Below are 72,089 nucleotides of genomic sequence, written 5' to 3' on the forward strand. Positions count from 1 at the left end.
TCTCTGGCTCCGCGCCAGGGGAGGCTGTCCTGGGTCTGGGGACTTAGGTCCCTGACCCTAACTGCCCAGGTTCCTGCTATTACCCACTGCGATCCTTTGCTGTTTGTTTTTTGAGTGCTTTCAACCAGACTCCAAGTTAATGCTGGTCCCCAGATGCAGAGCACTCTCGTGTTGGGGTGTTACTTTCTGATTGGTCACCTCTGGTGGCTCCCTCCCCCTTTTGTTTATCTTCCGATATCAGTCCGATGCTCCCAGTCTGCTTTACCTGCCACTGGCGTCTTCTGCTCCTGTAGAGATCCAGACGTGTATAATTCTGATCTCAGGCTGATTTCATGGGTGGTCGGAGTTCTTTGGTAGGTAATCAGCTCACTTTAGGGTACAGGTTGAAATGGTGCCTCCTCCTACTTCCCTGCCATCTTGACTCCCCTCCAGAAATAACTTTTAATATAAATGATAAAGCTCTTTTCAATCATATATGTAAATAAACATAAGTATATCTAGCTAGTTCTATCATTCTGGTTATTATTTTAGAGGCTAAACTCCTAAATGGATTTTAACTATGTATAGATGTTGTGACCTAAAATGTAGTCATATGAAACACTGAAATTAACTTTAGATAAAGGTAGCAGCTCAGTTACTTTCTTATTTTGTAGAGCATTTTGACACAAATATTTTAAATATCTCCATGAGTAAAGTTCAGAATATTTGTTAATTTGCTTTTTTAATTGACTCCAGTGGAAATTTTTGTTGGGGGTGCTGAGGATTCCAGATACTAATAAATTTTTCTAAGGTTATTAATTTATTCAATATATCTTTTTTGAGAGGGGGAGGGCAGAAAGAGAGGGAGAAAGAGAACCCTAAGCAGGCTCCATGCCCAGTGCCAAGAGCATGGAGCTTAATGCAGGGCTTGATCTCACAACCCTAAGATCATGACCAGAGCTGAAATCAAGAGTGGTACACCCAGCTGACTAAGACACTCAGATGCCCTGATATATCCTTATTTTTTATTGCATCCTATTCCAGGTGTTATAAATGGAATAATAAATAATACCAAATAGTTATTAATGTTTAGGTAAAAAATAAAGTAAGGTGACAGAGAATAATAGGGATGGCCAGACTAATCATCTCTAAGAATAACAAGATGATCTTTAAGCTATTATTTTTTCATTTATATTTTAGTATGTTTAAATAATTATACCAGCTAGCCATCCTGAAATTTAAAAAAGTGGCTTCGTTTGTTTGTTTTTAAATCTGTACTTTGTAGTTTTAGTTCTACCAGTTAAGTAAAGGTTTGAGAAAGCTTGAACTTCAGAAAGAAATGTTGCCTGGGTGTGCGTGTGTGTGTCTTTCTGGATATATCAAAGTGAATGTGTAACAAACAAAATCAGACAAATTGTGGTCCTGAAAAGCACCAAAGATCTATACTAAGTCTTACCTTCAAAAGCTAGCCATACAACAATGAACTGTCAGAAAGAGAAATTAAGAAAATAATCTCATTTATAGTAGCATCAAAAAGAATAACATACCTGGGGATAAATTTAACCAAGGAGCTACCAGATCTGTACACTGAACATTAGAAAACATTAAGGAAAGGAATTGAGTTACGAATAAATGGAAAGATATCCTGTGCTCATGCACTGGAAGAATCAATATTATTAAAATGTCCATACTACCCAAAACAATCTATAGATTCAGTGAAATCCATATTAAAATTTCAATGGTATTTTTCACACAAAGAGAAAAAAAAAAATCCTAAGATTTATCTGGAACTCCAAAAGACCCTGAATAGCCAAAGGGATTAAATGAACAAAGCTGGAAGCATCACGCTTCTTCACTCCAAATTATATTAAAAAGCAATAACAATTAAAGCAGTATAGTATTAGTATAAAAACAGGCATGTGTATGTATGTATATTGGAATATACATACCACAATGGAATTTTTACTCAGCTTTTAAAAAGAAGACAATCTTGTCATTAGTGAAAATATGGGAAGACCTTGAAGACATTATGTCATGTGAATAAATCAGAGAAAGATAAATACTGCATAGTATTACCTAAGTGGAACCAAAAAAAAAAAAAAAAAAAAAGTCAGACTCCTAGAAACAGTGAATAAGTGGTTTCCAGAGTCTCATGCTATATTTATGCTAGAATGATACAAAGTTTTAGTCATGAATAGGTTCTGAGGATCTAATGTATGACATGGTCTCTTTAGCTGGAAACACTGTATTGCTGCACAATTGAAATTTACTAAGAGATAAAGAGGTAAACATGAGGTATGAGGTAATGGATATGTTAATTCACACAATGGTGGAAATCTTTACACAGTGTATATTTATACCAAATCATCACATTGCACACTTTAAATATCTTATAGTTTTGTCAATTATACCTCATTTAATCTGGGGGGAAAAAAAGCTGAAACAAGAACTCTGAAATTTCCTGAATTTCACTCAAAAAGATGACTACTTAAATAGTCACTGGGGGGAAAGGCTGTTCTAAAGACACATGGACATGATGTACAATGCAACATGTGTTTAGTGACCTTTTTGAAGAATTTTATCAAGCAAAGCTGAAGTTGATGCCTGAGAGCAGGAATGTTTGAGCACGCAATGAGAAATCAGTCATCCTCCAAGAACCGAGGAAAAGGCCCTGTGTGTTGTGGAGCAAATCATGTACATCTCTTCCCAAGTAGTTCCACTAAGTGGGTCTTTCAGGTTTTTAAAAAAATTTCATTTGTTTTTTTGTTTTTGAGAAACAGTCGTTAATATGCTTCCAGTACACTATTGCCTACTGCTGCCAACTGGAAGCAACAGGAGCTTTTACTGAAACTGAACCCAAACTCTAGCATGAGGTATATGTGGGTTCAGACATGAAGAGACATGGCATATGTGTTAAAACAAAGGAGACAAACAGTGCTTTCAAACATAAATCTCAAGTCCATATGTATGTGCTAAGGAACATACTTTTGATTCAATGCCTGAATTCTGCTACTAATGTCATACCTGAAATGAAAAGATGAGTCTAACAGCATGAGCTATGTCAATATAAAGATCATATTAAAGTCTGTTATTAACGCAACAAAGCCCTCTACATTCTTTTTAAAAAATATTTTGTTTACTTATTTGAGAGAGAAAGAGCACAGGAGAGGGAGAAGCAGATTCCCCACTGAGCAGAGACCCTGACACAGGGTTGGATCCCAGAACCCTGAGATCAGGGCTTGAGCCAAACAAAGGCAGATCCTTAACTGACTCAGCCATCCCAGCACTCCTATGAAGCCCTCTAAATTCTTATTTTTCTTTCTTTTTTTTTTTAAATTTCTTTTCAGCATAACAGTGTTCATTGTTTTTGCACCACACCCAGTGCTCCATGCAACACGTGCCCTCACTAATAACTACCACCTTGTTCCCCCAAACTCCTACCCCCGCCCCTTCTAGACCCTCAGGTTGTTTTTCAGAGTCCATAGTCTCTCATGGTTCACCTCTCCTTCCAATTTCCCTCAAAGCCCTCTAAATTCTTAATGGAGGTAGTTTTTAAAAATGATGAAGGAGGGGATCCTGGGTGGTTCATTGGGTTAAGCCTCTGCCTCCAGCTCGGGTCATGATCTCAGGGTCCTGGGATCGAGCCCTGCGTTGGGCTCTCTGCTCAGCGTGGAGCCTGCTTCCTCCTCTCTCTCTGCCAGCCTCTCTGCCGACTTGTGATCTCTGTCTGTTATGTCAAATAAATAAATAAATAAATAAATAAATAAAATCTTTAAAAAAATGATGAAGGAGGCTATAAATAAATTAAAATGAAGGGCAATAGTAGAGGTGAATAAGCATTTATCTGAAACAAACCTCTTCACTTCGATTACCTACTGTTACTTCTGAGTGTCATATTTGGCATTACTAGTGATAAATCACATTTGTCACTTCAGATTATAAGCATTGATTTGTAATTGAGTTGCTCTTCATGTGACAACTGTTATTGTGCTTTGGGGTGACTGACAGCAAGGATTAAATACAAAAGTCTGAAAGAACAATAATTATGGCATATAGCAAGATTAGTTACAAAGTGGAAGATTTTTACAGTTCTGTATTATAAACAGAAAATTATTGCAGGTCCAACTATTTATTTCTAGTAAGTGTTTCAGATGGTTAATAATTATTTCAAGCAATGTTGACTACTTCAAGTGTTAGGCAAAAATAGAAATATTCAAAATGTTATATATATCACAAATACATTGCATTAAAATTTACATAGGAAAGGTGACTGGAAGAAATACCTTAAAATATTTTTTTCAAATATCTCTGCTTCTGGCTATGGTGCAGTCTAGCTAGTCTACCTGCTATAATCAACTGTAAAATTGTACAAGCTATGTAAGACAACTCTCATCAGGCCACGGACAAGTGATAACACAAGACTGTAATCCACAAAAGAGGGGAAATTCTCAAGGGTTGCCCTGGCTAGAGGAAAATTTCATAATTCCACTATAACTCCGTGTGCATACTCATAACTCCAGTGCAACAATTCAAGTAGAGTCCTAGGAGGAGGCAGAGTTTTTGAGTTCAGGGAAAAACTAAAATGACTGGATGCATCTAGATAAAACACTTTAAGGAAAAATTGGTATAGAGCAGACCCCAGAGTTGGGCATGGAAGTCTCTTCCAAGTCTTTGACTGAGGGCTTCACTACAAATAGGTAAGATGATCCTACCATAGACTTGGGAAGTGGCTGCTGTGGGATGGAGATTGCAATAGACATAGCAAAGACTGAGAAGTGCTGAAGACATTGGGATCTGGCAAAAATGGAGGGACCTTAAATCTTCATTAATATCTTTACCATCCCATTCTAGTTGAGATATAGGAAGAGGATACTTTGTAATAAGGATTATGTCCTAGAGTAAGAACAAAGCCTAAAATTAAGCTCTAACAAGACTGACATGGACACACGGAGTTTGGAAGCTAAGTTCTAACAAGTTAAAGAAGTATGGGAAACACTGTGGACTTTCCATAGATCTGTGCTACCAAACTATAAAACCAAGCTGATGAAAGTTCAAGGTGAGCATCCAGTAAACCACCCACCCATGTGCCAGAACAAAAATCAATACTCTTCAGAGAATGTCAACAGGATTTCTAATATCTACATAGTGTAGTTCACAATGTCCCATGTATAATCAATAATGCCAGAAATGTAAAGAAACTGGAAAATATACCCCATGGTTTGGTTTGGTTTTGTCTTTAATCAATCAGTAGAAACTTACCTCATGATGGCATAAAATTGGGAATAGTAGGCAAATACTTAAAACAGCAATATAAGTAATTTAAAAACTAGAAGCTAAAGGAAATATCCTTCTAAAGAATAACCAGAGAGCCTGGATGGCTCTGTTGGTTAGGCTTCTGCCTTTGGTTCAGGTCATGATCTCAGGGTCCTAAGATGGTTCAACATACATGTAATTTGAGTCTAGAAAGTGACAATTGGGTAGAAAAAATATTTGAAAAAAAGTAGGGCCCAAATTTCTCAAACATTATTAAAGACTTTGATCTAGAGATTTAATAAATTAAGCAAATCCAAAACAAAACAAGTACAAAAGAAGTTGTGCCAAAGCAAGTCATAACCAAATTTCTTTAAGTTGAAGTAAAGTTTAAATCTTGAAATGAAAGAGAAAAAAAACACATGAGAGGAAGTAGGCATAGTCATTTCTCATTAGAGAAAGAAAAAAGGCAGAGGCAATAAAATGATATCTTTAAAGTTCTGAATAATAATTAAAAAAAAGTTTCTGTGGTCAACTAATCTTTGACAAAGCAGGAAGGAATGTCCAATGGAAAAAAGACTGTCTCTTCAACAAATGGTGTTGGGAAAATTGGACAGCCACATGCAGAAAAATGAAATTGGACCATTTCCTTACACCACAAACAAAAATAGACTCAAAATGGATGAAGGACCTCAAAGTGAGAAAGGAATCCATCAAAATCCTTGAGGAGAACACAGGCAGCAACATCTTCAACCTCAGCCACAGCAACTTCTTCCTAAGAACATTGCCAAAGGCAATGGAAGCAAGGGAAAAAATGAACTATTGGGATTTCATCAAGATCAAAAGCTTTTGCACAGCAAAGGAAACAGTTAACAAAACCTAAAGACAACTGACAGAATGGGAGAAGATATTTGCAAATGACATATCAGATAAAGGGCTAGTGTCCAAAATCTATAAGGAACTTAGCAAAATCAACACCCAAAGAACAAATAACCTAATCAAGAAATGGGCAGAGGACATGAACAGACATTTCTGCAAAGAAGACATCCAGATGGCCAACAGACACATGAAAAAATGTTCCACATCACTCAGCATCAGGGAAATACAAATCAAAACCACAATGAGATATCACCTCACACCAGTCAGAATGGCTAAAATTAACAAGTCAGGATGCTGGCAAGGATGCAGAGAAAGGGGGACCTTCCTACACTCTTGGTGGAAATGCAAGCTGGTACAACCACTCTGGTTGTGGAGTGTTCCTCAAAAAACTGAAAATAGAGCTACCCTATGACCTGGCAATCACACTACTGGGTATTTACCCTAAAGATACAAATGTAGTGACCCAAAGGGGCACGTGCACCAGAATGTTTATAGCAGCAATCTCCACAACAGCTAAACTATGGGAAGAACCTAGATGTCCATCAACAGACGAATGGATAAAGAAGATGTGGTATATATATATTCAATGGAATATTAGGCAGCCATCAAAAGAAATGAAATCTTGCCATTTGTGATGACGTGGATGGAACTAGAGGGTATTATGCTTAGTGAAATAAGTCAATCAGAGAAAGAAAACTATCATATGATCTCCCTGATATGAGGAAGTGGAGATGCAACATGGGGATTTGGAGGGTAGGAAAAGGAAAAATGAAAGAAGGTGGGATCGGAAGGGAGACAAACCATAAAAGACCCAATCTCAAAAAACAGAATGAGGGTTGCTGGGGGGAGAGGGGGACATTGGGGAGTGTATGTGCTATGGTGAGTGCTGTGAAATGTGTAAACCTGGCAATTCACAGACCTGTACCCCTGGGGGTAAAAATAAATTATATGTTTATTAAAAATCTAAAAATTAATTAATTAATTAAAATAAAGAAAAAAAAAGTTTATCAATCCAGAATTTATTATTCAGTAAAACTAACTTGTAGAAACAAGAGTTAAAAATATTTACAGAGAGATTAAATCTGAGAAAGTATGTCTTTAACTGTGCTATAAAAAAATGCTTTAACATGCTTTCAGGCTGAAGGGAAAAGATGCCATGTAGAAAACTCAGAAAGGAATGAAGAGTGCTAGAAATAGTAATTAAGTAGATAAACAAAGAAGTATTGAATTTATTCCTTTTTATAATTCTCTGAAAATGACTAAAAGTAAAAATAATACAGATGTAACTTAGAGTTAATAATGCATTCAGAAATATAAATTATAACAGTGCAAAGGAAAGGAAGTAGGTAAACTAAGTGATAATATTGTAAGTTATAACATTCTGGAAATGGAGATTTTGAAGTGTAAAATGTTAAAGTGTAAAATGTAATAAGGAAAGTAGGAAGAGAGAATTGTGACTTGGGAACTGAGTAGTGAAGTGTCAAGTGTGACAAGGTGAAATATTGACCCTACTGCATGTGTAAATTAAGAATCTATATTCCTATCCCTAAAGCACTACTAAAAGTAAACAAAAAGAGGTATAGATAAGCTAATAGAGGATAAAAATAGAAGAGTAAGAATACTCTATAGTATTCTTACTATAATTTCCTTTACTACTTATGAGGGGATTTTGGAATATCGGTGAGATTCAGTGGAGTGGAGTCTGGAGCCAACGACCAAGAAGGAATACTTGAGATGTCTTTGGTGCAAAATGGTGGTTTGTTCAAGGATGGGGATAGGACCTGAAGGCGTAAAGAGCTGCTGCCTTAGGGTTATGAGAGCTGGCTGATTTTGTACTATGGGGTTCTGGGAGGTAAGGAAAAAGCAAGTTTCAAAACGATTTCCGTATGTTAAAGAGGACTCACAGGATACCAGAGGCCTTGCCATTATCAAGTTAAGGTTGTTTTTCCCTCTAGCAAGTAATTAACATGAAGACAGTTGGGAACTTCCTAGAGGAACATTATACTCTGCCTGCTTCAAGTAAATGTCAATGGGCTGCAGATTATAAGGACATTTAATTGTATCCCCATTTCCTTATAGAAGCTAGGTTATTGCTGGAAACACTTTTTTTTTGTAGATTGCTAAAAACATTTGCAAACTGAGGTAGACTCAGGTCTTGCAGGATTGTGATCTCTATAGGTTAGCTATTTATTTTTCCTTTCCTTAGCTTTAGGGGAGCCAGGAGTACCTGAGGAGTATCACTTACATCCCACAGGGGAGGAGGGTTGTGGGGTGTCAGCTTCTGCTTTGTCCTCAACCTGCCTTCTATTCCCTCCTCATTGATACTACATTTCATTTCCAGTACTTTCCTAACTCATTTGACACTTCTGGTCACCAAATATGTGAGGGTTTTCCCACACCGTGAAATTCTCAAACACTTGGGTGCTGTACAATTTAACTAAAATCTGACACTATCTACCTGGACACATAGCATCAGATCTCGTGGGTTACAGTTCAGCTTCATAATGATGAAGTTCTGGGATCTAGGTGACGTTTGGTAGGGCGAGGTCTGGAGCCAACTGCTAAGAAAGAATTCTTAAGATGTCTTTGGTGCAAAAAGGTGGTTTATTAATACATGGGGACAGGGCCTGTGGGCAGGAAGAGATGCTGCCCCGGGGATGTGAGGAGTGGTCTATTCCATACTTGTAAGTTGGGAGGGGGTTAGGGATGGTATAAATCTCTAAGGAATTTTGGAAGCAAGGTTTCTAGGACCTTGAGGGGCTAGCTATTGTCTGGGGGAAAGGTTATTTATTACCTTCTCGTGAGACCTTTTAGATGTATTTCAGTGGGCCATATGCTTGGGAATGATTGTTGACACTATCTTGGAGGATTAGAGATAAAGTTTCCTAAGGGAATTGTTAAAGTTATCAGGTTTGGGGAATATATGATTAGTATATTCATTGAGTAGCTTATGAATTAAACCAGCTTCCAGTGAATAATTTAACAAAGCATTATAATCTTCATCTAATAACAGGTCTACAGAAAGAAATGGTTTTCCATATAATAACTCAAAAGGGCTGAATCCTAGAGGTTGTTTTGGAACAGTTCTCATCCTGGTAAGTCCTATTGGTAGGAGAGTAACCCAATTTTCATGAGTTTCTAGACTAAGCTTAGTAAGATGATGTTTTAAAGTATGATTAGTTTTTTTCTACTTTTCCAGAGGATTGCGGATGCCAGGCTGAATGCAAGAAATATTTAATTTTTTTTTAAAGATTCTATTTATTTTATTTATTTTTTTTTTTTAAAGATTTTATTTATTTACTTGACAGAGAGAGATCACAAGCAGACAGAGAGGCAGGCAGAGAGAGAGAGGGAAGCAGGCTCCCTGCGGAGCAGAGAGCCCAATGCAGGGCTCGATCCCAGGACCCTAAGATCATGACCTGAGCCGAAGGCAGCGGCTTAATCCACTGAGCCACCCAGGCGCCCCAAGAAATATTTAATTTTTAAGGCTTGGCTATTTGTTATTTGAGCAGTAGAAGAAGGACCATTGTCACTTTGAAGAGATCGAGGAAGGCCAAATCTTGGGATAATTTCTCATAACAAAATCTTAAATACTTCTACGGCTCTATCAGTTTTACATGGAAAGGCCTCAATTCATCCCGTGAAGGTATCAACAAATACTAGTAGATAATTATAGCCTTTGCAAGGTGGCATTTGTGTGAAATCAAGTTGCCAGTCCTCTCCTGGATAGGATCCACACCTTTGGACTGCTTTTAAAAGAGGGGGAGGGCGAGCTCCACCTTCCGGGTTTACTTGGGTACAGATAACACAGGATTGGCAAACCTGTTTTATTGTGGCTATCAAACTTACTCCATCAAATATATTTTTAATTAAATGTGTGGGTTTTTTTGTGTGTGTTTTTTTAAGATTTTATTTATTTATTTGACAGAGAGAGAGAGATCACAAGTAGGCAGAGAGGCAGGCAGAGAGAGAGGAGGAAGCAGGCTCCCTGCGGAGCAGAGAGCCCGATGCGGGGCTCGATCCCAGGACCCTGAGATCATGACCCGAGCCGAAGGCAACAGCCCAATCCACTGAGCCACCCAGGCGCCCCTTTCAAATATATTTTTAATTAAATGTGTGGTTTTGTGTGTGTGTGTGTGTGTGTGTTTAAGATTTTATTTATTTATTTGACAGACAGAGATCGCAAGTAGGCAGAGAGGCAGGCAGAGAGAGAGAGGAGGGAGCAGGCTGTCCGCAGAGCAGAGAGCCCGATGCGGGGCTCGATCCCAGAACCCTGGGATCATGACCTGAGCCGAAGGCAGAGGCTTTAACCCACTGAGCCACCCAGGCGCCCCTTAATTAAATGTTTTAAAGCATCTTTGCCCAAATGAGTAGCCTGGTGCAAGCCCTGTATTATCTTCCATTGACTATTTTTAGGCATAAAATTTTTCCCTCATTGTTAACAAGCCAGTCTTGTGTATTTTTAGTATATCCTCGATCCTGAGCAGTATGAGTTTCTTGGTCTGAATAGACTGGAGTTATGGACTCCAGTGGAGTTAAGACTGGTGTAAGGCTTAATATCTGTTTACCTTTTGCTGCCTCTTTGGCTGCACGGTCTGCTAAATTATTTCCTTTAGATTCTAAGGTCATATCCTTTTGATGTCCTTTGATGTGAATTACCACTACCTCCTTGGGCAGGTGTGCAGCCTCAAGAAGAGTTATGATCTCAGGCCCATATTTGATTCGGGAGTTATGGCTTAATAGCAATCCCCTTTCCTTCCAAATAGCTCCATGGGCATGTAGTGCCAGGAAGGCATATTTGGAGTCAGTATAAATGTTAATTCTTAGACCGTTTGCCAATTGAAGAGCACGAGTAAGTGCTACTATTTCAGCTCTTTGGGCAGAAGTATTTATTGGAAGGGGTTTTGCCTCAGTAGTTTTAATCAAACTGACTATAGGATATCCAGCCCTTTTTTCTCCCTTGTCCATGAAGCTGCTGCCATCAGTAAATCAGTTATAAACCAGTTATCATCTGCATTTTCAAAAGGAGAGTCCTATAAATCCGACCTGCTAGAGTAGACAGATTAATAACCTCTGAGCAGTTAATTCTACAGAGGTATGATGGTTAGGTACAGGCATCAGAGAAGCTGGGTTTAAAGTTTGACAGGTTTTAAGTATTACTTAAGGTGTATCTAAAAGCATAGCCTGGTATCTAGTAAGGTGGCTTCCCATCATCCATTGGTGGCCCTTGGTTTCTAGGACATTCTGGACCTGATGCAGAGTCTTCACTGTCAGGGACTGTCCCATTGTGAGCTTTGAGGCTTCTTCTACCAGAAGGGCTGTGGCAGCCATCGCTCGAAGACAAGTTGGACACCCTTGTGCTACTTTGTCAAGTGACTTTGAAAAATAGCCCACCAGCCTTGTTTCATTCCCTAATTTTTAGGTGAGAACTTCCAAGGCTTGGCTTTGCTTTTCTGCTACATATAGAGTGAAAGGCTTTTCCAAATTTGGCAACGCCAAAGCTGGAGCTGACAGAAGTTTAGCTTTTAACGTCAGAAAGGCTGTCTGCTGAGCTTTAGTCCAGAGCAAAGTTTCCTCATCGGGGCCTTTAATTGAGTCATATAATGGTTTGGCTAAGAGTCCAAACCCAGGAATCCACAGGCGGTAAAATCCTGCCATACCTAGAAAAGTACGAAGTTGTTTTTTTGTAGTTGGAGTCTCAAGATCTAGTATAGCCCTTTTTCTATCAGTAGATAGAATATGGTGACCGGGTGTTAGTTCATATCCTAAATAGTGTACCTTGTGTTGAGGTATTTGTGCCTTTTTAGGGATACACGATACCCTCTATCTGCCAAAAAATTAAGTAAAGTTATAGAATTTTCATCAGATGTCTCCTTTGTGGGACTACAGATTAAAATGTCATCTACATACTGAATTATTGTCCCCTTAGATAAGGATACATCATGGAGATCTTTGCTAAGTACAGCTCCAAATAGATGAGGACTGTTTTAAATCCTTGTGGTAAGACTGTCCAGGGTAACTGAGCAGTCTGTGGGCTTGAAGAAGTCCATTCGAAAGCAAATAGTGGCTGCATTTCCTCACTTAGTGGGATGCAAAAAAAGGCATCTTTTAAGTCAAGTACTGTAAACCAGTTGGTGTCACCAGGGACGTGGGTGAGAATAGTGTACAGATTAGGTACTATAGGATGAATAGGCATTACTGCCTCATTTATAGATACTAAATCTTGTACCATCCGATATTCCCCATTTGGCTTTTTTACTGGTAAAATTGGGGTGTTATAAGGAGATTGACAAGGCTTTAACATATCTTGGAAACTTATCAATAAGCAGTTGTAGCCCAGCTTTGGCCTCAGGTTTTAGAGGATATTGTTTCTTATGAGGTATATTAGTTGGGTCTTTTAAGGTCACCTTGATGGGTTGGGCTGTAAGAGCCCATCCTGGAATGTCACAATCCCAGACCTGTGGGTTTACTTCCTTCCAGACATTGGAAGGGATAGTAGGGTATGGTTTTAGCTCTCCAGACGTTAAAGAGAACAAGCCATCCCCCTGTACATTAAGACCAAATCAGCTACCCAGTTTATACATTAAGTCTCGCCCAAGTAATGGGGTGGGACAAGACAGAAGGACTAGAAAAACATGGGTTACCAATTGACTCTTATATTTATAGGTTAAAGGCATTGTCTGATGGCATGTTTTAGTTTCACCTTCTATGGCAACAATTTTAAGTTTAGAAAGACAAGTAGGGCTGGAGTGCTGAATAAGAACAGAGTAAGTGGGTCCAGTATCAATAAGAAAATTGATAAACTTACCTCCCACGTCCAGGGTAACCCAGGGCTCAGTCATCTTGATGACAAAAGGAGCCGGACCAGCCTCAGGGCCCCGTCATACCAGTTCTTCCAGCTTCGACTCTCAGGCCAGGAAGTGAGTTCCTGCCTTCCTCTCTCTCTGGAGATGAGGACAGTCTCTCTTCCAATGTCCTGTTTCTTTATAAACAGGACATGGCTCTGGTGGAGAGTGCTTGTTCAGACATTTTCTGATCCAGTGTCTGATCTGGCCACACGCATAGCATGGGGACTTACCTGTTTTTTTGTCCACTGCCGGCCCCTTATTTTGTCCCTGGTTAGTCTGGTGCTGTGGGGAATCCGCAATAGTGGCAGCCACTATTTTAGCCTGTATCTTACAATGCAATTTAGTCCCCCGGTCCTTTTCTTGCCTTAAGTCCATATCTCTATTGTTAAAGACTTCGGTCGCTACCTCTAATAGGTGCTGGGTGGGAGTTTGAGGACCTAAAGCCATTTTAGTTAGTTTTCAGCGGATGTCACATGCCAATTGGCTTATAAAATACATATTTAGCATGATTACTCCCTCAGGTGAAGCTGGGTCCAGATTTGTGTATTTACAGATGGCCTCTACCAATCGCACCTGAAATAGGGCTCGATTTTTGTCAGTTCCTTGTGTAACTTCCTGAAGTTTGTCAAAGTTTACAGGTTTAGAAAATCCTTTTTTCATTCTTTATATCAAACAAGGGATCGTATGGTCCCTTTTTTTATCTCCCTGGACTATCCTCCTGATAGTTCCAGTGTGGATCAGTGTTAGGGACAGCAGTAACCGCAACTGGGTAATGATCCCTATCTCTTATTGCTAACTCATCAGCAAACTCCTTTGCTCCCTCCCAGATTCATCTCTTTTCCTCAGGGGTGCAACAACGAATTAAAATGATATATATATATATATATCCTTCCAGGTCAAATCGAACATAATAGATACTTCTTGAAAGCCATCAATAAATTGAGAGGGATTTTCAGAATATTGTCTTAATTGTTGTTTTATCTGAGCCAGGTCTGCTATGGAGAATGGGACATGGACCCTTATTGTGCTTGTTTCTCCATTAGCAACTTCCCTAAGAGGATGCATCCCATACTTAGATGGAGCTCCTGGTAAATAGGGAGTCCTTCTCCTGGTATGTCCAGTGGTGCTGGGGGTAGAAGGGTCTTGGGGTTTGTGAGGAGGAGGGATAGCAACAGAGTCAGTGTCCCCCCCCCCCCCTTTTTTTTTTTTTGGACTGGCTGGCAATTCCTTCAACATCCCGGATTTGTTGAAAGGAATCAGCCTGTTTAGACACTCATCATCCAATATAACCTGAGGGGGGAGGGTGCTGTTAACCTACAAGAGGTCCACAGGTCCAGATCCTGATTTAGGTCCATAAAGGCTTGGACATACACAACTTCAGTCCATTTTTCCTTTTCCCTGCAGAAGAGGTCTAACTGATAGATTGGCCTGAAATTTAAAGTCCCATTTATGGGCCATTTTCCCCCATGTCCTAAGGAGTACTGAGGCCATTCAGTATTACAGAAGAAGATCATCTTTTTCTTTCTTAAAACTTGTAGTTTGAATTGATTCCAGTGGGTTAAGAGGCATCCCAAGGGAGAGTCCTTGGGCACAGAAGAGGAAGATCCATGTTCCTAAAAAAAGTAAAGAAGGTCCATTACCAAGATTTCCCCCAACTTCTGGGTGGCATCCCATGCAGGGTATGTCAGAGGTTCTGAGTGTCAAAAGCGACCAGAGGTGCCCCTCAACAAAAATCGCTATTGATCACCATTCTACCTTCCCGTGAAGGCATTCCTGCCATAAAAGGCCCTGGAGGGGTGCCAGCATCCCTCCTCTTCCCCACCACATCCTAGGCTACAGATGGGTGTCTGGTAAATGGACTAGGATACTGTGCCATGTCATGCCATTGTGTCCTGAAGACTGAATATTGTTTTGCCATTTTAACCCATGGAAATATAAGAAAAGTTTGGCAAGGGGAAATTACCCAATTTCTTAGATTTAAGTAGTTAGTAGAAGACACTGATAAGAAACAGTAAAGACTGAAATCCATCATGGTTTATGCGACATTCCAACACATGTGGTCCTTACAGCCAACTTCCCTAGGAAATGGTCCCCGGTTTTGTTAATCCAATCAGGTACTGGTTTCAGCCGGCTCCCAAAGGAGGTCCCGCAGCCAGAAGTGGCTAGACCAAGGATATGGAGGGGATCACATTAGATCAATCAGGAGGAAACCTCACACAGGAGTCTTAAGATTGGCAGTTGTCCTGGTGACTTAGGTGGCTGTCCCATGCCCAAGGGAGACAACTCTACATAAGAACAAGAACAGAGAGAGGGCATCAAGTTTCTGGGTCTTATTACCATTCCGGCCAGGGCACTAACTTCCAGCCAAAAGGCAGACGGTCTCCTCCCCATAGAGTAGCCACAGATTGGAGGATTACAGCCTGAGCAATTGACATGCAGGTGTTCCAATAAGACCACACTCCTTGAAAAGCCCTGAAATGAGAGTAAAGGGAAGAAGAGAGAAAGTACTCACCAATTTTGCACCGAATCTCAGAGTACAGATGTAAAAACTCACAGCCCCACGTTGGGCGCCAAATGATGAAGTTCTGGGATCTAGGTGAGGTTCAGCAGGGCGAGATCCGGAGCCAATGGCTAAGAAAGAATTCTTAAGACGTCTTTGGTGCAAAAAGGTGGTTTATTAAAGCATGGAGACAGGACCCGTGGGCAGGAAGAGATGCTGCCCCGGGGATGTGGGGAGTGGTCTATTATATACTTGTAAGTTGGGAGGGGGTTAGGGATGGCATATGTCTCTAAGGAATTTTGGAAGCAAGGTTTCTAGGACCTTGAGGGGCTAGCTATTGTTTGGGAGAAAGGTTATTTATTACCGGTAATAAAACCTTCTAGTGAGACCCTTTAGATGTTTATCAGTAGGTCATATGCTTGGGAATGATTGTCAATACTATCTTGGAGGTTTAGAGATAAAGTTTCCTAAAGTTATTGTTAAAGTAGATTTACAGAATCCTGGTTGTGGGTAGGGGATTGGTCAGACTAAGATTGTCCTTTGCCTTTAGCAAAACCTCAAGGTGAGAGCAGTGAGTCCCTAGAGGAGAGCCACTCTGCCTATTTCAAGGGCTTGTCAGTAGTAAGGAATTTTAATGGTTTTCTTCTGCCTCTGTTTCCCACATCAATAAGATCTCCCTTGCTCCTCACTTCAGATGCTAATCAAGAGTCCAGGTAGTTATCTGAGCTTTTGATTGATCAACAATAAATCAAAGTTCCAACAATCCCCTTCTTGAGTGTAATTAATTTGTTAGAGTGGTTACAAAACTGACAGAGAGGGTTTATTTAATAGATTATTGGTTTATTATAAAAAGAATATAACTCAGGAATAGCCAGATAGATGCCATGCATAGGGCAGGGTGTATAGGAAGGAGCTCTATGCTACCCATACCAGTTTTAGTACCTCCACATATTTACCAACCTGGAAGCTCTCTGAATCCCATCCACTTCGGTTTTTATGGAGGCTTCATTACTTAACATGATGATTAAATCATTGGCCATCAGTAATTAATTTAACCTCCCTAAAATGTGTGTGTGTGTGTGTGTGTGTGTGTGTGTGTGTGTGTGTGTGTAAAAATTCCAACCCTCTAATTTTAAGGTTGGTTCTTTTGGCAACCAACACCCATTCTTATGGATTTGTCAAAAATAACTTCATTAACGTATATCCAGGTGTGGTTAAAAGGGGCTTGTTATGAATAACAAAAGACTTTTTCTCTTTTAGAGCTCTTAGCACATAGGAAATCTCACCAGCTTTCAGGAGCTCTGTGCCAGGAAAGAGGATGAAATCCAAATCTGTATTTCTTACTGTGAAATATAGTATCACATGTCTTGACCCCAGAAAAGGCAAGAAAGCTGCCCTAGCTTATGCAGCAATACAATTATATTAAATTTGAATCATAAGGATTGTATAGAAAAAGTATTATAATTTTCAGGTGATAGATAAAATTATCCACATGGAAAATCCAAGAGAGTCTACAGATAAACATTTAGATAAAACACAACTTCATCAATATGCTAAACACTAGATAAACATAAAAACTTCAATGATATTCCTATATGATAGCAAAAAAATTAGCAGCTATTAAAAATATACTATTTACATTAGCAAAAAATATAAAGAAACTAAGATCTAACAAAATATGTGCAAGTCTTTTTAGGAGAAATCATAAAATAAAATTTAAAAACATACAGTAATGCTAAACTGACATAAATATCCCATTTTCTGGATAGTAAAACTGAATTCACTATTGTAATGAACGACAAAATTCCAATTCCAATAAAAAATCCTCTAAGCTGATTCTAGAATTCATGTGGAAAAGCAGAGTGAAGATAATCCAAGTCATACCTGAAGAATACAATGCTGGAAGAGGCGAGGATGTAACCTACAAGACGTTAAGTTACAAAATATTGTAGTACTGATACAGGGAGAGATAAAATTATAAAATAAGACAGTCTCAAAACAAACCCCAGCATATATAGACACTTGGTATTTTATAGAATGAAGGTTGTAAAACATGGAAAGATTATTTAATAAATGATGTTGTGAAAACTGGTTATCCTTTATATATATGTATATATTCTATATATACATATATCCTTTATGTATATATATTCTATATATACATATATTCTTTATGTGTACCTCTATATATGCATTCTATATATTCTTTATATGTACTTTTTCTTTAGCAAGGCTCCATAGCTCAGGAGTTAGAGCACTGGTCTCGTATATGTACTTTTTCTTTATGTATATTCTTTATATGCATTCTTATATATATGTTTACTGCTTCACAATACATGCAAAAATTGAGAGTAATAATATAAGACCAATGCATAGGAAGAAATATTTTTAATGAAAAAATTTGATATTTTAATATAAGGAAAGTGAGAAATAGTGAACAGTGTGGATTAATAGTACATAATTAAAATATAAATTTAGATCTCTTATACTTTATATCACACTGACTCTAATGAATTAGATATGTGATCATTTTAACAACAAGGAAAACAAAAAAGTGGGTTTTGAAATTTGATACAGGAAAAACTTTGAGTACATGGTAGGAAATATAATAAGACATTAACTATATAAAAATTAAAAACTATTTAATAATAATGGAAATGAAGAGCAGCAGAATATATGACCCCAGAAGGAAAACAAGCAAAATTTATACAAATAACAAGCTAAAAAGATACAATATTTGTAGAAGGCAAAAGGTAGATACTATATATGTATAGTGTCCTAGATATATATCATATTACATATAATATATGTATAAATTTGTACCTTAGTAGTCAATAAGAGGGCAAAAAAGATCAGAAAGACAAATGGATAAAGAGTTTGAAAAGGAAACCCAAAGTAACAATACATGTGAGTAAAGAATATAAAGATTAAAAAAAAATAAATATTTTAGTTTGAGGTCATTACCTTTATTTTTAATTCAGGTATAATTAACATAGATGGTTATATTAATTTCAGGTGTATAGTATAATGATTCAACAATTATATACATTACTCAGTGCTCATCAAGATAAGTATATTCTTCATGCCCTTTATTTAACCCCTCTACCCACCCATGTTCCCTCTGGCAACCCCCAGTTTGTTCTCTGTATTTAAGTCTGGCTTTTTTTTTTCCCCTCTCTTTTTTTTCTTTGTTTTGTTTCTTAAATTCCATATGTGAGTGAAATAACATGGTATTTATCTTTCTTGGACCTATTTCACTTAGCATTATCCTTCTAGATCTATCCATGTTGTTGCAAAAGACAAGATCTCATTCTTTAATATGACTGAGTAATATTCCATTAAGTATATATATCATTTTTCTTTATCCACTCATCTACGGATGGATATTTGCATTACTTCCATATCTTGGCCATTGTAAATACGGCTACAATAAACATAGGGATGCACATATTTTTGAATTTGTATTTTTGTTTTCTTTGGGTAAGAAACAAAGTGTTATATTTAAACTCATTAACTTTTAAGGAAAAAAGTAGGATCATTTTTTGTTGATGTTCTTGTTATTTTTGGTATCAGACTGACAAAATACAGAACATTAAATATATTAGATCAAAAATGTCTAATATAGACACAAGCTTTGGGAAATGAACACTTTCTTACTTGTCTTTGTCAAATTATTTAAAGAGGTAAACTGAGGCAACCTCAAATTTCCAGAAATTGGGTTTATCAAGAATAGTAGAGGGATTGCAATTTGAGAAACACATTCATAGCAAGCTGCAGGTGAGTCCTTTGAGGTTTTGGGCAGGCTGTATTTATGAGCAAGCAGTGCGAAGAGGAGTAAATCCACATAAGATCCCAGCAATAAAGTGATTGGCTTAACGATGTGGAGGGATTCTTGGTAGATGGTCACTGCGCATGGAATAAGTTTTAGTCTTCTGTAAATGAGGTACTTAACAGAAATTAGTTTCTCAGTTCTGAAGTTCCATTCTTCTGAGATGCACATGTGAGATTCTCTATTTCATATCATCCAGGTCCACTTTAAATTGAAATCCTTCCACAATCTGTATTATTTAACATAGTATTTTTGCTGTTTCCAGAAGAATGTTTGACCTGAGGTTCAAAAGACTTAGAAGAGTTTAGACCTTTTGGTAAGGTCCTCCAATTCTAGAATTTTACTTCTTAAAAACAAAAAAAAATTGTACAAACCAGTAAATAGTTTCATTGTGGCAATGTTTAGAACTAAGGGGAAAATATATTTATATTATATTATATTATATTATATTATATTATACTATATTATATATGTATATATCTCCTTCAGAAGCAGATATAACATGATGTAGCTATACATTAAAGTACAATGACCCATGAAACGTCCTGGAAACTTATCTATGATATATTGAATAGAAAAGTTTATTGTTGCGAATCGATATATGCAATATTATCCCATTTAGTTTGCTGAGTTAATATTATTTTATAAATTCTTTAAATATAACTATAAACATGAATATGTTTTCTAGTGAGAAAACATCAGTTAGGGTTTCATTTTTATCATGGGATTATGTGGTTTCTTGTTCAGCTTTCTTAATTTTCTTTGTCTTCTTTTATAACAATATAATGTTAAATTACTACCTTTTATGATTAGAACATATAAATAAAATTTATTAAAAAATAAAATCACTCCATTTATTAACTATTATTTTCACCAAATGAGTAAATAATTTACCTTGGACTATTTGTGGCTTTAGGATTGGAAGCTTCTGTAAGCTTTCCACTGTGTCTGCATTTTCTATGATCCTTGCCCAGGGCATAGCAACTAAAGGTAAAGATAAATAAATTGCTCACATTCCTTTACCTGAAGCTTTCTGTAGATTTATGAAATAAACGAAACATAATATACCCAGTCTGACTGTTTCGGCTACTCTTAAAGTGGGTAATAATCCTTATAGCCATATTAATCACAGAAACCTCCACTCTGATATATTTGATCTGCAAAGTGGATGAAGCCACTTGCAGCTGTCTGTCCAATCCAAATGAAACAGACGTATATTTTGAGACACTTTGTTGAAAAGTTCTGTTTAAGTAGAGAATAACTTTTGAGAGTAGTTATTGTGGTTCTCTTATTTGGGGAAATCTGGAGGAAAGAAAACATAGTCACCATCATGGCAAATACTGGACTATTTTTTATAATTAAAAAAAAATTCTTTGCTATTCTCTTAGAAAGGTATAATTTTCTTGATTATACCTAATAGGAAATGTTATTTGAGATTATATGACTAATCCAAATCATCCATTTAGGAAGTGAGAAAGGTAAAATTTATGCATATATATATATATATATATATATATATTTTAATCCAAATAATCATGACTTTTTTGCTGGGGGAAAGACTAGGAAAGTGGATGGCATGATTATAATAGTCTTTTTTTTTTTTTCTAAATGGGATGAGAAGTCTATCTGTTGAGTAAAATATGAAAATAATCCTGAATCTTCATTTTTTCTCCTATATTGCCATTTCCATAAAGCAATAGGGTCAATTTTTCTTGGAATTTACCTGAAACTCTTGTTTTATAAGAACAGTTATCTAGGGCAGACCAATCTAGAGAAGAACTTGTTTTCAGAGCATAAAGAATAAGATCACCTTTATTTTAAAAATGTTACCAGAAGATCCAGAAAATTGTGTAAATGAGATTCTAAACCTTTATAAGAAGAGAAAGTAAATAAATAACTTCCCTTCGATGGTAATAGTCAATTTTCTGTCTTTAGATCAAAGAAATTGTAGCATATGGGAAGCATATAAATCAAAGTCAAAACTTATTAACCTGAAAATAGCTGCAATGAGGCAAACAAATATTTACTTGGGATCAAAGAATTACAATTCAGGGTAAACAGATTCAGGTGGAAACTAAAATAGTGCCCTGCTTGTTCTGTGGAACCAGGGGTTTTTATGAGGAAAAGGAAGGGGGACAATTATCCGAGCTGAGGAAAAGAAAAAAAGAATTGTTTTTTCTAGGGATGTTAGCAAGCGAAGCTTTTCTGGGTTATACACTGATTGATCACTGATTCTATCTTCTGAAAGTCCACAACCATCAGTCTTGAGATCATATGTCCATCTGCCTGCTGATTTCTCAAGCAATTGCTTAAAATATTTGTCATTTTGCCCAGTCCAATGGTTTTGACTCAATCAGAGACAGATAAAACAGTTTCTTTGCAATAGCCCCTCTAGCTCCATTTTTCTTTTTAATTTATTTTATTTTTAATACCTATGTATTTTTAAAGTTATTAACATATAATGTTTTATTTGTTTCAGGGGTACAGGTCTGTAATTCATCAGTCTTATACAACACACAAAGCTCATCACAATATATTCCCTTCCCCAATATCCATCACCCAACCACCTCATCCCCTACACCCCTCCCCTCCAGCAACCCTCAGTTTGTTTCCTAAGATTAAGAGTCTCTCATGGTTTGTTTCCCTCTCTGGTTTCATCTCATTTCATTATGTCAATATTTCACATTTGAATAAATCTAGCTGTTTATTTAACTCAGATGAGCTGGGTTTTCATGTGCAAACTCTATTGAGCTCAGGTTTGCCTTGAAGTTTTGTCTTGTCAGCTAAAAACAAAACAAAACAAAAAACCTAATCAACTCCAAAATGCTCCAAGTAATGTAGGTTTTACTAAAGAGCCTGTGGGAGTTAAAGAAAAGTCATAGCTTGGGCTCCTGGTGGCTCAGTTGGTTAAGTGACTGCCTTCAGCTCAGGTCATGATCCCAGAGTTCTGGGATCTAGTCCCACATCAGGCTCCCAGCTCTGCAGGGAATCTGCTTCTCTCTCTGACCTTCTACCCTCTCTTGCTCTCTCTTACTCGCTCTCTCTCTCTCTCAAATAAATAAAGAAAACGTTTAAAAAAAAAAGAATCTTTAAAAAAAAAAAAAGGAAAGAAAAGTCATAGATTGCCACAAGGCAGAGTAAACAGAATGCCCATTAGAGGTATGTGTTCATTTCCCCCAATATTCTTCTTCATTATTTAAACAAATTTATCATTCCGATCTCTCTCCCCCTTACCACTTGTACTAGTTTTCCAGGGCTATCATACAAACTGCCACAGACAGGAAGGCTGAAACAACAGAAATTTATTTTTTCACAGTCCTGGAGACTAGAAATCAAAGGTCGAGATGTTAGCAGGGTTGGTCACAGGCCCCCTTCTTGGCTTGCGGAAGGCCGCCTTCCCTCGCTCACTGTGTGCTCACATGGTCCTTTCTCTGTATGTGTGCATTCCTAGGATCTCTCTTATAAGGACTTCAGTCCCTATAAGTCCTTTGGACCTCTTTTTAACATAATCACCTTTTTGAAGCCCCTATCTCCAAATATATTTACTTGGATTAAGGTCCATCCTTATGTCCTTATTTAACTTTAGCTCTTTGAAGGGCTTATCTTCAAATACAGTTACATTCTTGGGCACTAAGTGATGGAATTTTAATGTATGAATTCTGGGAGGATACAATTCACTCCTTAATGCCATCTTTCCAATTTTTCCTATATTAAGAAATCCAGCTTTGAATTTTTGTATTTTTTTAATAATATATATATATATTTTTTAATTTGGGGGATTGGGTGGGACAGAGCGAGAGAGCGAGAGAGAGAGAGAGAATTCCAAGCAGCCTTCATTGCAGAACCAGACACAGGGTTTGATTCCAGGACCCCAAGATCATGACCTGAGCTGAAATCAGGAGTTGGGTGCTTAAATGACTGAACCACACAGGCACCCCTGGATTTTTGTCTTTATATCCCACTAAACAAAACAAAACTTCCAGTTAACCAAACATACCATTTTCATTCAGATAAGTTGTAAGAATCCTTGTATAGTTACTACAGTGGCCAGTTTTTAAAAAAATACGGAGTCAATATAGAGTTTCTCAAAAGTGCCCTTTGTAAGGCCCTAGCCCTAAATCCAAGAGATATTTCTAAGATATTCATTCATCTTCCTAGGAGGACTGCTCTTGTTAAGATATTCTTCTTACAGTTTCAGCCATCCCTGAAAAACAAACAAAAATAGCTGTCTTTTGGGACGCCTGGGTGGCTCAGTTGGTTAAGCGGCTGCCTTCGGCTCAGGTCATGATCCTAGCGTCCTGGGATCAAGTCCCATATCGGGCTCCTTGCTCGGCAGGGAGCCTGCTTCTCCCTCTGCCGTGGCCTACCTCTCGCCTACTTGTGATCTTTCTCTCTCTGTCTCTCTCTCTCTGACAAATAAATAAAATCTTAAAAAAAAAATAACTGTCTTTGGAAAGTCTACTACAAGTTTCCTCTAATAGGTATAGGTACAGAGCATGTAAGTACATTGTTATATGGACTTCTTCCAAATATGGCCTCAAGTTCCCCTGTCCCTCACATCTCTCTCTTTCCTTCAACCATGTATTTACTAAATCCCCAGTACTCTTCATTCTACCTTTATAGTGACTGTAAAATTCACCACCTTTTAAACATTCTTAGGTCCCATTATGATTCACAGAGACTGTTAAAATTGCTTCCTAGGTGATGTTCTCTGACATAAACTTTTAACCATCCAGTTTATATGTTTCTACTAGAAGTTATTTCCTTAAATTAAAAAAATATTAAGTACCATTACTCTTCTCAAAAACCTGCTCTCCCTGATTGTTAACAAAATAAACCAGTAAGCCAATCAAACTACTTCTGCATAACATTCAAACCTCTGCAATATCTGTGAATTTAATCGTCAGTTAATTATTTAGCTACATGTCATTACACCATTCAAATTTGATAGTATTATTACTAACTTAAGCCTTCTTTCCATTCAGTGTTCTGGGGGTTTTGTTTCCTCTGTGCTCCACTGAAGCCAGTGGTTCTCAAAGTGTTATCACTACTAAACACTATCACCAAGACATTTCCTGCAAGGTCTCCATGATTAAGACTATCTTCATAAAAATATTAAGATATTCCTTTCCTTTCCATTCTCTTTCTCACATGAGTATAAAGTGGAAATTTCCAGAGACTAGGTTGACATAAAATAGTTTATTATTTTATTTTAAAATAAATTAATAAATGTATATTTTAAATTTTTAGCAGTTTTATTTTTTAAAGATTTATTTATTTATTTGAGAGAGCACATGCCTATGCAAGTCAGGGGAGGGACCGAGGGAGAGAATCCTCAAGCAGACTCCCCTGCTGAGCATGGAGCCAGGCTGGGGCTTCGTCTCAAGACCCATGAGATCATGACCTGAGCCAAAACCAAGAGTCAGACACTACACTGACCAAGCAACCCAGGTGTTCCTTTTTAGCAGTTTTAATTCACAATGTGAGAATACCAATAGATACATGTACATTTTTAATATATTTTTTCTATGCACTTTTTTTTTTTAAGATTTTATTTACTTGACAGAAAGAGATCACAAGTAGGCAGAGAGGCAGGCAGAGAGAGAGAGGGAAGCAGGCCCCCTGCTGAGCAGAGAGCCCGATGCGGGACTCGATCCCAGGACTCTGAGATCATGACCTGAGCCGAAGGCAGCGGCTTAACCCACTGAGCCACCCAGGCGCCCCTCTATGCACATTATTAAGTCCTTTTTGGTGCTAGACAAATTTTCTATATATAAAGGGTTTTTGAGACCTCAAAGTTTGAGGACAATTGATTAAAGCTGCTTCCTCTCACTAAAATGTGCTTTCTTCTTTTTTCTAGTTGCTGAGATTCTATATGCTTTTTAAGATTTTTCTACATGTTCTGCAAAGACTGCTTCCATAAAAACCATCTTAGACCTCACTCCAGTGCTGTGAAAACGTGCTCCCATCTGTTTACTTGATTGTTGGATTCTACAATGCAGGGTTAGAGATTTCACAATTGTTAACCCATGTCTCCATGGGAAACAACTCCATCACCTCAATGGTAATGTATGTACTATTGCTTTTACCTTTGATGTTTCAAACTCCACTTGTTTTCAAACTCACTTAGGTTAGCATTTTTACCCCCATTCCTGTCAGTGAGGTTGTTTCATACATTCATAATCCAATTAGACTCCTCCCCCCCTTTCTCTCATAGTCTACAATCCATCCTGGGATCTTTCACTCTTCTAAAGATTTTTTCTAAAGATTTTATTTATTTATTTGTCAGAGAGAGAGCACAAGTAGGCAGAGTGGCAGGCAGAGGCAGAGGGAGAACAGGCTCCCTGCGGAGCAAGAAGCCCGATGTGGAACTCTATCCCAGGACCCTGGGATCATGACCTGAGCCGAAAGCAGTGGCTTAACCAACTGAGCCACCCAGATGCCCCATCTTCTAAACATTTTTTTTTAAAGATTTTATTTATTTATTTGACAGACAGATCACAAGTAGGCAGAGAGGCAGGCAGAGAGAGAGGAGGAAGCAGGCTCCCCACTGAGCAGAGAGCCCGATGTGGGGCTCGATCCCAGGACCCTGGGATCATGACCTGAGCCGAAGGCAGAGGTTTTAACCCACTGAGCCACCCAGGTGTCCCTAAACAGTTTTTAATTTAAGTTGTATACATTAAAGTTTACTCTTTGTGTTGTTGAGTTTTATGGATATTGACAAATGCATAATGTTATATACCCACTGTTATGCTATCATACAGAATAGTTTCACTATCCTAAAAAAAAAAAAAATCCCTTGTGTTTTTAATATTATTAAAAAAAAAAATCCCAGCCCTAGGACCACCCCTCCACCCGCCACAGACACACACACACACACAGACCTGAACTCCTGGCAACTACTCTCCATTCATAAATTGTATAGTTATGCTTTTTCCAAAATGTCATATAAATGGATCAGTATGTAGCCTTTACATACTGGCTTATTTCAGTTAGTAATATGCATTTAAGGTACACAACTAGTATGGCTTGGTAGCTCATTCTTTTTTATCGATGAATAGTATTCCATAGTGTGGCTATATGTCAGTTTATCCATTTACCTATCGAGGAAGATCTTGAGTGCCTCTGATCCTTGGCAATTATTACAATTAAACATTCTCATGCAGGCTCTTGTGTACACACAAATTGTGAAATGAATTGGGGAAACACCTAGGAGGACATTGGCTAGATGGTATGAGAAAACAATATGAGTGTTGTAAGAAGCCACTAAACTATCTTCCAGTGTGGCCATATCATTTCCATTCCTAACCACAATGGATGAGAGTTCCTTTTGCTTGACACTCTCAACAACAATTAATATTGTCAATTATTTGTCTTTCTATGCCTCTTATCCCCTTTCTTGGAGGTGTATAGTAGCATCTTCATACATTTTTAATATGTGTTCATTTTGTATTTATATGAGAGTCATAGTTTTAACTTAACTTTAAAATATTATTGGACAGCTTTACTTCTGGTCTTCCTTTGGTCCAACTTTTCTTAATGATATGGAAAACAATCACAAAATGCAATTATATAATCTTTTGAAAAGAATAGGGACAGGTATCTTTTTATGTGTGTGTGTGTGTGTGTGTGTGTGTGTGTGTGTGTACATAAAGCTGTTATTTGTCATATTCAGGTAACTCAAAGAGTCGACATATGGATTTAATTAAAAATAAGCAAGCTAATTTAATAATTATAGAATTAGAAACATTTGGGTTTCAAATGAAAAATGATTGAAATACAAATGCTATTGGGGGAAATAAATTAAGATGAGATTTGGGGGGAAGGGCTCACACTTTCCATTACTATTTCTCCATTCCCTTGTGAGCTTCATTACTGAGACATTGATAAAGCAGTTAGACAGTTCTTTTCACAAAAAGAGTCTAAGACATATTTAATGAGGTAAACACAGTTATAGGTTGCATTTGTTATAAAAACTTTTCTCCTTTAAGTTAACCATTTCTTTAGGAATTGGCCCAATGTGATACTAGAAAAGAGATGACAAGATGATTATACTAATGAGCCATTCAGTATGAAACCAATCTGTCCAGTATGTTTCAGTACTACCAGCACAAGCTAGCTCCATTCTTCTCACTACCAAGTCAGACCTCTCAATGCCTTGAGGGTCTCAACATCCTTTTCTTCTTGTTTGATGAGCCGATTGTATGCAGATATAACAACAACCTGCGTTTTTATATAAACTGTTGACTATTTGACTCTAAACATTTTAATAACTAAATGATAGTTATATCTCCTGAGTTATACATTATGCATCACATCTATGAAATCAGAACAGAAAAAAAAATTGTGCAACCTACAATATTTGAGTTTGTGGTCACAGAGGCAAAAGTTTGAATCACACTCACCTGCCTAGAAATTTCCATCACTTTCTTAGAACTTCATTTTGTTCACTTGTAAAATGGAGAAGGTAATACTTGTCTGAGTTTTAGTGAGAATTAAATGTAAGGAATAGCACTTTATAATCACCTAAAAGTCTCCCTTCTTCCTCAATGAGTAATTAATAATTGTTTCTCCAGTGCTTCATTGTCACTTGCTTAATTACCCCCTTTCTGCCCACCCCCACCCCCTAAAAACTTCTAGAATGAGAAAACAATGTGTTTACAGACTTATTTTCCTAGGGGAAAAAAAAAATGGCAAAAGTAGTATAAGAAATGTTCCCCTCTCCCAAAAAGAAATAGTCCCTCATGGTTTCAAAGGGGAATTCTTTCTCATGCTTAAAGATCACAATTTTTTTAAAAGATTTTATTTATTTATTTGGAGAGAGAGAGTCAGAGAAAGAGAGCACAAGAGGAGGATGGGGGGATGAGAGGGAGGAGGGTCAGAAGGAGAAGCAGACTCCTCACTGAGCAGGGAAACCAAGGTGGGGCTTGATCAAAGGACCCCCAGGACTCTGGGATCAGGAACTGAGCTGAGGCAGACCCTTAACTGACTGAGCCACCCAGGTGCCCCAAAGATCACATTATTTCAATGATGTTGTCTCTTCCTTAGTAACCAGATTGGAGCATAGTCCTCAATACAGAAAAGAAGGCAATTTAAAAATTGTTTTTAAATGTCTGCATTACTTTATTACCAACCGTAACAAAAGTTATACAAAAAGAAAATTATGGTTATCTTACTATAAATATTGGATAAAAAAAATCACAAATAACATTTTAGTGAACAGAATTCAGTAGCCCATTAGAAATCTAATACATTATGACCAAATGTGTTTTGATCCAGGAATACAATATTGGGTCAACATTAGGAAATATATTAATGTGAAAAACAAATTGTATGATCATATATTTACATGCTGAAAAAGCATTTTTTTTTTTAAATTTATTTGACAGAGAGAGAAACATCACAAGTAGGCAGAGAGGCAGGCAGAGGCGGAGGAGGAAGCAGGCTCCCTGCGGAGTGGAAAGCCTGATGTGGGGCAGGATCCCAGGACCCTGAGATCAGGACCTGAGCCTAAGGCAGAGGCTTAACCCACTGAGCCACCCAGGTGCCCCTGAAAAAGCATTTTTTTAAAAGTCCACCCATTCTTGATTTTAAAAGTCTCAATAAGAAGGGGGAAATAATTGACCCTTCCTCAGTATGATAAACTATTTCTATATCTCGAGAGAACAAATACCATGCATGATAGGGATGCACTTAAATTAGGAAAACGATAAAAATGCCCACCACCATCCCTACCATTTAACATTGTTTTAGGGTTTTAAAGATTTTATTTATTTGACAGAGATCACAAGTAGGCAGAGAGGCAGGCAGAGAGAGAGAGAGGAAGGGAAGCACGCTCCCCGCTGAGCAGAGAGCCCGATTGGGGGCTCGATCCCAGGACCCTGAGATCATGACCTGAGCCGAAGGCAGAGGCTTTAACCCACGAGCCACCCAGGTGCCCCTGTTTTAGGGTTTTAACCAATAATATTTGATAAAATAAATAAGCTAAAGTCACAAAAACTGGAAAAAAGAAAGCAAAGTGTTCACTTTTTTTGTTCACTTGCAGATAAGATGATTATCAAGAAAACCTGAGAGAATCAAGAAAAAACAGTATAAATGATAATTCAGTAAAGATGTAAGGTAAAAGAAAAAGTGATGCACAGAAGTCAGTAGCTTTTTAATGTAGAAACAAAAAAAAAGGTTAATAGATGTAAAGAAAATAAATTGTTAGTGATAAAGATAAAATACTTGGAAATAAGTTTTTAAAATGTGAACACCTAAGTGGGAGAACTTTGGAAACAGTTATTTGATGACTTTAATGCTATACTGATAAAATAACACTTGGTAGCCTAAGGATTCTGAAGTTTATATGTAAAAACAAACAAGAAGTATTAACGAAGTGAAGACGAGGAAGAGGGAGGGAGACTGTTGAAGAACTATACTTTAGTATATAATAATGCTTTGATTACTAAAATATAGTACTGCTGTTTAGGCAGATCAATAGGACAGTATAGAAAGCCTATAGAATAACTGGCTTATGGGGGAATCAGCCTCCAAAAGATATGGAGCCATGCTTCATAGTACACATCAGAGGGGCACCTAAGTGGTGTAGTCAGTCAAGAATCTGACTTTGGTTGTGGCTCAGGTCATGAACTCAGGGTTGTGGCATCAAGCCTGGTGTCAGCTGCTCTGTGCTCAGCACAGCATGGAATCTGCTTAACACTCTTTCACACTCTTCCCCTCCCCCTTAAAATAAATAAACAAGGTCTTCATACTACACATCAGTATAAATTCCAGACTGAACAAGTATTTAAACATGGAAAATGAAAAATGTCTCACACAAATTTAGACTACAAGGGAATATTTTCCTATAACTTTAGAGTTATAGGAAACTTTAAAGTTTCTTTTTTACTCAAAAGGAAATTCTTGGTAAATTTGATCATTTAAAAAGCAAAAATGTTTCCAAATTTGTCTGCCTGTCTATCTACACACAATAAAATATATATGGCAAAGGCAAAAGACAATCAACAAAATGGAAAAAAATATTTGCAACTCATAACACAAATATAAAGATACTTTCCTAGAAGTTGAGAAGAATCTCAACAACACTAAAAGAAAAAAGGGCAAGGGATATAAAAAGCTCATAGAAAGAATACAAATGTCCTGTTAACATGTAAAAGAATGCAAAATCCCATGACAAGAAATCTTCAAATAAAAATTTTTTTTTTCTATCATACCTAGGGTCAAATACTTAGGCTTATGTACTGCCTCCCACCCCCGCCCGGAAAATACAAAGGAGATCCTATACCCACTTGGTCCCCTAACCCAGATTTCACTTTTGAAAAAGCAGAATAAATTAGTGATGTGCTCTGGCTATTCACCCCCAAGAAACAAAAGCCTAGTTTACCTTTTGTATTCCTGCTGGGCTTTAGCTAATTGACAGCTGGAATGCTCTGGGTTTACCTGTGTTTGCAGGTATGAAATCTTGGCAAGCATCCAGCACTTATCTTCCAATATATTTCCTTTTCCACCGAATCTTGAAAAGGTCCCTGCAGGTAAAACTTGTTGTTTCCTTTGGTGCTTTTCAGAGATGTCAAATGCTGGCTATAGCAACATATATATAGAGATCGATCGATCAATCGATTGATCGATTGATCTATCTATTTTTAATTGAAATGCAGGGGCACCAGGGTAGTGCAGTCAGTTAACTATCTGACTCTTAGTTTCAGCTCAGGTTGTGAGCTCAGGGTCATGATATTGAGCCCCACCTCAGGCTCCATGCTCAGCAGAGCCTGGAGAAGCCTGGAGGAGCCTGGAGGAGCCTGGAGCCATGCTCCAGATGTAGCGTGGAGTCTGTTTGAGAATCTTTCTCCTTCTCTCTCTGACCTCCCCCTCCTACCAAAATAAATATTTAAAAAAATAAAAATTGAGATGTATTGTTGATGGGAATGCAAATTAGGACAGTCACTGTGGAAAACAATATGACGTTTCCTCAAAAAATTAAAAATAGAAATACCATGTGGTGAAGTAATGCCACCACTGGGTATCTCAGCAAAGAAAACAAGAACACTAATTCAAAAAGATATGTGCACCCCTATGTTTTTTGCAGCATTACTGATAATAGCCAAGATATGGAAACAACCAAGTATCCACTGAGAGATGAATGAATAAAAAACATATGGTGTATATAAAATGAAATATATAGATATGCTATTATATACTAATATATATAATATGCATGTAAATCATATATATATATAAAATATACAATGGAATATTACTCAGCCATAGAAAAGAATGTGATCTTGCCATTTGCAATAACATGAATGATTATACGAGAATATAATGCCAAATGAAATAAGTCAGAGAAAGATAGGTACTGTATGATTTCACTCATATGTGGAATTTAAGAAGAAAAAAGAAAAGAAAGGACAAAAAAGAAAAAGAAGGATAGGAGAGAGAGAAAGATAGAAAAGAAAGGAAAGAAAGAGGCAAAAAAACAAAAACAAAAACAAAATCTTTATTAAATCAGAGAACTGGGGTGCTTGGGTGGCTCAGTGAGTTAAAGCCTCTGCCTTCAGCTCAGGTCATGATCCCAAGATCCTGGGATCAAGCCCCACACTGGGCTCTCTGCTCAGCAGGAAGCCTGCTTCTCCCTCTCTCTCTGCCTGCCTCTCTGCCTGCCTCTCTGCCTTCTTGTGATCTCTCTCTGTCAAATAAATAAAATCTTAAAAATAAATAAATAAATGAATAAATAAATAATAAATCAGAGAACAAACTGGTGGTTACCAGATTGCGTGGTGGGGGGGGGGGGGTTAGGTGAAATAAAGGATATTAAGAGCACACTTACCTTGATAACCACTGAGTAATGTATAGAGTTTTTGAATCATATTGTTGACCTGAAACTAATATAACACTATGTTAACTATATTTCAATAAAGAAAACAAAAAGTTTAACATTAAAAAAAAAATTTGAGGTATAGTATTGGGCTCCTACCTCTTCTCCCTGATCACGATCTCCTTTCTGAAAGTCTGGATTTTTAAATAATAAGAAAAATGATCACGTTGCTAATGTTGATAGCCAGCTGCTTTTTATTGCTTAACCACACATGGTCACAGATAGAAAATGAGGTACTACTCTGAGTGTGTTCAATGGGATATAAGCACTAAACCATAAAGAATGCTGAACAAAAAGAATCCATTCAGTTTTATTTCTTAGCTTCATTTCAAGTTCCTTCTCATTCTATATGAAATATTTAGAGATGAGAGATTATATAAGATGATTGGGACACTTCTTTTAAGGGTTTCCTTTAAAAAAAGACTTCTCTAAAAATTATTTTGCAAATATTCATGGAGTGGTCCATAATTCTCATAATTCTTACTGAAGTTGCAAAAACAGCCAGCCAGATATACAGACAAATATCTGGGATAAAATGATGTAACTATTAAAATATATTTTTATACATCTGTTAATACACACACAAAAAAGGTGATACAGATCATGATAAAATTCGGTACCATGAATAAGAGCCACTTAATATTCTCTGTAGCAGTTAGAGTAAATAAGGAAAATGGATTGAAATGAAGGACCTCTTGCAGAAATTAAAGTTTATATAAGGGCGCCTGGGTGGCTCAGTGGATTAAGCCGCTGCCTTCAGCTCAGGTCATGATCTCAGGGTCCTGGGATCAAGCCCCGCATCAGGCTCTCTGCTCCACAGGAAGCCTGCTTCCTCCTCTCTCTCTGCCTGCCTCTCTGCCTACTTGTGATCTCTCTCTCTGTTAAATAAATAAAATAAAATATTAAAAAAAAAAAGTTTATATAATTTGGGGTGAATTAGGGAACAGAAGCTTCCAAGGGGAGTTGGAGGGTTGGAGGGAAGTCACCAATGTTCTCCTTTGAAGCAAGGACCCTGGAGGGCAGGGCAGAGCTTGCAAGGATATCTTGCCTTAACTCGTGGTGTAGAACTACTAAAGGGAAATGGTGAAGTCAGTAGAAAGCAGCTTCCTCCCAGTCTTGTTGCTATTCGTTAGTGGAGCCAGTGGTTGGGAAAAAGAGCTGGACACGGGACAGGAGAGAAATAAAAGAAACTGGAATTCACGAGCACTTCATGTACTTCTCTTACTGAGCAAGGATAAACTCAAATGTGCAGGCATCTCCATACCTGTCTCCCACTGTATCTATCCATGAAACCTTCAAGGAATAATGGCTACCAACTCACTCTGCATTGCAAATCTCACATAAATCTCAGTCTAGTACCCACAGTAAATTTGGATCACACACAGTAGAAGATTCTGAGAAATACAGTTTCAGTTTAGCACGTTGACACTGAATGGTAGCACTATGCAAACAACACAATATATAAGCAGATCCTTTATTACATTAAAGTTAATTTTCACAGCTCCTCCATGTCTACCCCAAAATCAGTACTCATCTTCTAGTTAAAAATGAAAGGAAATAAAGAGACCTAATGATTTCTAACCTTCTCTAATGGTATTGGGATCTAAGTAGAATAACACTTACTCAACATTCCATCATTGATATTGGTTGAGTGGTCTGGAGAGAAGCATTCAGGACTGGAAATTGTTGGTAAGGCTAACAAACTATTGGCTAAAATGTAAATGAGGGAAAATCAGTGGGAGGCTGACTACAATCAGCAGCTTAGAAAATATAATGTAGGGGCGCCTGGGTGGTTCAGTGGGTTGAAGCCTCTGCCTTCGCTCAGGTCATGATCCCAGGGCCCTGGGATTGAGCCCCATATCGGACTCTCTGCTCAGCAGGGAGTCTGCTTCCTCCTCTCTCTCTGCCTGCCTCTCTGACTACTTGTGATCTCTGTCTGTCAAATAAATAAATAAAATCTTTAAAAAAATAAAAAAAATGTACTATTGGTATGTGTGACAGTCCTTCTTCATGCATAAAAGACAGACATTAATTTCTTACCATAATCCTCTGCTGATCCCAGACTTTCCCGCTAGAATCCTTCCTAACATAGAGACTTCAGCTAGTCACTGTCAGTTAGAATCGGAATATGAAAACAAAAGAAAACAATACTTGCTTGCAATTATGATCTTGGAATATCATCAGAAATCTGGATCTTAAAAGTGAAAACCTGAGGATAATGCTTACATTTCAGGTAAATACAGAAACACAGATTTTGCTGAAATAAAAGGAGAGTTTAATGATGGAAAGAATACAACCTTCTTTATCTGGGTATTTGGATATTTCTGGGTTTGAATTCTGGATATTGATCAGAGAAATTTCTCTCTCTGTTTGCATCCTCTCTAAAAGTGGGAGTAAAAATACCTAACTTATAGATATCACTATTAAATGAATTAATATATGTGAAATTTATCTATAAAATATCTGTAACCATGATAATGTTGATGATAATAAAGCTCAAAATTGTTGTGGTTGAATTCAGGGAGGAAAAAGCAATTGTGAATATCAAATGGCTCATCAAATAGAGATTCTTGGGCCATTCAGGATGCAATTTAAAAATATATATGAAAGTTACTCAAAAGAACTGAAAGAGAACTTTTCTTTAGCCCAAATTTCTAACATTTAAGTTTCTAGTTAGAAATATGACCAATGATCTCTTTTGCTTTCTTTAAATATGTCCCATTCAGGGACAGATCTAGGTTTTTCGAGGCCTTGAGCATATAAAAGTTGTGAGTCTTTCTTTAAAAAAAGGAATGCAAACATTACAAATATAAAATTAGATTTGAAAATGAATATTCATGTAGAATAAGATATTACAATAAATTACTGTAGACTAAATGAGTCAGGCCCCTTTTTTGGAGATCTCTTTAGGCAATTTACAAGTGATTCTTAGAGATGCTTCCTGGTTGCTATCTGGCTTACCCTACCTGAACACTGTCCAACTCTTGGCAACTCCCACCCCTCATAGGGGCAGGACCAAGTAAGCACACTGAAGTTTAAATTTCATCAAGTTCACAGCAAATCCACTTCTGGTTCCACTTTAAGTCACTCTAGGTCATATTGAACTAGTATGGCAACAGCAAATTCAGTTCTTGCTGCATTTTAATTTTTTCTTCAAGTATTATGCATTGACAACCAAATTTAAAATAAATGTCTAGTCTACTTTTTAGGAACTCAGGCCTCCTAGAGAACTGTTTTTCAACTCTAACCACTCATCAGAATGATCCAGGGCACTGTTAAAAAATGTAAATGCCTAGGCCTTACTCTAAGAGATTCTGATTTAAATGGTCCTTACTGGAGCCAAAACATCAGTATTTAAAAGCTCTCAAAGTAATTCTAATTTAAAGACAGGTGATTGAAAGATTCTAAAATATTTATTACATTTGGCTGAAAAGTCTGCATTTTTAATGGTGGATGAAAATTAAACAATATATTATCTCTTAATTTCAGATTGTTTAAAACTACACAGAGATATAAAATACCCACTTAGGAATGCCCCCAAGCAGATGAAAGATGAGGGGAAGAAAAGGAATTTGAAAAATTCCAAGTTTATTTTTCCTAGAAAAATAAGGATCAGACAAATAAGAAAGAACATGGTATGTATTAATATACTTTTGCTGATTACAATTACAAACCAAACTAGGAAAAATTTAAAATAAATGAAAAAAAAATTACCAAGCAAGGTAATAAAATATGACTAGATGTTAAGTATCCCTGGATGACTCAAAATAGCTAGTTGTAGCATATCTGTAGGTGGGGGCCTTTTTTTTTTTTCTTTCAGACATCAGACTAAAGATTCTGACAGTATGACATGTTATGATCTGTCATTTTGAATTTTCTTTCTTCCTTCTTTATTGGTTTTATTGAACAGCAAACATGAATTTTCTTGGACACTCTTGTAGCAAGTATTATTCAGCTTTTCAGTCTACCAAGGGGAAGATAGAATGGGAAAATAAATAAAATAAAACTGTAGTTAGAAACAAAGTAAGAAAAAAATCATTTGCCCCACTTTTAAAAAATAGTGTCAGTTTGGGAAAGAATTTTTAAAATCTTATATTTTTGATATTCAGTGTGGTTCCATTTAGCTTCAGAGTTGGCAAGGACTGAAAGGAGAAATGATGTCTATTCAGATCCAAATAAGTAGAGTTGAGAAAATGACCTAATTTAGTTGTTTTCAAAATCTCCTTTTGCAGTGGAATCCTTTATTCCAACAAAATCTTACTCAAAAGCTCAATATGAAAAGCAGAAATAGCAGAGCTGGCCTAGGTGAGAAGAAACTCAGGAAGGTTCAGATAGGACCCTTGATGGGTAGCGTTAAAGTGCCTTGTGACTTTTCTCTTATACTTTCAGTAAACCCTTGTTGCACATCCTAGAACCCAAGGAAGATGTGTAAAAGCTAGTGGTTTAAAAGCCACTGATCTAGGGAATTCAGTTTCCAGATTTTGCTGCTAACAAAATAAACTTTTTTTTTTTTTAAGATGATTTTTTTTTCCCCTACTGGTATCAATAGATATAAGAAAACAATGCTCTGTTTGGCTTTCTGTCTTAACAATGTGCAAGCTCTGTGGCTCTGAAAGAATCCACTGAGATGTGGAGCACACTTGAACTCATGGCACATTCACTAGGCACCTCCTCCTCATGAAATGAATTCTGTGAGAAGCTACAAGAAATTATGTTCCACTACAGGAACATAGAAAATAAATAATAGGGGTGTCTGGGTGGCTCAGTTGGTTAAGCAGCCCACTCTCAATTTTGCTTCAGGTCATGATCCCGGGATTCTGGGATCAAGTCCTGTGTCAGGCTCTGCACTCAATGGGGAGTCTGCTTCAGGATTCTCCCTCTGACCCTCCTCTTTATCTCTCTGTAATAAATAAATTTATCTTTTATTTTTTCTTTGAAGATTTTATTTAATTATTTGGAAGAAAGTATGAAAGCAAGAGAGTGTGAAAGCAAGAGAGAGAGAGAGAGAGACCGAGAGAATGAGCCTGGGGGAAGGGGCGAAGAGGGAGAAGCAGAGTCCCTGCAGAGCAGGGTGCCAGACATGAGACTCAATCCCAGGGCCCTGGGAACATGACCTGAGCCAAAGACAGATGCTTCACTGACTAAGCCAGCCAGGTGCCCAATAAATAAATCTTTAAAAATAAGTAAGTACATACATACATACATACATCAATTAATCAATCAATAAATAACTTCTCATTAAATAAGTGAGAAGGAGACATGCATGAAGTCAGAAGGTTTGGGAATACTAGAGGTTTAGTTGCAATTTCAAATAAGGAAATTACAATAGGTCTTACTGAGAAGGTAACATATGAGAAAGAGATGAAGTAGTTGAAGGACTAAAGCATGACTCTATCTGGAGAACATCATTCCAAGCAGAGGAAGGAAACAGTAGATAGGTTCTGTGATGAGAGTGAATTCTATTGGAGGAATGATAGTGCAGCTTGGCATGATTTAAGAGAGAGATTAGTAGGACCTGGGGTCAGAGAGGTAATGAAATATGAATAGAGCATGGTAGATCACAAAGGCTTTATAGATCATTGTGTGACTCTCCCTCTGAGAGAAATAGTGATATAATGCAAGAATTTTAGCAGAAAAGTGGTATGTTTTCATTTTTATTTTAGTTGGTCTGCTGACATTCAGCTAGGGCTTGGAGACAGGGCAAGTATAGAAGCAAAAAGATCTTTTCAAAGCCTATTTGCAATAATTGAGAAAATGATAGTGATTTGAACTAGGAGGTGATGAGTTTAGAATATTTTGGACTTTTTAAGATAGAGATAAGAGTTCTCTAGTCAATTGAATGGATGGATGCTATGAGAGAGAGAAGAGTCAAGGATTGTTCCACATTTTTTGACCAAAGAAATTGAAATAATGGAGTGATTTGTTAACTGAGATGGGAAAGGCTGGTAGTTTAGCTCCTTGAGGAAAGATCAGATGTTCAGTTTTGGCCATCTTAGGTTGTGATGTCTGCCAGTCATTCAGGTAGTGATGGTGAATGATTTGGAGGAACATATCAACTGTTTAAAACATAAGTCTGGAACAGAGATATTTATGTAAGAGTCATTGTCAAAAATGGATGATATTTAAAGTCATGTGGCTAATAAAATTACCCAAAGAGCGACTCTAAAGAGAAGAGAACAAGAACAATACCTTGGGGCAACATTAACAGCCAAAAAAAGTTTTAATGGAAGAAATGGCATTATAGATGGGCCCCAAATGTTGAGTGAAGTTTTCGTCAGCAGATACATCAAGACAAAAGCCTGTTTTTGACAATTTCCTTTCCAATAACTAATTATATAACTGATTTGGTAAGAAACTGATTTTCTCATTTCATCACTTATTGACTTTTGAAATGTTCAAAGTGTGGTTTTGACCTAGGTCATGGTGCTCTAATCCAGTTATTTGGAGCATCTATTGATGTAGCTCAATATATATGCTCAATCCAGGTTTGTTTGTTTGTTTTTTAAGGTTTTATTTATTTATTTGACAGACAGAGATCACAAGTAGGCAGAGAAGCAGGCAGAGAGAGAGGAGGAAGCAGGCTCCCCACTGAGCAGAGAGCCCGATGTGGGGCTCGATCCCAGGACCCTGGGATCATGACCTGAGCCGAAGGCAGAGGCTTTAACCCACTGAGCCACCCAGGCGCCCCTCAATCCAGGTTTTAATCAGTCAGACTGCAGTCCAAAAGGAGTCCTCTTTAAGCCAAAATTTATTGCTTTCCAACACAAGAAGACACATTCCCAGCTTCAGATTATTTAAAGCCAATTCAAATACCTACTAGGATTGCTAAATTGGATAATCCTAGTACTTTCAAGTTGCAAAACACTCATGAAACTAATCCTTTTCTCACTTCTCTCTTCAAGTGAACTACTTGATTTGACAACACTGAATTCTCACTTCTCCAAATGCGCCCATTGCTTTTTCATTGCTTTTGCTCAGGGAACTATGTCTACTGATGATGCTATCCTTTCTAGTTTCTCCCTTTCCGATTACCATCTTCCATTCAAGTGCTAATACAATCCTTGCTTCCAGAAATCTTTGCTGTTCTCCCAAATGAAAGGAATGTCTCCCCTTTTGAATGGCCAGTCTTTTTCTATGCCTTTCTTAGGGTATATATCAATAGCAAATTCATATTGGAACTTCTTGTGATGCTTAGCCTCCCTTAATATGTTGTCTGTATTTGGAGAAGAGGGATTAAGAGTTAATAATAAGCATAGGCTCTGACACATAGGAGATACACCAAAAAATATTGATGCATAAATGACATTTTCTAGACTATATTTGTGAGTTGAAATTTGACTTATTCTCATTTATCTGTATCTTTGTTTCACTTATGGTTGTCTGTTGATTTTTATAGCAATTACGGCCTTAATATAGATGCAATTGAGGACAAAGATTAATCAAAAAAGCTAATAATTTGAAAGGGAAGAGATTGGTATGGTGGCTATTTTAATTTTATGAAGAAAGGATAGTCATGGAAAGTAGAAGGAGGCCTATTTTATTGAACACTGACTGCTATGTGTCAAGGGCTTTATATCTCATCCTCTCTTGTCCTCAAGAGTGCATGTAAGCTATGTGTTCAAATTTTCCATCTTACAAAGGAGATGAGATTCAAAGACATGAAATAATCTTCCAGGGGTCACATAATTAACATGCTACAGGGGACTCAGGTCCGTTGATCCCCAATCCGTGCCTTTTCCTACTATATTTAACTGCCTCTCCAGGCCTATGGCCTTTATTTCTATACTAAAAATTCAATAAAAAACATTTTGAAAGTTTTTTTATTCAAACGCAAATTTATGAAAATTCAAAGTCATGTAAACAACTGCAATATAGGGTCTGGAGCACCTGAAGATTACTTGAGTAGGTATCCTCGAAGGGCACTAAAGGCATTAGCTCATGAGACAAAAATACAAACTCCATGGCACTTGGAAATGAGGAATTATTTAAATAAACCCCACCTCTCTACTGAAAAGTTCACCATAGCATGGAAAGAAAACTACGTCTAATTACAAGTAATAAAGTTGTTCTTCAGCCATTGACTTGTTTTTCATACTCCTTTCTAGGAAATATCTCTAGAAGCACCAAATTTGTTTTGATTCTAAATGTGTTTATTTTAATAAGGGTACTTTTTAAATGATCTTGCCTAATAGTCAGCTCTGAAAGACAGAGTAAACTCTGACAGAGCCCTAAAATTCAAAACAAAGCCTAGCTGTAAATTGGTCATGCAGAGAAGGTATAAAAATAGAACCTTGGATCCCTCCTGGGCATTAGTATCACTTTTTTTTTTTCCCCTAAAGAAGAAAAGATCTTTCTGTTACCTCATAGTCTTTCCATTAGCAACTGAGATCAAAGGAAAATAATCTATTTTTAATGTTGGCATGGAAGATGTAGCCTCGGATTTGGCCATCATTTTACCTCAAATTGGTTTAGGGCTGAGGCTACTCTGAGATGTTGAGAGTAGGAGAAATTTGCTGTTTCCTATAAACTCAGACTGTAGAAACAATTCATCATTTAACTAAATGCAATAAGGTAGACTGTGTGTCGAATCCTGTGGAAGATAATTGTGACACAGAGAAAAAAGAAGCAGTGCCCTCCTCAAGGGGTTCAGTCTAATAGGTGGGATAAAGGTAGAAATCTAGAGGGTGGGGAGACAGTAAGTGGGAGGTGATTTAAAGTACCTAGATCATATAATTCAGGGCCAATCCATTTTATAGGAAGGAGGAAAGACTTAACCCAAACTTGAACGTAATGAAAATACTAGATGCTCAAAGTATATTTATGAAACAAATAATTTAGCCTTCAGAATTCTACAGTTGAAGGTATTAATGCCATCTTGAAGCAGTAGAGAGCCAGTGGATCTAACCTCAATCCTCCAATAGAATCATAGACGCTGAAACAGAAACCCCAAAGGCATAGCCATTGCATTTGTATTTTTAAACCTCTTCCAGATGATTCTAATTCTTAGCCAGGATTGTAAACCATTGATTAAGATAGGAGAAAATAAGAAGTAGTGATTTCCTGAAAAAGAGAGAGAGAGAGGTAGGTAGACAAAATATTTTCAATTTTATTTAGGGTTATAGGGAAACTGGGAAAAAGAAAAGAGAAGAAATAGTGGAGGAAGGTGCAGGAAGAGAAAGAAGGAAAAAGATGCGATTGCATGTTCTCATTCTTGAAACTATGAAGGTGTTTTTGTTCCTCTTTCTTTTTGTAGATTCATTTGGCCAAACAGATTACTGTATCAAGTTAAAGTTAAACCCAACTTTAGTCTACATTCCCATCTCTTTGAGTTCTAAGAAAAACAATTTATCTCTCATAACCTTTCTTTAAAAGTAGGGATTTACGGTACATCTATCTTTTCATTCCTCTAGCCATTCCCTTCCTGGAAAATAGCATAGCAAGTGAGAAACAGATTAAGTCTTCTCTCAGCTCTAAACTATTTGTTACACACACACACACACACACACACACACATTCCTGTCTATCTACAGTGAGAGAAAACACCCACTTACTATATGCTATGCCTCAACAGTTTTAGGAGGAAGCTACAGATGCATCAGGTGAACATGAACTCTACTGTTATGGGTTGGATTATGTTCCCACAAAGACATGTTGAGATCCTGTGAATATGACCTTTTTTGGAAATAGGGCCTTTGTAGATATAATCCAGTTAAGACAAGGTCATCAAGGTCATTAGGGTGAGCCCAAATCTAATATGACTGGTGTTCACATAAAGGGAAAACAGAGACTTAGACATATAAGGAGAATGCTATGTGACTATGGTGGGGAGGAGATTGAAGCACTACAGCTATATGCCAAAGAACATTTTGATCTACCAAAAGCTGAAAGAGGCAAGGAATTTTTCTTACCTAGTGGATTTGCATGGCCCTCTGCCAACACGTCATTTCAAACTTCCAAAACTGTTAGAGAATAAATTCTGTCAATTTAAGCCACTGAGTTTGTGGTGCATTATTATAGCAACCTTAGGAAGCTAGCAGACCTACCTTTACATGGTAGGAAACAAATACCACCCACCTGATTATTTGGTGGATGAAATACTTAGAGATGTCTTGGAAAAGGAAGAAAATAGATCCATTGCTTTCTTTCTTTTATAACTCATCATGAAGAGACATAATTAAATGAGCAATCGCATAAGCTGAGATATTTGTTAGGTGGAAAGAACTTACAAGGTGCCATGGAAGCATTTAACAGTAACCCCTGATTTAGTTAGTGGAGAGAAGGTTTGCAAGGGCAGTCAAAGAAAGCCCTTCAAGAGGAGGGTCTATTCAGATGGATAACCTGAAAGATGAAAAGAAATCAGCCAGAGCAGAAGGAAGAATATTCCAGGGAAAACGAACATGTGTGCATGAGCCTATACTTGAGATGCCTATGATATAGTGAAGGAACAACACCCATGAGGTGTAGGCTAGAGTCTTTCTTACATAGTCCTAATAAAGGATGTCATTAATTCATCATTATATTGGGCTAGTATATGTTCATCCCTTGTCCTCTCCTTGAAATTCCTTTAGCATCTCAATTTAAGATTAGAAGTTTCTTGGTTTTTATTAGTCTCTTTAATTTATTATTTTATTTTTTTATTTTTTTAAAGATTTTATTTATTTATTTGACTGACCAGGACCCCGGGATCATGACCCGAGCCGAAGGCAGAGGCTTAACCCACTGAGCTACCCAGGCGCCCCTACTTTACATATATTAAAACTCACTGGTTTTTTGGTATAGTTCTATGAATCTAGACCAGTAACATTGAGTCATGGGACCACCATCACAATTAAGATACAAAACACCTACAGTTTTCCCTCACAGAAATTCCCTCAAGTGACCCCTTCATAGTCAATTACTGATCTGTTCTCTTCTTTCTTTCTTTTCTTATTTTCTTTAATTTATTTTTAAGGATTTTATTTATTTATTTGACAGAGAAAGATCACAAGTAGGCAGAGAGGCAGGCAGAGAGAGAGGGAAGCAGGCTGCCCGCTGAGCAGACAGCCCGATGCAGGGCTCGATCCCAGGACCCTGAGACAATGACCTGAGCCGAAGGCAGAGGCTTTAACCCACTGAGCCACCCAGGTGCCCCAGTCTCTTCTATTTTGCAAATTTGGACCCACAGTTTAGGTTCTGTGAATGAATTCTGAAGGATACTGGTACTAGATATAATCTTAGTTGAAAGGGAAAAATGAGGCTGCTTTGTTTCTGCCTCTAAGCTGGCATTTCAGGGTACATTTATAGAAGGCTAAGGGAGAACATAGATAAAAGGTCTGGAAAAGGCTCAAAATAACAGGTCTCAAATTACAACCTGAGGAAAAATATGCAATGAATTAATACAGTCTATCATTAAAAGATACAATGATCAAATAAGTTTGAGAAATGCTGAATTGTAAACAGGCCTTTTGTTCATCTATTTTGCTGTAAGACTTCTCAGAGACTTTAATACACAAAGAAAATTGTGACTCTCCAAGGAAAATTATAGTATCAGTTCTTTTCATTGTTTTGTTTTGTTTTAACATTTTACAGAATGAAGCAGGTACTCGTCACTTACTTATTTGCTTATTTTTATGTTTAAACATTCTGGTTTGGGATGAACCTTTACATGGATCAGGGTCTGTTTAAGGGAGCGAACTAAGCCTGGTCAATGGATTCTTCCAAGGGACTTTTGTCTGGAACCAAGGACAGAAGAAAGCAGAGGGACAGTTGAGAATTCACCCTGGAATTGAGCACTGATGCTAGTAGTAATTATTGTCTGGTGGCAGGTAGCATCTTCTCTCTTGTGCTCCCAGCTACAAAGGATCTTGGCATTAATCAAGGTGGATGCTTAATTTACTATCAACTTAATAGCTAACCACTACCTTCCCAGTATATTTTTTTTCTTCTTTTACCAGATTCAAGTTTCTTTGGTTGTAACCAAGAATATGTTGATAGGGCATCTCTGATACTAGTTCTACCAGGAACATATTTTGGGGAAAAATCCTTTAGGAATACACAGTTGTACCCCCAATACTATCAACAGCCATGCCCTTTTAGCCATCTCTGAGCAAGGCCTGGATTCCTTCGATAGCCCAAATCCCTCCAGTGCCTCCTAGTCCCTTAAGAAGGGAGACTCTATGTCACATGTCCCTGAAGGGAGCTCACATATTCTATCTCAGTATGAGTTTCAGGCCCATAAATCTTAATCATAGAACACTTCTAACCTCTCCCCCATTTTACCTGTTCTTCTCTTGGCTCCAGTAAGGAATGATCAGGTTCTCTGTGACAGACAGAATGTTATCCTTTATTGATTCTCCTGCTTGAAAAAGTACAGTAGGTATAGACTCTAGAGCTGGTCAGACCCAGGGTGGAATCCTACTTTGACATGTACTTATTGAGTGAAAAACAGCAAGGAGAGCTATGAGGCCAGCATCCTTCAAAGTGTGTTTATTTTGATGAATTCCCCAAACTGTTGATGGTTAATTATCTTCAGTTCAGACATGGAGAATTTTGCACTCAAATTCTCCAAATGTTTGTATATAAAGCTTAGCATTTCCTTTTTTTGGTAACAGTACTGCTTTGGGTTAAATTACTTAATTTCTCTAAGATTCAGGGACTCGTGTGTAAAATGAAATGTAATACTGAGGATTCTGTTACAAGTGCCAGAAAATCTGGCTTCAGCTGCCTTCAGCTGAGAAGACTTTTTAAAAAATTGTGTATAATTGAACATATAATCTGAAATTGAGGCTTGATCCAGGATTCAAACAATATCATCTGGATCCAATTTCTCTCTCTATTTTTTGTAGCTTTACTTTACTATTCATTCATTCATTAGTTCAGCCATTCATCTGTCGCAATTTAACCACTTGAGACACCAAAACCAGCAACTCCCAAGGGTATATCCCAGTTCAGGCAGGAGGAAAATAGGAATGAAAACTAAAAATTTCAAGGAAAAGGCCATTGTCATTCATATTTTTTAAGATTATTTATTTGAGAGAGAGTGCGTGAGAACAGGGGGAGGAACAGAGGGAGTGGGACAAGCAGAATCTGCACTGAGCATAGAGTCTAACACAGGGCTCGATCCCACTATGCCCAGATTATGACCTGAGCCGAAATCAGGAGTTGGTTGCTCAACTGAGTAAGCCACCTAGGTTCCCTTTGTCATTCGTATAATTTATGAACTGCTGACTGGTTCAGACTTGTCACAGGCTTCACCTCTACTGTCAATCCACAGGAAATTAATTAACAAAGTGGAGAAGGGATGGTTTCCAGAAGCAAACGGAGATTTATTGAAAAGGTTTAGAATGAATGGATATTAAGACACAAAAGAAAGCAGATAGCTACAGTACCCTAGGTTTCTATAAAGCTTATATAAGATAATACGTGCAAAATGGAAGGCACAATGTATGGCATGTGGGTGAACTGAGACATTTCAATCGTATCATTACTATTATACAAGTGCATCATGTTGATGTGTTCTATAATTTAGATTACAGTCCCAACTCTCACATCAAAGATAAGAAGTTGTGCTGAAGCATTCAACCTTTAGTGCACCATGTGAGGTGGGAAAAGGTAAATGGTGTGTGTGACTGTGAGGAATTGTCCACCTGATTCTTCTTTTTGACGCTTGTTTTTGGAAGATCAAACTCATGGTCTGTCCCCTCTGATGGGACTGGTACAGTAAAATGGGTCTACAGTCTCCTGCTTGGAAGAATGCCTATTCTTATTCTATCTTAGAATTCTATTTTAAAAACTAAGAGGATTTCAGGGGGAAAGAGGTCCGTGTCACCCTGCTTGACTGGACTATTAAATAAAAATTCTTGTGGCTTCCATGTTGTCTCTTCCAGTTGACTAGAAGTTGACGTTGTCAAATGTTAGCTACAAATACAGAGTACTCGTCGGCCTGAAATATCGTTTGGGTCTCTGTCTCTTTTAGGTTATTAGTTTAAGACTATGATCTTGATTCATAAGTTTCAAACCACAGCTGTGTCCTTCAAATCACACTGTTGGTCCTGGAGACCAAAGTACGAAGATACAACCTTTCCTTTTCACATGGATAGATTAGGATTCATACATCAAACACCGAGGCAGAGTGTTTCTGTCCTTTTGTCCTGCAGGCTTTATGCTTAACTCCCACAGTCATTTTGTCGTCTCAATGCTGACCTGAGCAAATAAGGGGTTCCTGGCAGTGTCTGTCTGATTCCAGCCTAGGAAAGGAGGTAGAAGAAGAGGCCAGTCACATTGAATCATTTTTCCTGGGAAGATGCAGCTGATCACACAGTTTATTCACTTAACTGAGTTTTTGCTACCACAGAAATCTGTGTTTTAGTCAGCTCAGGCTGCCATAACCAAATACCACAGACTGACAGGCTTAAGTGACAAAGATTAATTTTTACCTCATTGTAGAGGCTCAAAGTCTAAAATCAAGGAGTGGGAAGGGTGGATTTCGGTTGAGATCTCTCTCCTTGGTCTGTATACAGCTGCCTTCTCTCTGTGTGTTTGTGGAGAGATGATGATCTCTAGGCCCCTTTCTCTTCTTATAAAGCCACCAATCCAATTGGATAGAACCATATTCTTATGACCACACTGAATCTTAATTACCTCCTTGAAGGCCCTATTTCCCAATATTGTCACATTGGGATTTAGGACTTCAAACTGAGAAATTTAGAGGAACATAATACAGTCTGTAACAGTAATACCAAGCAAAACTTCGAGGCCACTCAAATTTGTTATGGTTAGAAATAATCCCTCTGCTTATCTTCGTGTAGTGAGATGGCCACTGGTCAAAATATTATAGAAGTAGAAAACAATGACTTACAAGTATGATGCCTCTTTATTTGTGGGATCTGAAAATTTCCCAGGATGGAGCTTTATAAAATATGTACTGATATACTCTTCACAGCATGATTCCTCTTCAGCAGCCCCTACAGTGTTTTATCACTAAGAATCCAAGACTGTCTGGAGCTAATGTCAATTTGGCTATGAGATGCTTTCAACTCTGCTTTCTGCCTTGTATTTTGTAGTCCTGAGGTTCTCATTAAATATATAGATATCCTCCTTTTCTGTCTCTCCCCTTTTTGCTCTCAACACCTGCTCCATAACGTCATAGATTTTTTTCTCTTACTCATTAAAAGTGAGTGCATTCTAAATTAGTCTTCCGTTTTTCATTTTAATTGGATAATCACTTTTACTTTTAGATTAAACAAATTGTTTACAGACACAATCTGCATGTCTGTGCTTAATTTACAGATGAGTATTTACTGTAAGGTTAGAAGAGGCTCCTATCACAATCTGACTAGCATTTTAATGTGACATTAGGATCCAGAAAATAGCAAAAAAACCAAAAACAATAATAATAATAATAATAAAAATAAATAAATAAAATTAAAAAAAAAGAATGCTAGTGAAATGACTCCCATTCTTAAACCATGGCCAAAATTTAATAGGTCCTGACACTCTGAGTTTATTTTTCAAGATTCATTCATTATTATTTAAATGACAAAGAAGAGAATTAACTCAAAGTTTATTGAGATCCTATCATGTGCCAGACAATATGCCATGTGCTAAAAATGCAATAGGACAAGATATAGTCCATGATGGAAGTGTCTAGCAGGAGAGGTGAACAAGAAAACCTTTACTATTTAGTATTGGGTGGAGTTAAAGCAGGGTAGAAGTCCTGGGCATCTGAGAATGGATATTGAGGGAATAGAATAAAACTTCCCAGAGGAAAATGAAAAAAAAAAAAGGAAAAGAAAACTTCCCAGAGGATGCATTTTTTTTTCTAATAATGCTCATATAAACAAAGAATATAGCATATATTTAATAAATTTGTATTGAATTAATATGTTTAGAAATTTCAGTGAGCTATAACAGATTTTAAAAGTCATGTATAATCCTAAAACCCTAAGAGATTAAGATTTGAATGTATTTCCTTAAATTTTTCCCACATACTTCTGTGGAATTGCTTATATACTTTTATTTTATTTTTCCTTTGCTTATATATTTTTTAAAAATACATACATAAGTATATATTTGCATTCACAAGATTGTAAGTATATATGTAAATTCTATTTTCATATATATTGCATTCACAAGATTGTAAGTATATATGTAAATTCTATTTTCATTTAATATTTTATCATGAGTCTTATTTTCTGCAAAAACATTACTGATGTTTATTAAACATATCATTATGTGAAATAGTTTAAGCTAAACAATAAGGCTAGAAGGTAGATTTCTTAGTATCAGTTATGAATGGAATATTTTTCACTGGGATGGTTAATTGACTTCTCTAAGCTGATTCAGTAAATGATGAAGGCAGGATCACCAGATGCCAAGTCTGTGTGTCTTTTAATACATGCCTTTTACGTTCTACTGCATCCTTTAAATCTTTATTTTTTTGAATCAGTTTTAAAAATACACTTGAAGGCTTTCTGTCAACTTATGGTAAATTTTGCCCTGTTGCCGGATAACTTTTAAATATTTTCCTCTGAATTTACTAGCATTTCCATTTAGAAGTGAACAAGCTTAGTGAATGAGAACACAGGATTCATTTTGCCTAATTTGAGTCTTGGCTTTTCCATTCACTACCTGTGTCTTTTGGACAAGTTATCATTCCTTTCTTTATCTCAGGATCCTTATTTTAAATATGAGAATATTAAAATATTGGACTCACATTTCACCATACCAAAAATTAACTAGAAATTGATTATTAAATGTAAAACCCGAGACCATAAAACTCCTAGAAGAAAATAGGGAAAAAGCTCCTTGACTTTGGCCATAACCATAATTTTTTGGATATGACACCAAAGATACAAGTAAGAAAAATAAAAATAAATAAGTAGGACTATATCAGACTAAAAACCTCTGACTCAGCCTAGCTATCTAACATTTGCAAACCAGGGATATGATAAGGAGTTAATATCCAAAATATATAAGGAACTCAAATAAGTCAATAGCAAAGAAAGAAATGGTCCAATTTAGAAATAGGAAAAAACCTAAATAGACATTTTTTTCCAAAGAAGACCTACAAATGGCCAATAGGTACATGAAATAGTGGTCAACATCACTAATGATAAAAAAAATGCAAATCAAAACCACAGTAATGTATCCTCTCACACTCTTGGTGGGCATGTAATTTGGTATAGTCATTATGGAAAACAGTATGGGGATCCCTTGAAATATTAAAATTAAAGCCACCACATGATTGAGCAATTATACATCTAGATGTATATCCAAAGGAAATGAAATCAGTATCTTGAAAAGATATCTTCACTCCCATGTTCACTGCAGCATTATTCACAATAAACAAGCTATGGAAACAGTCTACTTCATCATTAATGGATAGAGAAAATTACACACACACACACACACACACACACACACAAATATAAAGAAGAAGGAATTCCTACCATCGGCAATGACATGGACAAACCTGGAGGACATCATGCTAAGTGAAATAAGCCAGACAGAGAGGGCAAGTATTGTATGGTATCACTTATATGTAGAATCTAAAAAAGTCAAAATCACAGAAGCTGAGAATAGAATGAGGGCTACCACATCCTGGGGGAGAGGGAAATGGAGACATGTTGGTGAAAGGGTACAAACTTTCTGTTATAAGATGAAATTAGCTCTGGAGATCTAGTGTATAGTACTGTGAATAGTTTCTAATACAGTGTTGTATACTTGAAACTACTGAGAGAGTAGATCGTAAGTGTTCTCATTACACACAAAAGATGGTAACTATGTTAGGTGACGGATATGTTAATTTGAATGTGATAATTTCACAAAGTAATCAAATCAAAATCAAATAGTCATATTGTACACCTTGAATATATACAATTATTGTCAATTATGCCTCAACAAAACTAGAAAACATAGACATAAGGATAACGGTTGCTATTTCATATGGTTTATTACAAAAATTAAGTGTTATTTATTTATATAGTTTCTCTTCTATATAACAAATTACCAAAAATTTAGAGTCTGCAAACAGTTATTTTTTGGGGTCAAAGGTATGGCATGACATGAGTCAGTTTTCTGCTCTGGGTATCACAAGCTAAAATCAAAGTGTAGACAAAACTATGTTAGCGTCTAGAATTTCTAAGGAAAAATCGACTTCTACTTTTATACTGGCTGCTGGCAGAATTTGGTTTCTTGTGGTTCTAGTACTTTGGTTCTTATTTGCTTGCAGCTAACAGCTGGAGGCCAATCTGAAAGGCCCCATGTTTCTTAATGCATGACTTACTTCATCTTTAGGCCAGAAATGGGACGTCAAATACTTCTCATGCTTCAAATCTTTGACTTCCTTCAGTTGCCAACCAGAAAAAAATTTTCCACTATTAAAAAGGCTTATGTGATTTGATCAGCTTACCTAGAAAATCTCCCTATTTTAAGGTCAGCTGGGCCAATAATAACAGCCCAATCACATGGTAAAATCCATCAGAATTACAATCCAAGAGATTATGCAGGTTGCATACACCAGGAAGTGGGAAATCTTGGGGAATATCTTAGAATTCTGCTTAATATCTCATGCTGTAAAACTCCTGGAAAATTCACCATGCACATAAATATTTACCAGATGGTAGACACTATATTTAGCTAAGGATTCAATATATAGTATTCCTTAATAAAGAATCATCAGAATTTATAATTATCACACATAGAAAACTGAAACTCACTATATATTTTTATTAGTATTTATTATAGTATTATTATTATTTTATTTAGGGAAAATTCTGAATGAAAACTATAGTACTCAATTTAGGTTCAATAAAGTGTAAGGAAGATACTGTCTAAAAGGCTAGTTTATGTAACAGAATCCAGAGCTATTGGATAGTCTCAAACGTGTGCATCTTCTGCCTTCTTCTGGTACTTTGGAGTATGACATGAGAATGTTTTCTTTCATAAGAAACAATTTTAGAAAGTGATTTTCTATATGAATATCACAGAACCTTTATTGATCTTTTTTCTAAAATATTTTATTTATTTGACAGACAGAGATCACACATAAGCAGAGAGGCAGGCAGGAAGCAGGCTCCCTGCTGAGCAGAAAACCAGATACAGGGCTTGATCCTAGGACCCTGACATTATGACCTGAGCTAAAGGCAGAGGCTTTAACCCACTGAGCCACTCAAGTGCCCCAGCCTTTATTGATCTTAATTGTTGAGCATTCAGTTCAGAATCTGCAGCATTACTAGCCACATTCATCTTAGTATTTTTAACCAAGTATAAAAAGAGTGTTTTTTTAATGCCCCTGTCATTGTCTTGAATATTCTGTAGCAACCAGGACTACCTAATCATAGAATCAATTTATAACTACTGCTCTGGTGCCTATTTTTGGGCACCTAGGTTAGGTAAGCAAACTAGCACGGAATGGTTCAGTCAACACATTAAGTCCACAGGTTTACAAGAGGTAGTGAATCTTAAAGTGTGGACAGTCAAATCTGAGAGGTTCAGAAACTTCCTATGATGAAATAAGGTTTCATTCTCTCTATTCGTCAGTATTCTCGTAATGATGCTTTCCTCTGATGACTTTGATGGATTTAAGTAACTATTTTGGTAACTGTCTCAGGATCACCCTTTGATACACTTCAGTTCAATATATTTCTTTGTATTGTGGTCATTGAGTTATTATCCTTTTTTCCTTTCCAACCTGAGAGTCCTTTGGGCTGGGTCGATAGCCTCATTTCCCACAAAGCCCCAGCATAAGCACTGATTAGGGAAGTAGTACATGGTCAATAGTCCTTAAATATGTTAACTCAATGCTTTAAAAGAAGACGCGTAATGAAAGGATTGTTGTTGAGACGTATAATCACAGAATAAGAAGGTGGGAAAAGAATCTTAGTATCTCAAGTTCTCATCAGAAATGAGAAAACCAATTATCAAAAATGAGGAAACAGTGTCTCAGATCACATAGCATATCATCCAAGGTATTTTTCTCTATTAATTTCCTTAACCTCTTTCAATTTTAGTGGGCAGTTTTTCTTTCCTTTGTAGGTAAATGAATGTATACTCTTGTGCTATCTCTTTATAGGCTCCTGTTCATTGGATGGTCCTATTCGTATTTTGGAGCATTTACTTCTGAGGATGCCTGATTCCTTACAAACCAGTTTGGTAGACTAGGTTCACAGATGATAAATCAACTCCTTTTACCAGGAAGCCAGTTAAGTGATTTGAATGCTCAGAGTAAATAGGTGTGGTTTGGGGCATGGGTGGAGGTCATGCTTGGGCAAGAATCCTAGGACAATACCTTTCATGGGATCTGAGTCTCCTGCAACTGCTACACAGTAATAGGACTTTTTTCTCTGATTTCTTTTGAGGTACAGGATATCCCTTAAACAAATACACTTTGTATCAAGTCTTCCCTTCTTTAGTCAAGCAGACTGTCCATCAACAGTGATATACCTGTTAAATGGAAAGGCCAAAGCAAATTAATTAGAATATATGCAGTGTGTATTTAAGTTCTAATCCTATGTTTTAAATATGTAGTAAGATCGGGGTGCTAGGCAAGATTTTGACCTCCATGATGTTTTGCCCCCAATGTTATGACTACGAATGTGTTTTATTACATGTCAAAAAGAATTTTAACATGTAATGTTAATATGCTAATCATCTAACCTTAGAATAGGATTTTAATCATTATCTGGTCGGGTTCAGTGTAATCAAATGAACCCTTAAAAGTTGAAGAGGGAGGCAGAAGAATCAGAGAGAGATGAAATGGTCAGAAGAAAGAAGATTAGAATCATGAGAGGGAACTGATCTGCTGTTTCTGTCTTTGAAGACAAAGAAGGCTACAAGCCAAGGAAGCCAGGCAGCTTCCAGAGGGGAGAACTACCCCCCAGATGATGACCAGCAAGGAAATGTGGAGTTCCGTCATACAACTGTGCAGAGCTGAATTCTGCCAACAATTTAAATGATCCTGGAGGCAGACTGTCCCCTTGAGACTCCAGAAAAGAACACAGCCCTGAAGACAATTTTATTTTAGCTTTTTTAAGTCTTGAAGCAGAGAAACAAGCAGGGCCTCCCAGCCTCTGACCTATAACACTGCAGTGTTGACATACAGGTGTAGTTTCAAGTTGCTAAATTTGAGGTAATTTGTTACACAGCAATAGAAAACTAATATAATTGGTTTTTAATGATTTTTCTTCGAAGGAATGGTGGATTGCTTTTGTATGGCCATCCCAGGCCTTCAATGCTTAGCATTTCTTTTTTTTTTTTTTTTTAAAGATTTTATTTATTTATTTGACAGACAGAGATCACAAGTAGGCAGAGAGGCAGGCAGAGAGAGAGGCAGGCAGAGAGAGAGGAGGAAGCAGGCTGTCAGCAGAGCAGAGAGCCCGATGCGGGGCTCGATCCCAGGACACTGGGATCATGACCTGAGCCGAAGGCAGAGGCTTTAACCCACTGAGCCACCCAGGCGCCCCAATGCTTAGCATTTCTTGATAAGAATCAGTACAACCCACAGCTGGTTTTATAGAAAGAAAGCATGGTTATTTGCTCTCTGGGAGATACACTAAAGCGACTGGATATAAACCTGGTCTCTGAATTTTCTTCTACCTTCAGAGATCTGACCACAGTGTAATTTCTACAGACAGTTAACCAACTGAGCTACCCAGGCACACTTAGCTTGCTTTTAAAACTTCTTCTGTTTCTGAATTTTTCCAATTAGTACTCCTTAGTCCCATCCATTTCAGAAAGCATCATTTTGTTCACGTCACCTTTCCTGTGAAACTCGAGCTATTGTGATCTTTGATACTTGATTAAAAAAAAAAAATCAGATCAGTGTTTTACACAGTGTGTACCAAAGAACGTCTTTCTACCTTCTACATCATGAGGGTAGTCAATATCCAGGGAGATAAGGGAGTCAGAGGTCAAAATGCTGGGCAAAAAAAAGTTACAGATGCTTTCTTATTTCAGGATTTCTGAGTCTTTATTTTGTTACTCTGCTATTTCAATTTCCTGAAAAGAAGCATAGAATGAAGTATTTTATATTTGCAACAATGTTTGCAATGGGACTTTTTTTTTAAACTAAATGATCTCACCTTCTGCCAAAAACAATTTGAACAATATTGCCTTATAGCAAAAAGACCATTTCTCCTAGTGGTATAATATATTTTCATCTGTTTGCAAAAGAAAAATGAATCGAAACTCTCAGTTGTAGTGGCTTTTAAAAATGTGCCCTAAGAGACAATTTGACCTTGATTGGAAATGGTCCTGTGCTTAAACTATTCCTCTTATAGAACCACTTTAGATTGGAAAGTTGTTCTGCCTCCGGGGATATGATGAAAGAAAGTTGCACTGGAAGCTCTATATGGCCAGACATGCTGAGAGCAGCAATTTGGGAATGGTGTGCTACCACAAACCCTCTTTTGAGAATCCTTTGTAATTGAGAGGTCAGAAGTGAAGGAAAGCCAAGGCATCATTTTACAGCCTTGCTGATGTATTCAAGTCATACTCTGTACTGTTTACGTCCTAAGTGAATTGCAAATTTATTTATAGATGCTATTGGGGACTTTACAAGGTATTTTACTGCTTGCCTGTATCATTGTTCATTTTCTGTAACTAGCATCTAGGAGTTGGTTTAATAAAACCCAGCATCAATTCTCTTTCAAGATAATTCATTTAAGTCATATCGTGGCTAGGTAAGGGTTTTTGAACCTTGTAAAAAGTATTCTCCTCTTTTAAATAAATATCATCCATAGCATGTCAGAGGGATTACTAAATAGGTAGTCCCAACTGAAGGCAGAAAGGGAATGCATTAAGAATTAGTCTTAGATGTCTGTGTTTAGTATCTTTCAGGCTTAAATAGTCTTAAATCTCTTGTAGGCATGTTTAACATCAATGTATAGTATACTATAAGCATTTTCAGCATCAGTTACTTATGGGTGTTGCCAAAGATCCGTGATGCTCTGTATTCTGTAATTTTACTCTAGCATTAGCTCAAGTTGCATATGGAGAGAGGCTGGTGTGAGGATAAGTTAATCAGGTAGCAAAAGAGTCTGTCATGTATCTCTGTCTGACTACCAGCTAGCTTGGGAAAGCTGGGAGTCTGAATAATGCCCCCCCCCCCAAAATGCCCCCCCGTGAAAGTTCTTTTTGTTCACTTATATAGCACAAGAGACTTTGCAGATGTGCACAGATTAAAGGTTTTGAGATAATATTATCCTGGATTACCTGTGTGGGCCCACTATTGTCACTAGGGTCTATGTAAGAGGGACACAGGCAGAATCAGAGTCGGGAGAAAGTGATGTGATGATGGAAGCAGAGATTGGAGTGATACAGTTTGGAGTGACAGCCAAGGAATACGGATGGCCATTAGATGTTGACAAAAGCAAGGAAACAAATTCTTCCCTTAGAGCCTTCAAAAGGTACCAGCCCTGTCTATACCTTGACTTTAACCTAGTGGAAATGATTTCAGACTTCTGACTTATAGTGCTGTAAGAGAATAAGTTTGTATTATTTTAAGTTACTAAGTTTGTGGTAATTTGTTACAACAGCCAAGGGAAACTGACTTGGTGAGCAAGATAATAGAACAATTAGGTGGACTCCCTCTGGAACCATAGTGTGAGGGCTGAGTCCCAGCTCAGCACGTATTAGCTGTCAAACCTGCACAGGATTGCCAATAATACCTACTCTCATTTGCCCCATTGATTATAATATTTATGAAAATGACAATATGTAGCCCAATCATAGGGGGTGTTATAAGAATTAAGGGGCTCCTGGGTAGCTCAGTGGGTTAAAGCCTTTGCCTTCGGCTCAGGTCATGATCCCAGAGTCCTGGGATCCTGCTTCCTCCTCTCTTCTCTGCATGCCTCTCTGCCTACTTGTGATTTCTGTCTGTCAAATAAATAAATAAAAATCTTAAAAAAAAAAAAAAAAGAATTAATAGACTGTAAAAGTGAAGTGTTTAGCCCAGTGCTTAGCCCAGAGTAAGTATTCCATTATTACTTGTCATTTTTAAGACATGTAAAGACACAATATGATTTTGTTATTAAATGTCGGTGAAAGAGACAGATTTACTAAACATTAAGAATGCCACTTGCTCATTAAAGAGGATTTTCACAGGAAAAAAGGTTATTCTCAATAACTCGATTCAATGAATATCAAAGACCAATAATACAGTGATCCTGTTTCTCAGTGCCATGTTGGTGTATCTTTTCAATCTTTAAAGGAAGATCTAACCCTGTCCGTAATTCATTGATTTACTCACTTTAAAATACCTATTGAGTACTTGCAATGTTTTTATAGACATGAAGTAAATAACTGATGTATTCCTAGTCTAAATGACACATTCTTGTAAGAGAAGACAATAAACAAGTTAACAAATGGACAAACAAGACCACGCAGAGAGTGGTAAGTGCAGAGATGGGAACAAATTAGGTTAATGCAATAGAAAGTGGCTATTGGCCATATAGATGGTGGGCTGGATAAAACATGGATGTCTCTAGATCTGAATGACAAGAAGGTGCTGGCATGGGATAGAATAGGTCATACAGCATTACAAGTAAAAGAGAGAGCTAATGCAAAGTTCTAAGATAGGGGTGAGTGATCAGCATGCATGTGTGAAGGGGTGGGACAAGTTCAGTATTGCTGGGGCCCTGTGAGGGAATGTGTGAGTTGTAAAAGTGAAGAGGAAAATTACCCAGAGCAAGCCCAGGCCAGGAGGCCCCAGAAAACGGAAAGTTACTAACAATAAGCTAGAGATAACCAGAAGCCCTTATTGGGGACAAGAGATAACCAACGCTTCTGCTTCTGTAAACAGGCTTCCCGCCACAGGCTCCCTGCACTACTTACTGTTCCCACCTAAAGCAGCCCCCAGTCCCCCAGTTTAAACCCACCTATACAGCAGTCAACATGGCCCTTGGAACCTGCCTGCAGTCCCCTATAAAAGTCCTATAACCCCATTGCCAGGGGCCCAGAACTTCGAGCACAAGCTTATCTGGATCTGCAATCCTAAAATAAACCGTATTCTCCTACTTCTCCAAGCTCACTTGGTCTCTCGCAGATCTGATTATTTTCTGCAATAAAATAGATAAATAAATAGGCAACCGCTAGATTATAAAGAAATACATAGATCCTGTTCTGGAGTTTAGACTTTAAGGACGGTGATAATTTTTTTGGAAGACTTTAAGAAAGTAGCATGACTGGTATTATATTTTAAATTCTCATAGTGTTTAACATATGGATCATGGGTTGTAGGGGGACAAAAAGAAAAGGAGAGGTTTTTGAAGTTATCCCTGAGACCAATAATGGTGAAGTGGACAGCAATTGTAGCAGTAAAGATGGAAATAAATGGTAACTTGGCAATGTATTTTGAGTTGGAGTCAAAGCATTTCTGATGGATTGAATGTAGAATGGGAGGAAGAGAGAAATAAATGATGACTCCTAGATGTTTGGATTAAGCAGTGAACAGAATGTTGCTTTAATTTTCTGAAATGGTTAAAGTTTGGTAAATATCAGGTTTGGGGGAGAGAGACTGAGTTCTTTGTTTAAATGTGAGGTACTTATTAGACATCCAAATGGAAATATTAAGCTGGTCATTGTATTTATTATCCTGGAGTTCACAGAATTAAGAGCTATAATCTGTAAATAATGAAAATTTACACTTACGACAATTTTTTCATTGGGAAAGCAGGTTAAATGAATTCTTACAATCATTGGATATTTTGGTGAGGTAACATTATGCTGACTCTATTGAGTTTGAACTTACTGTAGTTTTAATTATTTTGAGCTTTACACATCTTTTTAAAATAGTCTTTGTGGCAGCAGTAGTGGTGGTATTCTCCAAAATGATTCCTACTCTTGCAAAAGAATTTGAAAACCTGAAAAATGAGGCAGAGATATTATTTAATTCCTGCTGCCACCTAGTGGGACTTTTTGAAATTAAAAAGAAGTTAAACAGAATTGAGACAGCTTAAGTACAAAGAATTGTAGATAGAGAGCAGTTACTTAAAGGATTCCATCTCATTTTACAGATGAGAAGATTCTCTGAGAAGAGACATGACATGTCCTAGGTCTCATAGCTACAAGTCTGACTGTCAATGGAATCTCAGCTCGGGAGATTTTACCCTACAGGACATAGATGTTTTCTTTTCTTTCTTTCTTTTTTTTTTTTCATAGATGTTTTCTTAACCATGTTGTTGTTCATCAATCATTTTTCCAAATATCTTTGAGATCATTTTTCTGTTCTCTTGCTCTGAAGAGGGTCTTATTTCTAATTTCTTTGATTCCGTGTTAGTAGTCTTAGCTGCTGGGAGATAGAGATTCCTAGAGCTTAGCACCAAGTCAATGTTGGATTCTTATCACTTACAGAACTAGTTTCCTATTAATAGCTAATGAACCAAATTCCTATTCATTTTTACTTTAATGATTTTTACACTGATCTCAAACTATATCCACATAAATTAGCATTCTTTTCAAAGTTCATTTCAAAATTAACTCATTTGCTACAGTCATTTAGAATATGACATAAGCCACTTCGCAAGGAACCATTTAAGAATCCCCGTAAGTTTCCCCAACTCTCAACCCTCAAAAGAAAGTAGATTTTGTGATATTATGAGGAAACAGGTTGAAAAATAGGTGAAACTAGCATAGGTACTTTAATCAATATGCTAGCACTTATGCAGCATATATTAGTAAAATATGTCCAAATTAATCCTGGAGAGAGGGCAGGTATGATAGAGGAGGGTTAGAGGCCATACGGAATAGGGAACTCAGGATCTGGAGACGAGTTGTACAAGTTACTTAACCTGCCTGTGTACATTTTTCTCATCTTGGTAAGAAACCAACTGCACATGACTACAGTTAGAATTTTTTTTTTTTTTTTTTGAAGAGCAAGTGTGTGCATGCACATGGTGGGGGGAGGGGCAGAAGGAGAAGTAGAGTCTTAAGTAGGCTCCACATCTAGAGAGGAGCTCGATTTCACGACCCTGAGAGCACGACCTAAGCTGAAATCAAGAGTTGGATGCTTAACCGACTGAGCCACCCAGGGACCCCGACGATAGGAATTTTTAAGTGATTTTTAAAATTCATGAAAGGGACTGCTTATAATATTGATTTTATTTTTATTTAGATATGTTACAGGCTACAAGTACTATTGAAAAAACAGCTTGTTATATTCAGATCTCAAAGCAAGGGGCACGCCCTTCCATGGGGGAAGCCACACACAGAAGCACCAGGAAGTCCTCAGGCAACATGAGTAAGAGGAAAATGCAGATCAGAGGCTTCATGTGGTTTTGTTGGGAAGGAATGGGTCAAGCAGGGTAGGCAGGTTTAGGATTGGCCAGTTTGAATAATTCCAGGGGTCTCCAGGGCACAGGGGCTGCCTCTAGTAGTCTGGTACCTGGTCCTCAGGTGATTAGGACAGAATAGTAGCCCTGAGTAAAATAGATTGATAAAGGAGGTGGTTGGTGGTTTGAATTTGGGATTGGTAGGTTTGCATATAAAAGCGTGCTTACAGGTAATTAATTTCCTATCTCTAGGAAATAACTAACCCTGGGAAGGGCAGTCCCCCCAGGGTCACCAAGTCCCAAGATATCAAAGCATCATAAACACACAATTAATATGAGATTCATCTCTTGGGGATCCAGGACAAATGTTGGTCATGATGATGACAATGATAATAATGCAAAGATAGGTTTGGCATGATACCACTCTTAAAGATATCAGTCTCTTCTGGGCTCATAAAAACATACAGAAATTTAATATCATGGAACAAGTACTGGGGCTGTGGTATTTACAAAATATTATGAGGGTATGGAAGAGAGAGAAAGAGAACTGGATTTAGCTTTGGTGAGGGAAGTTAAGGGAAGGATGTATGAAGATGACATATGAATTGGTAGCTAGAGGTTGTAGAAGTTAACTCAGTAAACAAACCTGGGCCTAGGGTGAAGAAGGATATTCTAGAAAGAGACACTAATGTGTAATGGCAAAGGAATGTGACTTGCAGACAATTATGTGATCTGGGGAATGGCCTGAAATTCATTATGGCTCAAAGAGAGTTCTATAATTAAAATATGATATTGTTGATAATAACAAGGAAGCAATAAGAAAATAAAAAACATTTACCGGGACGCCTGAGTGGCTCAGTGGGTTAAAGCCTCTGCCTTCGGCTCAGGTCATGATCCCAGGGTCCTGGGATCGAGCCCCACATCGGGCTCTCTGCTCTGCAGGGAGCCTGCTTCTCCCTCTCTCTCTCTGCCTGCCTCTCTGCCTACTTGTGATCTCTGTCTGTCAAATAAATAAATAAAATCTTAAAAAAAAAGAAAGAAAAAAAAAACATTTACCAAATATTTATTCTGAGTCAGTCACTGTGTTAATGCTTTAACCTGTACCATCTCATTTAATCCTTACAGAAAAATGTAATGAGGCAAAAACATTTAGTGTATCATTTCACAGACAAGAAAACTGAGCTTTACTGGGTTTATGTTATTTTCCCAAAGTCAGATAACTAGTGAATACTGGAGGCAGGATTTTAGGCAAGTGATTTCACAATGTAAAAATACTGAAATGTGACCCACGAACTACCATCATGGGTACTTATTAAAAATGTAAATTCTTAGTCTCACCCTAAATATACTAAATAAGGGAGCTTAAGAACCTGAATTTTCAGAATTATTAAGCACATTAAAGTTTGAGATCTACCAAACTAGAGTCTGTGAGGGGGAGTGTGAGGCAAAGTGAGCATAGGCAGCTGGAAAGAGAAGATTGGGGATTTTATAAAAGCCTTCTGTATTTTACAAAGAATTGAGATTTTTTTTGAAAGAAAGAATTATCATTAGAAGTCTTAAAGAAGAGAGTTTACATTCTTTTCAAATCATTTCTTTTTGCTATTATAAAATATGGCCTCCATGCTGTTGTATAAAGTAGTATTTCATGGTGTCATACAAAATACAAATATACAAAAATACAAATATACAAAAATTATAGAAATTTATTAATAGAATTCCACCATCCATATATAAGTACTGTTAACAAATCAATGAATATTCCTCCAGTTTTAAAAATGTATATAGTAAATGATTTTAATATTAAAATAATAATGGAACTATGCAAAATATTTTGTGCTCTAGAAAGATTATTATGACAGACTGTAGAACAGGGGTTGCTGAAAACGTTTTCTAAAAGTCAGGTAGTAACACTTGAGGCTTTGTGGGTCATATGATACTTGTTATAATAATTCCATTTTGATGATAAAATTCAAAAGTAGCCTTAGACAATACACAATTGCATGGGCATGGCTGTGTTCCAATAAGTCTTTATTTACAAAAATAGATGTTGAGCCAAATTTGGTCTGTGTGAAATTATTTAACAACTCCTGCCCTAGAGCATTGTTTTGAAGAGATAAGAATTAAAGGTAGAAAAGAAAGTTAAGGTTGGGTTATGGACATTGGAGAAGGTATGTGCTATGATGAATGCTGTGAAATGTGTAAACCTGGCGATTCACAGACCTGTATCCCTGGGGCTAATAATACATTATATGTTAATAAAAAAATAAATAAAAAAGGTAAAAAAAAAAGAAAGTTAAGGTGAAATTATGCTGAAGTTGGTGACATATGAAAGGGTTTGTCCTAGAACTCTGGTGGTGAAATGTGAGTATGGGAATACATGCTTGAGATATTTCTGAGAAGGAAAACATAACATGAGAGATTAGAATGGTTATGACAGATGTAGAAAAGAGCCAACATGATTTTAAATCTTCTAACCTGAGCTCCTGGATAGATCGACATGTTGTGAAACAAACTGTGGAATGCAAGAAGTTTACATTTTATTAGAATTTATTATGTGTCAGTCACTATACAAGATGATGTATATATACAGTGGTAAGAAAATGAATAATCTTAGCCGCTAGCTCTGGGATGCTTTTGTAGGAAGGAGTTGCTTGTGGTTAGGAAAATATTTTGACAGATCCTTGGGAATAAAACTAAGACCTCAGATGATGAAACATAAGGAAACCAAGAAGTAAACCATTCCATATAAGTGTGGGTGTCTCATACAGATATCTGGAAGCAGGGAGAAGAAAAGAACGAGAGAGGGGAGGAGGGAAGAGAGAAAGAATGAAAAAGTGAAAGAATTTTAAGAAAACGTTACTTAATATCCTTTTGTAAGTCCTTCCTCCAGTCCTTCAGTAAAATCTGTCATAAACATGCAGGTGCTTTGTTTCAATGTTTGTAGATGTGCCTACATGTGTATGGGGTTACAAATTCAAGGAAATACCCTGAGTTCTAGATACAGGTTAAAAATTAAAGATAATCCATACAGATGGGTTGTAGCAATGATTTATCGATGCTTACAATAACTCTTGAGTTTTGTTTTGTTTTGTTTTGTTTTTTTCCCCAAAGGTTTCTCAGAATTCTTGGTTTGATGGGTCTTGCTTTGACACACTTTGGCTGCATTGAACAAGGAGTTTCTAGGGGACTGAGTTTAGCTGGGATATCTGGGAGGCATGTACCCTTCTCTATGTGATCTTCCTTCAGGGCCTCTTTTCGATTGTTTTTCAGTGGTTTTATTGAGATATATTTTATTTTTTTTTAAAGATTGGATGTATGTAGGTATGTATGTATTTGAGAAAGAGTGTGTGAGTGGAAGGAAAGGCAGAGGGAGAGAGAGAATCTGAAGCAGACTCCAAGCTGAGCACAGAGCCTGATTCAGGCCTCAATCTCACGACCTTGAGATCACGACCTGAGCCAAAATCAAGAGCAGGATGCTTAACCGACTGAGCCACCCAAGCGCCCCAAGATATATTTTAAACATCATAAAGACTTACCTACTTCAAGTGTAAAACTCAGTGATTTTTGGTTACTTTATTGTATATGGCAACCATCACCATAAATCAGGTTTAAAACATTTCCATCTACTTCTAGGGCTTTTTTTTTTTTAAGATTGTATTTATTTATTTGACACACACACACACACACACACACACACACACACACACACATTAAGAGAGAGAGAGAGAGAGAGAGAGTTTAAGCAGGAGGAGCAGCAGGCTGGGGGAGAGAGAGAAGCAGGCTCCCTGCTCAGCTGGGAGGCCAATGTGGAGCTTGATCCCAGGACTCCGGGATCATGACCTGAGCCAAAGGCAGATGCTTAACACACTGAGGCACCCAGACATCCCTACTTCTAGGGCTTCTTGATGGCATGGTAGTCTTAGTGCAGCATTCTGGGAGAACAACGGTGGAAGCTACAAAACTTCTTGAGGCTTAAGCTAAAAAATGACATAGTGACACTTCCATCACCCCCCCTTTTTTAAAAGACTTTATTTGAATTCAAGTTAGTTAACATAGAGTGTATTATTAGTTTCAGGGGTAGAATTTAGTGATTCCTCAGTTGCATATAACACACAGTGATCATTATATTGGGCGTTCTCCTGATGCCCATCACCCACATACCCCATCCTCCACCCACCTCTCCTCCAGCAATCCTGTTTGTTCCATATAGTTAATAATCTCTTATGGTTTGGCTCCCTCTCTGTTTTCATATTATTTTGTTTTTCCTTCCCTTCCCCTATGTTCATCTGTTTTGTCTCTTAAATTTGACATATGAGAGAAATCTTATGGTATTTGTCTTTCTCTGACTGACTTATTTTGCTTAGCATAATACATTCTAGTTCCATTCACATCATTGCAAATGGCAACATTTCATTCTTTTTGATGGGGCAGTAACATTCTGTTTCTCTCTCTCTCTGTGTACACACACAAACACACACACTCAGACACACACACACACACACACACACACACCCTCCATGTCTTCTTTATCCACTCATCACTCAATGGACATCCAGGCTTTCTGTATTTTGGCCATTGTGGACATTGCTACTAACATTGGGGGACATGTGTCCCTTTGAATCAGTATTTTTGTATCCTTGGATAAATACCTCATAGTGAACGCTGGGTTATTGAGTAGTTCTATTTTTAACTTTCTGAGGAAACTCCATACTATTTTCCAGAGTGGCTGCACCAGATTGCATTTTTTCATGTGTCTGTTAGCCATTTGTAGGTCTTCTTGGGACCTACTGCCCATTTCTTGACTGGATTTTTGGGTTTTTTTTTTTTTTTTTTTTTTTTTTTTTGGTGTTGGGTTTGATAAATTACTTATAGATTTTGGATACTAGCCCTTTATCTGATTTATCATTTATGACTATTTTCTCCTATTCTGTAAGTTGCCTTTAGTTTTGTCGATTATTTCCTTTGCTGTGCAGAAATATTTTATCTTGATGAAGTCCCGATAGTTCATTATTGCTTTTGCTCCCCTTACCTCCAGAGACATGGCTAGTAAGGAATTGCTGTGGTTGAGGTTAAAGAGATTGCTGCCTAAGTTCTTCTCAAGGATTTCAATGGGTTCCTGTCTCATATTTAGGTCTTTTTATACATTTTGAATTTATTTTTGTGTGTGGTGTAGGAAAATGATCCAGTTTCCTTTTTCGCATGTTTCTGTCCAATTTTCCCTAACACCATTTGTTGAAGAGACTGTCTTTTTTTCCATTGGATATTCCTTCCTTTTTTGTCAAAGATTTGCTGACCATAGAACTGAGGGCCCAATTCTGGGTTATGCTGGTGTTATTTTGATAGGGATTGCATTGAATTTGTAGATTGCTTTGGATAGTACAGACATTTTAACAATACTTTTCTTTCCATGAGGATGGAATATTTTTCCATTTCTTTGTGTCTTCCTCAATTTCTTTCATAAACATTCTATAGACTTCAGAGTACAGATCTTTTACATCTTTAGTTAGGTTTATTCCTAGGTATCTTATGGTTTTTGGTGCAATTGTAAATGGGATCAGTTACTTGATTTCGCTTTCTGGTGCTTCAGTATTGGTGTATAGAAATGCAACAACCTTCTGTGCATTGATTTTATGTCCTGAATTCCTCCGTCAGTTCTAGCAATTTTTTGGTGGAGGCTTTTGGGTTTTCTAAATAGAGTATCATGTCATCTATAAGAGTGAAAGTTTGACTTCTACCTTGCTGATTCAGATGCATTTTATTTCTTCTGGTTGTCTCATTGCTGAGGCTAGGACTTCCAGTACTGTGTTGAACAGCAGTGGTGAGAGTGGACATCCCTATTAGGTCCTTGGCCTTAGGGGAAAACCCCTTATTTTTTTCCCATTGAAGATGATATTAACTCTGAGTCTTCTGTATATGACCTTAATGATGTTGAGGTATGTTCCTTCTATCCCTACTTTTTTGAGGGTTTTTTATCAAGAAAGGATGCTATATTTTATCAAATGCTTTTTCTCCATCTATTGAAAGGATCATTTGGTTCTTATCCTTTTTTTTATTAATGTGGCATATCACATTGATTGATTTTCAGTTGTTGAACCACCTCTGCCACCCAGGAATAAATCCCACTTGGTCGTGATGAATACTCCTTTTTATGTAATGATGAGCTAGTATCTTGTTGAGAATTTTTGTATCCATATTCATCAGGGATATTGGTCTGTAACTCTCCTTTTCAGTGGGGTCTTTATCTGATTTAGGGTTCAATGTAATGGCCTCATAGAATAAGTTTGGAGGTTTTCCTTCCATTACTATTTTTTAGAATAGTTGCAGAAGAATAGGCATTAATTCTCCTTTAAATGTTTGATAGAATTCCTCTGAAAAGCCATCTGGCCCTGAACTCTTGTTTTCTAGGGAATTTTTGATTACTGATTCAATTTCTTCATGTGTTCTGGATCTGTTCAGATTGCCTATTTCTTCCTGTTTCCATTTTTGTAGTTTATGTTTCTGGGAACTTATCCATTCCTTCCAGAAACCTAATATGTTGGCATATGATTGATCATAATATTCTCTTATAGTTGTTTGTACTTCTGTGCTGTTGGTTGTGATCTCTCTTTCATTCATGATTTTATTTATTTGTGTCTTTTCTCTTTTCTTTTTGCTAAATCTGCCTATGGGTTTATCAGTCCTGTTAATGTCCTCAAAGAATCAGCTCCTAGTTTTGTTGATTTGTTACACTATTTATTTCTGTGTCATTGATTTCTGTCCTAATCTTTATTATTTTCCTTTTCCTGCTGAATCTGGGCTTTATTTCCTGTTCTTTTTCTAACTCCTTTAGGTGTAAGGTTAGGTTGTATATTTGAGACTTTGTTTGCTTCTTAAGGAAGGCTTGTATTGCTATATACTTACCTTTAGGAGACTGCCTTTGCTGAATCCCAAGTTTTGTGCTATCATGTTTTCATTTTCATTGGCTTCCATGTATTTTTTTTTTAACTCTTCTTTAATTTCCTGATTGACCCATTCATTCTTTTGTAGGATGATCTTTAACTTCCATGTATTTGTAGTCCTTCCCAATTTTTTCTTGAGGGTGACTTTAAGTTTAATAGCACTATGGTTTAAAAATGTGCATGCTATGATCTCAATCTTTTTGTACTGGATAAGGCCTGATTTGTGATCCAGTATGTGATCTGCTCTGGAGAATATTCCATGTGCACCAGACAAGAATGTGTATTTTGCTACTTGGGGATGAAATGCTCTGTATACATCTGTTAAGTCCATCTTGTCCTGTGAGTCATTTAAGGCCCTTGTTTCCCTTTTGATCTGTTTAGATGATCTATTCATTTTTGTGGCTGGGCTGTTAAAGTCCCTTACTATTATTGCATTATTATCAATGAGTATCTTTAAGTTTGTTATTAATTAATGTATATTAATTGGCTGCTCTCAAGTTAAGGGGCATAAGTACTTAGAATTGTTAGATCTTCTTGTTGGATAGGCCCCTTTCTTATGATAGAATGCCCTTCTTCATCTCTTGCGAGTCTTTGGTTTAAAATCTAGTTTGTCTGGTATAAGTATGGCTTCTTCCACTTTCTTTTGATGTCCATTAACATGATAAATGGTTCTTCAGTCCCTCATTTTCAATCTGGAGATGTCTTTGGGTCTAAAATGAGTCTCTTGTGAAAAGTATATCATTGGGTCTTGGGCTTTTGTTTGTTTGTTTGTTTTGTTTTTTTAATCCATTCTCATGCCTTATGTCTTTTCTTTGGAACATTGATTCCATTTACATTCAGGGTAATAACTAAAAGATATGAATTTAGTGCCATTGTATTACCTGTAATGTCACTATTCCTTTAGATTGTCTTTGTTTCTTTCTAGTTTTTGTTGCTTTTGTCTCTGTTTCTTGCTCAGAGGGCTCCCTTTAATATTTCTTGCAGAGAAGGTTTCGTGTTCACAAACTCCTTTAGTTTTTGTTTGTCTTAGAAACTCTTTATCTCTCCTATTCTTAGCTATAGCCTTGCTGGCTAAAGTATTCTTGGCTGCATATTTTCCCCATTTAGCATATTGAGTATATCATGCCACTCCTTTCTGGCCTGACAGGTCTCTGTGGACAGGTCTGCTGCTAACCTTATGTATCTACCCTTATAAATTACAGCCCTGTTTTCCCTAGCTGATTTCAGAATTCTCTCTCTCTCTCTCTCTTTTTTTTTTTTAAAGATTCAATATGGTGTCAGGTGTTGCCCTGTTTTTATTGATTTTGAATGGGAATTCTCTGTGCCTCTTGGACTTGAATGAGGGTTTCTATGCAGATTAGGGAAGTTCTCAGCTATAATTTGTTTAAATAGACCTGCCCCTTTTTCCCACTCTTCTTTGGGACTCCTATGATATGGATCTTATTGTGCTTTGTGGAATCGCTGAGTTTCTATATTCATGATCTAATAGTTTTCTTTCCCTCTTCTTTTCAGTTTCATTATTTTCTATAATTTTGTCTTCTATATCACCTGTTATCTCCCCTGCTTCTTTAATCCTTGTGATTATATCTGGTCAGTCTTGCATTTCAGTTAGAACATTTTTTTTTTTTTAAATTTCAGTGTGACTAGTTTTTAGGTCTTTTATCTCTGCAGCAGGGGTTTCCCTGGTGTCTTTTATTCTTTTTTCAAGCCCAGCTAATAGTCTTATGGCTGTTGATCTAAATTCTTGTTCAAATATATTACTTGTATCTTTTTTGAGCAGTCCCTGACTATGAGATCTTCCTGCTCTTTCTTTTGGGATAACTCTTCCATCTTGTGTTTTTGGCTAAATTTCTATATTTTATATATTATGAAAGCTTGGTATGTTTCCTGTATCTCAGAGTAATTTTATATTAAAAAGTGGTCATATACCATCCAGGTCCTGGCACTTCAGGAAGTGTTTCTGGTATATGCTATTGTTGGAATATACCAACAATAATTGCTCTTTTCCACTGGCCAGTCCTCTGTAAAATTCCTTCTTGCTTGCAGTGGTGAGTATTTGGACCTTTATCTAGGTGTGCTTTGATTTGTTTGTTGGGAAAAAAAAAAACCTGGAAAAAAAAAGAAAAAAGGTCAAACAAACAAACAATCTGTTCAAAAGCAAAAGAGAGAGAGAGAGAGAAGCAAAGGAACAACAATAACAACAACAATAACAAAAACCAAACAGATAATCCAAGAAAAACTATAAGACTAATTCCAAAGAAAAAGGAAGGGGGAAAAAAAGAAGCAACAGCAGCCTGATCCCCACTCCTACCCACTATCAAAAAAAAAAAAAATATAGAGAGAGAGAGACAAGAAAATAAAAAACAAAAAAACAGAAAACTATAAGCCTGATTCCAAAGGAAAAAAAAAAAAGAAGAAGAAGAAGAAGAAGAGGAAGAGGAAGGAAGAAGAAGAAGAAGAAGAAGAAGAAGAAGAAGAAGAAGAAGAAGAAGAAGAAGAAGAGGAAGAAGAAGAAGAAGAAGAAGAAGAAGAAGAAGAAGAAGAAGAAGAAGAAGAAGAAGGAGAGGGAGAGGGAGAGGGAGAGGGAGAGGGAGAGGGAGAGGGAGAAGGAGAAGGAGAAGGAGAAGGAGAAGAAGAAGAAGGAGAAGAAGGAGAAGAAGAAAGAAGAAGAAGAAGAGTACAAGGGTAAAAAATACAGCCTGGTCCTATTTCCACCAAAACTGAAGGGTACAGTATGAAGCACTGTATGGTTAGTAGACTTGGTGCATACTGTGTGCCGCCTGTGATGCTCTTTGGGGGTATAGTCCTGTTGCACTGGCAATGAATTAATCCCGCCTCAGTAACAAAGCACTTTCTGAGCATGGAGGCCTGGGGTTTGGTGTAAGCGGCTCTGACCTCCAATGAGGGCAGCTATATTGTTTTCTGAAGTCCCACCATGTTGGTAGTGAGGGTAAAATGGCACCACCATTTAGTCCCTGGACAGGGGATCTCATACCCACTGGTGTTCAGGAAGCCCTCACAGAAAAGCAAGGGCCATCAGTGAACGAGTGCCACTGCTTTCTTACATTTTATCTTTGGCATGGCTGGGATTCAGAACTCCAAATCTTAAAGGAGCCAGCAGCACTCAGATCCACTTCCCCCTCTGGGTTAGAGCCTTGATGCACTCTGACTAGTGTGCTTTGTCCCAGAAAAATAGTCTTCTTTATGCCTGCCTGATGCCATGGAACTATGCAACTGTGGTGTGGCACCACAAAAAGCAGCAAGCAGGTTATCCCTCCTCTGTGTGTGCCTTATCCCCTGCTGATGGAAGGCCATTTGTTGGCACCTGCAGGGTCTTTGGTCCTTGGGAGAGGCAATATACCCTCTTCCAAATGTACTCCAGGAAGGGGAATGATCTTTCCCAGTGTGACCCAGGAGATCCATGCACCATTTTGTGCATGTTCCTGGGCCAGAACCCTCCTTCTTCCCAGGATGCTACAGCTCTGCTCCAGCAAAAATTCAGGCACTTCCAGAGTTTCATCTCTGCTCACTTTTGCAAAAAACCTGTGAGACCCAGTTCCTTGGTCTCCCCAGTCTGTGGTCTGAGAAGTTTTTCTTCTTGTGTGAACCCGATGCTGCATTCTCTCAACCCCTCTCTCTTTCTGTCCCTTTTCAGTGCCTACAAAAAGGGTTCCCTTCCTTCTGCAACATGAAAGTTTCTCTCTCCCTCAGTTCACTTCCCTGTACCTTGCACATGTCACACACATCCTTCCTCCAATCCTTAGTTCAATTTCCTGGGTGTTCCAAGTCATCTGACCTCAATGCAGCTGTGTTCGAGGGATGTGGAAAACCCAGAGTTCCCTTACATCTCTGACATCTTAACTCCTTCCCCTTACTTCTGTCACATTCTATTGGTCGAAGTAGAGTCATAAGGTCAGCCCAGATTCAAAGCATATTTGAATTTATCTCTTCATGGGACTTGCTATTTAGAATTAAAGCCCCCCCCCCATTTAAACTTACTACAAAGATGTATATATCATCTGTACTCATTCAGTGGAAGCAGAATCTCAAAACCAAGTATAACAGCAAAATCTGGCAAACAACTTTTCTAGAACCTCTGAAGACATGAAGAAGCATCTGGAATTATCCACTGCATATAGAATTACATTTAATCCATTTTAATAGACTCCTGATGGACAGTTTTTCACAAGGTTATAATCATATTTAATCCTCATTACAAAAGTATAGGTAGTATAATTAGTTTCATTTTATTTAAGAAGAAACAGATTCAGGTTTGGCATCTTTCACAAAGTCACACAGCAATCAAGTGGTCGAACCAAGATTAAAAGTTTAATTTATATGAATCCATTGTCCCTACTTTTACCACAGCCTCACATTACAGAATGATGAAATCAAAAGTGAGGTCACAGGAAAGGTATCTGAGAAAGTGTATAACAGCCTGGAGAAGAGTAGAGCTCTTCTTTGGTAGTAGAAAACATGTGTCTGGAAACCATGAGAGAGTTGTGTGCAAGATATGTCCATTTTGACATTCTCATCATAGCAGCAGTATTTAAACTTCAGGAGTGTATAAGATTTCCCAGAAGGAGTATTGAGAGGAGGGATGGGGAAAAGAGAAGATAAGAACATTAAAAGACTGGAGAAGGAGATTAAAGAATAAAAGAGAAAGAAAGCAGAAGAAATAAGGAAATAGAAGAGAAGGAAGAGGATGGACAGAGGCAGAATCCTGGGATGTGGTAAAGGGGATGTTGGGAAGGACACATTTCAAGGGCAAGCAGGAGGAGAGTCCTCAATTTGGCAGCTCTCAGAAAAGAAAGGAAAAACTCCAATAAAATGTTGCTATAGAAGACAATATCTGAGTGAGGGAGAAAACGCTCTCACCAATTACTGCAGGGAGGCAGAGCAGATAGAATAATGAAGCTCTTCTATTTTAGAAGTTTCTCAGAAGAGTCTTTATAGGTTTCTTTAATGCATGTAAATTCTGAGTCTCTGGATTTTAGTAAATCACATGGAATTTATCACTATATTCTCACAATGTTTATAAAGGTAAAACTCAAGTATGTACATTAAAACTTCCAGGACTTTAGTTGAGTAATCAAAGAGGAAAACAAAAAAGTCTGCTATTAGGTGTAAAAAGGAGTTTTAAAAGCTGTTTATCCACCAGAGCCAAGAAGGTAACATCTACCCTTTCTCTTTAAAGATCACTTTCTACATTTTTTAATTATATGAAAAATTAGTAATTAGGTAATAATTATGCCCTAGCTGAGGGTCACTACTAGAAATTACCAGATGAGGAAGGAATACTAACAACTTAATAGATTATACAGTGCTTTCTAATATTAAACTTTCTATTTTTTTCTGGCCTCATAAATCCTTATCAGTATTCCTCTTAAGAAAAAGAATTGTGTCATTGTTGTAGCTCCAGAATTTATAAAGCCTGAGGCAGACCTTTAGTACATCTATGCTGAATGAATGAATCAGAACAAGGAAGATTAATATGAATATTCTACATTGGTTAATATATGGTATACCTAGCAATATCTAGTTTCCTAAAGTAAGTAGTGGTGGCTTGTGAGGAAGCCTGACACATATCTTGTGAGGAAGACTGACACAAATTTATGTAAGGTATAACTGGTATTAATCCAGGGACCACTAAATCCTTGTGGGTAATTCCTAGTGAATAGAAATTCACTATTAAATTTAATGTAAGTTTACCTCATAAAAACCTCATAAGTTTAGGTAGA

This window comes from Meles meles, chromosome 8 (genome assembly GCF_922984935.1).
Source record: "Meles meles chromosome 8, mMelMel3.1 paternal haplotype, whole genome shotgun sequence".
NCBI classification, from domain to species: domain Eukaryota; kingdom Metazoa; phylum Chordata; class Mammalia; order Carnivora; family Mustelidae; genus Meles; species Meles meles.